The following is a 55,394-nucleotide window of genomic DNA, read 5'->3' on the forward strand; positions in this document are numbered from 1 at the left end:
CCACCTGCAACTCTGTGGCCTCCAGTTATGCAGGTGCTACATACACATAGATACACACAGGCAAAACACTCATATACATGAAATAAACTAAATCTTAAAAATAGGTGGGTGGATATAAGGCCTGTGAAAAGAAAGAAGAGGAGATACTGAGTGGGACAGTGTTAAGCAGGGATGGGTGCAGGAGATGGGGGAGGGAAGGGGTAGTGGGTAGTCTACCCAAAGCTAAGGATGTATGAAAAAGCCTATGGAAACCTAATAACCCATAAACTAATTTTAAAATATAAATTAGAAAATTACTCAGAAGGCCTCTTTTTTATGGCAATCCCATCTCCTGATTTGAAGACACAAAGCGAGGTCAGTGAACTTGGGTTCCTGGGTTTTGCAAATGCCTCTGATTCCCCAGTAACTCCCTCACCAGAGCATCTTTCTCTGCTGTTTCCACTCCATACTTAGGCCCTGCTTCCCTTGGTGATGGAAGCCGGGAAGATTCCCTGCCCACTGGGAATCCTCTATGTCTCTCCTCTTGTTCTCACAGTTCCATAAAAAGTGGAAAGCCAGAGCTGTTTACCAATTAGTACTTTTCTGTCCTGCTGCAGGTGAAGGAGGACAACCCTGGTCTCCTTTAATGAAAATGACCTGGTCAGACATCTGTTTTTCCCACGAGTGAGGAGAAACATGCCGGGAGTCAGTCTACCATGCTTTGCGTCCTGCCTTTGCTAGGCTCCATCTTGGTGACTTTGAGTAGCAGATTAATTTCTCTGGAACCTGTCTTTAAAGCCAGAATAAAGTTAGCACCCTATAAGATTGTTGTATGGACTAATGAGGTCAGATAAGGGGAAATGTGCTCTATAAACTGGAAAACACTACAAGGTATCCGCAGAATCTGAACAGACCATGAGCATCCCTCACCTGTGTCTTCCATGCTGTTGTGACGTCATAGTTTACTAACAACATATTAGACACTTTTGCTAATTGAGTCCTTTAGAAAAAGCCCTAAGTTGAGTCCTCACCTCTGCTCAGGCCTGGAAAGAAAAAGGACACAGAAGACCAGGTCATGTGACCATATCCGAAATGAAATTGGGACATACCATCAGATCTCCTACTTACAGCAGTGCAGGCAGTTAGGACCTGACTTAGTTAACAAAAATTCTTGAAATACAAGTTTAATTCCCGGAAGTTTAGACGGTCTGTTATTTTCATTCTCGCTCGGAAGCATGCTTCTCGTCCTGTGTTCCCCAACAGGAACCTCTTCAGGAAGGATTCACACAGTATCAGTATCTTGCACAAGGGTTTGAGGGGACCAATCTGGACCCAGCATTTATCCACCTATCCACTCCCATCTGTGCCAAAGGCTGTGGCACATTGAAGGATGTCTGCGTGGCTGTGTCTCCTTTTCCATTTCACCCACTTGCCTCTGCATCATCCCTTTCCCATCCTCCTCCTTTTCTGTTTTCAAGGAAGTCTCCATGAAGAGGGCCTCGCCTTGGCCATGCTCAGAAAACTAAATTTTCTGAAAATGTGTTTGCTGCTGTTAAAGCTCTTGGGGTGGGAAGATAGATTCACGTTTTCTAAGATGGGAAGTTACAGGGATAAGAAATTTGAAGGAAACTGGGAGCAACTTTACACGTATCAGTGTGACCATGCTTCTTTCTCATGGATGCTAGGCTATTTGATACGTGGCTTGGGAATTTGAGAGAGGTAAAAGCTTGAGACATGCCCCTGAGAATCTCCACTCCACCAAAATGGCCTTTAAAATAAAATGTGCAGGGGCTTCGTGTATGGCTCAGTTGGTAGAATGCTTGCCTCGTATGCATGAAGTCCTGGGTTCAATTCCCAGCCCTACATAAACCAGGCTAGGTAGCAGACACCTATAATTCCAGCATTCAGGAGATAGAGTGGGAGATTCAGATTTTCAGGGATATCCTCTGCTACAAATCATTTGAAGCCAGCCTGGGCTATCTGAGACTCTGTTATTTGTAACCTACTCTACATAGTCATTTTCCAAACAACCTCGACTGTCCAATGTGAATGACTATGAGAACAAGCCGAGTTGCCTACATCCCATCTTTCTGGGGCTGACCAGGTGGTAGTTATTTAGTCTAGTATAGCAAGTTTTTTCATTGGCTGCTTGCTCACAAATAATGACATAGAAATTTATTATTAATTATGAAAACTTAGCCTTTAGCTTAGGCTTGTCTCAGCTAGTTCTTATAATTTAAATTACTCCGTTTATATTAATCTACATTCTGCCATGTGGTATTACCCCTCTTCCATCTTGTACCTTCTGTTTCTTCTCTACGCCTGTCTGGCTACTCTACCTTTATTCTTCTCAGAGCTCTCTCTGTTCAGAAGTCCCATCTATACCTCCTGCCTAACTGTTAGGTGTTCAGCTTCTTATTGCATCAGTCACAGCAATGCATCTTCACTCAGTGTACAAATATCCCACAACATTTCTTCCTTTTTGTCTAAATAAAAAGGGAAGGTTTTAACATTGGGTGCCAAATGTGGCAAGCTTTCTTGTTGCACTACCTTTGGGCAATCAGCCTTCAGATAATGACCTAGAGACTTATTATTAATTATGAAAGGTTGGCCTTAGCTGAGGCTTTTTCCCAACTAGCTCCTATAACTTAACTCATTTTAAAAAGAAATATACGTGCTGGCACATGGCTCAGTTACCTCTTCTTAGTATCATACATCCAACTTGTTTTGAGTCTGCTAGCAAAATCACATGCCTAGATTCCTCTTCTCAGTTTCTCTCTCTGCTGGGAAGTTCTGCCTAGTCTCTCCTCCCTTGCTATTGGCCATTTAGCTCTTTATTAAACCAATTAGAAGGCATCTTAGGCAGAGACACATCTTTACAGTGTAAACAAATATTCCACAACAGTCTAGTTCTGGTCCAGTGAATTGATGGGTTAGACAGACTTGATACACAGCTCTTTTCTGATATTAATTTTGAGTGTCTTCCAAAGTTAGCAAGCAGGGCTCAAACCCACAACAATGCTAGAGATTTGTTTTGTGGGCAGCAAATCAAGAACAAGAAAGAAATTGGGCCAGGGACATGGCTCAGTGGGATAGTGTCCATTGCTCTGTCTCTCTGTCCATTATCTCTCAGCTCTCATCCCTCATCATGACCATCTGTCTATCGCCTATGTCAATCTAACAATCAATCATTTTCCACTTACCTATCTATCATTTACCTGTTAAATCAATCTCTCATTAATCATCCTGCTCCAGGTTCCCTCCTTGTGATTGTTTCTGAGTTGTAAGCTGAAATGAGCCATTTCCTTGGCAAGCTGCTTTTGGTTGTGGTGTTTTAGCACAGCAATAGAAACACTAAGTCAGTGCCAATGCCCACTTTGATATTAACTCCCACCTCAGTTGAGAGATCCTGGCCCAGGATTGTCTGTTAGCTTGAAACCCACTTACAGACTATGTCTTGGTAAGGTGCTTGTTATGTCTGTGAAAGGGAGATGAAGCTGCTGCAGATATCATGGATTGCGAAAAGGCTAGATTCTAATATTATATTCTTACAAGTAGGCAGAGATTCCCGCAAGATTGGAGCTTGCCAGTCAGTCTAATCAGTGATTTCCCCAGGCCAGTGAAAAACCCTGTCTCAAGTAAAGATACAGAGTTATCCAGGAAGACACCAGACATTAACCTCTGGATGCCACATGCACATGCATGCATTTGTACCCACATACATGCATTAAGCATGCACATGAACATTTGTACACTCACCGAAGTCAATGCGGAGGCTGGTCTATAATTTACACACACACACACACACACACACACACACACACACACACACATACACACACTGGTTTTTTGAGACAAGGTTTCTCTGTTCACTATCCTGGAACTCACTTTGTAGACCAGGCTGGCCTCAAACTCACAGGGATAGACCTGTCTCTGCCTCCTGAGTGCTGGGATTAAAGGCATGCACCACCACCACCTGGCTTTGATGTATTTTTTGAAACAGGGACTCTGAGGTACTTTGCTGGCCTGGAGGAGCTCACTACATTAGATCAGGATGGCCTTGAATTTATGGTGATCCTTCTGCCTCTGCCTCCCGTGTGTTGGGATTAGAGGTGTGCCACACACTGACTATTTTCTGGTTGAATTTGGCCATCCTGGGAATCTCAGAAGTACAGTCACGTGGTCCCTGTCCTTTTATGTCAGGCTTGCTTCATCCTACACAAGTGTTTCCAGGTTCACATATGTTGTAGCAGGTGTCAGACCTTCCTTATTGACTTTTAAGGTTGAATAGTTCTCCACTGTATGAGCATACCACATTTTGTTTATGCAACATATGAAGTCTACCCATTCAGACATCTGTCCAGCCAGCTATCTCTGCACTTTTACTCTTTGGCTATCATGAATAATGGTGCTTTGAATATAGGTGTGCAGATATCTTAGGGAGTCTTTGCTTCCAATTCTTTTTTAACTGAATTTTCTTTCATACAGTGTATTTTGGTAATGATTTTCCCCTCCTCCAACTGCTCTCAGATCTTCCCTAATTCCCCACCCACCCACCTTCATGTTCTCTCTGTCTCTTTAAAAAACAAACAAAAACAGAAACCCCAAAGGAACACACAAAAAGCCCCATGAAAACACAGAAACACAAAACAACATATACAAGCAAAAGACTGACCATTAAGACAGAAAATGTCCAAACAAAGCAAAATGAGACAAAAAGTTTACAAATCTACCATTCTCTTTGTTTTGTGTTGGTCAACTACTCCTGAGCACGGAGTGGTTGCTGTACCCAGGGAGAGACTCCACTGGAAAAAACTATTTTTTTTTCCATTGGCCATCGCTATCAGTGGCAGAGAACTTCTTGTTAGCTTATGTCCACTTCCCATCTCAGTGCTGGGACCCCATCTGGCTTTCATCTGTGCAGGCCTTGTGCATGCTGCCACAGTCTCTGTGAGTTCACGTCTATCAGTCCTGTTGTGACTGGAAGACACTGTCCTTGGAGACATCCATCCCCTCCGACCTTAAAATCTTTTGTCTCCTTTTCCCAGAGATCCTTGAACCATGAGGGGAGGGGTTTGATGAAGACATCCATTTAGAACTGAGTGCTCCAAGGTCTCTCACTCTGCACATTGTGCAGCTGTGGGTCTGTTAGTTCCCATCTACTGCAAGAAGAAGCTTCTCTAATGATGGCCGAGCAAGCTCCTGATTCCAGTGCCAGCCTGCTGTGGCTACTGGAGGTCCCTGGTAGAAAGTGTTTCTGGGGATCAGTGGAGAACACAGAGGAACGAAGATGGGCTAGAAGGGAGGTCTGAGAGGGTCAGAAGGAGAGCGCTTCCAATCTATTTTTTAATTTTTAAATTTTAAAAATGTTTTGTTTATGGGTGTCTTGCCTGCATTCATATATGTACACCATGTGTGTGCCTGGTGCCTGTGGAAGCCAGAAGAAGGTATCAGATTTCCTGTAACTGGAGTTACAGACAATTGTGGGCTGCCCTGTGGATGCTAGGAATCAAACTTGGGTCCATCGGAAGAGCAGTCAGTGTTCTAACAGTTGAGCCATCTCGCCAGCCCCAATATTTTAATCTTAATGAGCTGATGGGAGAAGATAAATTTACTGTAAGGCAGGTATTTCCAACTTTATAATGTGTCTCTAAAAGGAACTATTCACTGGGCCAAGCTAAATGAAGCATTTGGTGGTGGTGGTAACAGGCCAAGACCTTGCCACCTATGTTGCCTTTTGGATTTCTCTGAAGTGGAGACATTCTAGGTGTGGGGTGATAGGACTCTTAGGTCATCTTTAGGAGCCTTGCCCTCTGCAGCTCTGCACAAGACACTTGGGTGTCACAGCTCCTGGCCACAGATGCCTGCACAGTTTCGTTCATCTTTTGCCTCCATTGCTTACAGTGCTGGGGTTAAAGGTAGGTGTGTGTGTGTGTGTGTGTGTGTGTGTGTGTGTGTGTGTGTGTGTGTGTGTGTGTGTGCGTGCGCGCGCGCCCTGTTTACAAGGGTGTTGGGAATATGAACTCCCACCCTCAGCTGTTTACAAGGGTGTTGGGGATATGAACTCCCACCCTCAGCTGTTTACATGGGTGTTGGGGATATGAACTCCCACCCTCAGCTGTTTACATGGGTGTTGGGGATATGAACTCCCACCCTCAGCTGTTTACATGGGTGTTGGGGATAATGAACTCCCACCCTCATCTGTTTACATGGGTGTTGGGGATATGAACTCCCACCCTCATGCTTGTGCAGTGAGTACTTTCCCACTGCACCATCTCTTCAGCCTCAGAGACCTACAGTTCCTCCGACTGTCATGCAGTCATCTGTCATCACAGCGACAGTCATCTCTCCTCACAACAGCAAGACAGGCTGACCTTCCAGGAACTGGCTGGGAGACACTGCAGGCTGCACCAGGACCCACCTTAGTGGTAGGCGACAAGGGGGCACCAACAGCATACTCAATGCTTTCTTTGTTTCAAATATTTTATTAATCTGTTTGGCCAAACAAGTAATGGAAACTGAGGATAATAATTGGCTAAAAAGTTCAGGTCATGAGTGCCCCTTTCCCCCAGGAAACAAAAGACTCCATGGTTCCAGAATGCACCATTGGGATATGACACCATTTCAAAATCAGGTTCCCATTTATGTGTAACAATGTAAACTTCAAAAATAGTAAACTCTAACCCCAGTCCCTCTATACAGATCTATCACAGATAGAAGTTTCCGGCAGACCTAGATTGTGTAAGTAAACAGCCTGGTGCTTAAGAGCTTCTTAAAAAGGTTTACAGACTCAGTAAAGAATGTTCCAGTCTTGGTCTGGAAGTGAAAGCCACCAGCAATTCCTCCCACACAGTGCACCTGCTGTGCGTGCTCCACACTGCCAACCACCTTCCAAACGCATTGGCCACCAGCTTTGCCACTTTTGTACACACATATACACATAGAGTTTGTGTTGTTTTTTTAATATTTCTACATCTAAATTATAAGACGGCGCCAGTGACATATGATGTCACCTTGCTTCACATAGGTAAGGACGGAGATGCGTAGAAGGCACTAAGTTCTCCTCATGATCTTGTGAAGATGCAAGAGGGCAGGCCAGCTAGGTCAGATTCCTGCTTTCTATCATGTGACCTGGCCCAGGCCTGTCCTCCAATTATCTTCATGTCCATTATCCTTGTCTGTGTCACCTCTCTCTTCCCTTCCCATCCACCCATCTGTCCACCCACCACCCAGCTATGCATCTGTAGGCTTATCCATCTATCCACACATCCATCCATCCATCCATCCATCCATCCATCCAGATTAACTGACAATTATCTTTTGGTTCATTGAAATTCCTTAAAATTAAGTATACAATTCTGGTATAAAACAAAATATGACCTACTATAGCTGAAAAATAATCACAGTGTACAATGTCATTTCAGTTGCTAAGAGGCAGAGCGTTTGCCCCGGTGTGTCCAGCTTGCCTGCCCTCTGAAACAATCGATGCAAGGCTCATTTTACCCCACTTTACATTCACTGAAGAAGCACTGAGAGGTTCTTTTCTCTTCCATTTTGAATTGGTACCCTTAAGTGAAAGGTCTGATGTGGAAAAGTGCAAGCAAATTGGACATGCCAATAAATACCATAGAACTTACTGCAGATTACCAAAACTGTACATGTATGTACACCTCACCCAACTGAGGTTCCTCCCTTAGGAACAGACCTCAAAAACATTACCATGGGGGCATCCCAGAGTCCTAGAGGAGTGGTCTCAGCGAGCGAAGGATGGGCGGGCTCTTCTGCTCCTGCTCTGGGGACCTGTGCCCAAGTCCCCGCTGCTCTCTGTAGTCTCTTCCTTCTTCCTCACTTTGAGGCGAGTGAGCAACTTGATTAACCAGACATCCCACTCTTCTGGTAGAAGTAGGAGGAGGAAGCCCAGGCCGATAATGATGATGGCGATGACCCGGACTCCGTTGAAGACTATTTGACTGGTATAGTGATCGACCACTGTGGGAGACAGAGTATCATTTCCTCAGCATCAGGGCTGTGGACATGGTGATACATCTGAGCATCCACTAGAGCAGGAGGTTTGAAGTCCTTTAGGACCTCAGAATCCTGCTTGGCAGGATTTTGTTAATGCATGCTGGAGTTGCCTCTAGACTATAGCGGTGAACTTAAGACCTGCCTCCTCTGAGGCCTTGGGCTCGTGTGTTACCATCTGAATCTAATCCAGCTCCTGAGTGTAAATGGTGATTTGAGTGTGAGAAACATTGAGAGTGTAAGTGGAATTAGACAAGCCAAAGTTTAATTCCAGCCAATTTGGGGTTTCAGGATGAAGAAAATATTATTTTTTTAATTCATAACTTTGGTACTTTTTCACATTTTTTGTGATGTCATACATGACATTCATTCTATAATTTAATCTCACTATATGTGCATATATGTATATGTGTTTTGATAAAAAAAAAAAACCCTGACCCTATTCTTTTAGGATACTATTTGTGAATTTCTTTAAACCTTTATTTATTTAGTTATTAATTAATTTATTTTGCATTTATGCAGATGATCATGTGAGTGCCGGTGGGGGGCAGGACACAGTGTGGTCAAAGGACAACTTTTGGGAGTCGGTTCTCTTCTTTCACCCTGCAGGTCCCAGGAGTCTAACCTAGGTCACCAGGCATAGTGACAGGTGTCTTTACCATCTCAAACCCTGCCCCTCTATTTTCATGTCTTGAAAGAGAGTCTCACGTACCCCAGGCTATCCTTGAACTCACTATGTAGCTGAGGATGACTTTGAGTTCCTCAAGCCTTCACCTCCCAAGTGATGGGCTTACAGGTGTGTGCCAGCAGACCTGGCTGTAATGAAGAATTCTTGTTATTCCTTGCCCGTTGACTACTAGGAGGCGCTAACCTCAGGTGAAGCCCTTCCTCTGAGGGCCTCCCGAAAGACCCCTGGCTTGTCCTGATGAGCAATCAGCTGACAGGATTAAATGGGAAGTAGGTGCAGATCAGTTTGTAAAAATCCTGTCACTCTCCAACAGCCCTGATGGTGTTTTGGGTGCCCAGCTATTGAAGCCCCCCCACCCTACTTCTTTCCTGTTTGGGGACACTCCTCTTCTCTCCTTGGCTAACCCAGGCTGAGCCCATTTGAAGCCTTCCTGCCTTAGAAGAGACAGTCTGACCTTAAAAAAAACAAAACAAAAAAACCAAACCACAACAAACTCCCCTCTACTTGAGGCTGCAAACACTGGAGTTCACAGCTCTTGATACTGACTAACTGGGCACCTGCCCACCCTGCCCACCCTGCCCACCCTGGTAGGGGCAGCTTTTCCTCTCAGCCTTGGTTTGGCTCTGTTAGTCTCCTAACTTCCTGCCTCCTTCTACTTCTCTCCCCTCGTTGACCCCCCAGGTTGTCTAACAGGGAGGCAGAGAAGGAATGGGAGAGTATCAATTCACCCTAAAACCAGTTCTTCCCAGAGTCATCCAGTAGACTTTCAGAAACACTTCAGTTTTTAACATTGACAAGTGTTCTGTTCATTCATCAGCTCGGGATGGTACACTCAGGGTCCTCTAAGCAGACTCCAGGGTGAGCCCTGCAGGCCAATTTCCAGAGTCCCTGCCCCCTTCCTCCTTACAGGAACTGGATTCCTGCAATTGGTACGGGATTGACTCTGTTTTGGCTGCAGGATGTGGCCAAAAGTAACTCTCAGTGTCAAACTAAAGCAGGACGTGCCTTTTATCATATCCTCATGTAATACCAATTTAAAACACAAGGGCTGTAGGGGGATGCTGTGCAGAAAGTGCCTTCCAGGAGCCCATCATATTTAGATTGCTTTTTGGCAGCTGTCCAGGAGCTCAGGTACCTTCTGCACCTTGAAGGTCTCCCTCTCCCTCTCTCCCCCCCACCACTCTGCATGTGTGTGTGTACACCCACATATGTACATATGAGTGCTGTGCTGTGCTGTGGGTGGAGATGAGGGGCCACCTCAGCTGTTGTTCCTTGGGCACCATCTACCTTTTGGACAATAAGGTCTCTCTTGCTTAGAACCCATTAAGTAGGCCAGCCTGGCTGATCCATGAGTCTAGCGATCTCCTGTCTATGCTTCCTGGGGGCTGTGATTGGAAGGGTGTGATGCCATGCTGGCCATCCCCCCACCTCTAAAGAGCTGTCTTATGGATTGTTTCCTTCATTTCTCAATAAGAAGCAAAAGGTCATACACAGCCTTCAATTGTGAGGAGACACACAGACCAAAGGGCTGAGGAATGAGGACCACAGACATCTAGGATCAGGTTAGGAGTGCTGGGCTGAACCCAGTGTTCTGAGGCACCTGAGAGTGTGGCCAAGGTGAGGCATATACAGAACTGTGGGACAGGGTGGGGGAAGGGCAGTGTCTCTGAAATCAAGAGCGGCTCCCTGGGAGGACAGTCCTCTAATGGCCTAGAATCGGGTCCAGAGGCAATTTTCCAGGGAGCCAGAGACAGAGGATTCTGGAGAGGAAATCCAAAGCTCAAACCAACAGTAGGCAGAAAGGGAGAGTAGGTGAGGGACAGGTGAAGGCAAGCTTCGGCAAGAACTGCCAACTCGTGTAAGCTACGAGGCTCCAGGGCAGGACAAACTGGGTTTCCATACCCAGACAAAGAGCTTTCACCCTCTGCCAGGAGGCAATAACACTTCTGCCTCACTGGAGTGCCAACCTGTTTCCACATGACTACCTCATGTGGCAACTTCTCCCCAACAAAGTCACTTGCAAAGTCTCAGTCATTTTCTGCTCCAGGCTTTTCTAGTTCTATTCTCCATCAGCACAGAGACAGCCTTGGAATTTCTATGCTCAACTGGACATAGAAATCTCTCTGCTAAGATGGGCCTGATGCCATATGCCTGTAATCCCAGAGGCTGAGCAGGGGAACTGCAAATCAAAGGCTGCTTCATGAGAAAGACCTATCTCAAAACAAACTGTTTAAGAAGGATTAAGGAAGCGTAGCTCAGTGGTGGGGAAGCTTGCTTAGAGGGCACAAGTGCCTTGATTCCATCCCAAGTACGCAAAGAGAAGAGCAGCAGCAGCAGCAGCAACAATTTGGATCTCCCGTGGGGAAATCCTGCAAACACAACAAGACAGCCTTGCACCAAATGCATTTTCTTTCTTTGCAGAGGTCATACATGCCTTGTGACGGCCACAGGGAGATCCGACAGGAGAGGCCATGCGAAAGTGCGCTCTCGAGTGTGTGTAAGCCAAAAGATGGTGTGTTTCTAATGAACAGAGACAGAACTCCATGAGACAATGCTTACCTGCATTCACAGGTACACTGAGGACAATTCCGAGAGACATCAGTGTGGGATACGTGACAGCGATTCCAAAATTTAATACAATATTGAATGCTGAAATAGAGAATCCCGAAGACTGGAGTTACTCATAACTGTCCTGTCCTTGACCTCTGTGCTGGCCTATTTGAATGACACTCTCCCCCCACCCCCAGTTTCTCAGGGAGACAGGAGGCAGGCATTACAAGGAATCCTGTCATTGCAGGAATTTAAGCTTTTTCTTGAAGATCCAGGATTGGGGTGAAAAGAATTCTAACAAGGCACAGAACCTGAGCTTTGGAGAGGGAAAGGGTCTGAAAAGGTGACCAAAGAGCCAACGCTAGGAGAGAGGACCAGACATTCTGGTTGGCTCTACAGGTCTTCCTTGTTGGTTCTGTTCCTGGGGTGGCTGGATGGGCATGCGTGGTGTGCTGGCTAACTTTGTCAACTTGACAGCCTATTGTCACAGAAATGGGAGTCTCAGTTGAGGATTGCCCAGATCAGATTGACCTTGTGGACCTGTCTGTGGGGAATTGACTTGATTGTTCATTGATGTAAGAGGGCCCTGTCCACTGTGGGCGGCATCAATTTTTAGGCAGATGGTCCTGGGCTACAGAAGTTACTTAAGTATAACCTTAAGTTTAAGAGCACCTGTTCCTCTCGCAGAGGACCTGGGTTTGGTTTCCAGCACCCACATTGTAGTTCACAGAATCTGTAACTTCAGTCTCAGGGGATCCAATATCTTCTTCTGATCCCCACAGACATCAAACATACACACGATGCACATACATGCAAGTAAAACTCATAAAAATAAATAAACTTATACACCCACACACATACAATAAAAAATAAATCTTTTTAAAGGCCCTATCTATTTAGGCCACCCTAAAAATTAAAAAAAAAAAAACAAAACACTTTAAATACTGTTCTTTAAAAAAAAAAATGCAAGGACTTTAAAAAAGAGTGAGAACTTGAGGACAGCAAGGGACCTTGGATTTTTGTTCCTTCCCTAACTTAAGTTTCCAAAGGGTTCTGTGTCTGTTGCTATTTGCTAGGACTTCTGCCCAGGGCGGGTGCTACTTACTCAATAAGAGGATGGAAAACCCACAGAGGTTTCCCCATGGAATGTCGTCAAAGGAGTTCCAGTACTCCACCCTGGTGAAGTAGAGGATGACGGGGATGCAGGTGATGAAGAGGACATTGAACACACCCAAGATAGACAGGAATAAGGCCGCTTCTCCGAACTTGGCGCTGCCCAGCAGCAGCTTGAACAGAACCTGCCAGAGAGAGGAGGAGGAGGTGAGGATACCTCTGGACACACCTGTGTGGAAGTAGAGCAGCACATAGTTGACAAAGCTGGGGCTGACCTCATGCTGGCCACTATAGTCCCACTGGGTTTGACCTTTCCTGCCTGTTGGTGAAGGTTGATGAAGCTTGATGGAAGGCCGCAGCCTACATGTCGTGTAACAGCAGCTCAGGCTGAATTATGTCCGGCCTCACATCGCTGATCTTCAGGAGTCATAGGTCCACAAACTGGATGGGGCTGTTATGTGTTGTGCTCACAATGTTGTGTTCCTTAGAACTGCCTGCCATGATTGCACATCCTCTCTGGAGCCTCCAAATGGAGGACATTTGTGTGTGTGTGTCTGGGGATGTGGGGACCAGAGATTGACCTCAGGTGCCTTCCTGGATTGATTCCCACCTTGTATTTTGGGTTTCTACTTGAACTCAGAGCTTGCCTATTTTGTTAGTTTAGCTAGCCAGCTTCCTTGGAGGCTCTCCCATCTCTGCCTTCCATGTGCTGAGATCAAGATGGGCTGCCATGCCCAGTTAGTATCTACAGAGCACTGGAGTTCTGAACTCTGGACCGCATCCTTGCAAGGCAAGTGCTTAACTGTGAGCAGCCCATTGAACAGCCATTGCCCAAGAGAGAAGACTTTACCTGAAAGGATGTGTCCTCTGAACCAAAGTTGAGGGACCTTGCCGGGCCCTGCTCCATCTCACCTCCCTTTGTAGACATGACATAAGCCCTAGTGAACTGCACTAGACTTTCTCTCCCTGCAATGTTCTTGTTTGCACATCATTTTTGATGTTCAAAAGGCTGAGAGAAGAGGTTCAGATGTGGCTGAATGGCCAGAGGTTCGTGTCTGTGGGCCCCACCCAGCCTGGTGCCTGGTGAACAAGGAGTCCATGAAATACGCATTGGCACGGCTGTCCCTCGTCTGTCCTAGCAGCTCCTTTGCCTGCTCTGTCCCCCACATATGTGCAGGCAGCAGGAAAAAGGGGGGTGAAGAACTCTCGCCGCCCAGTTAGTTCCTCAGGACAGGTGTTGTGGCTCAGATGTGACATGTCCCCCACAGGCTCATGTGTTTGAGCATGTGGTCTGCTGGTGGTGATGATGTTTGGGAAGGTCATGGAAGCTTCACGAGGTGGAGCCTGGCTGGAGGAAGTGATCACTGGTGTGTGTTGGGGGAGGGGGGGGTTGACACTTAATAGCCATGAAAATGCCTGCATTTTCCATCCTCCATCTGAGGAGGAGAGAGAGGACCTAGTTGAAAGGAAAGGAGAGGAGCGGGGACAGACAGGACAGGAGCTGGGGAAGCGACAGCGTGGAGATGCACAGAATTGGCGTAAGAGCGGCCCACCCTGCCATAGGGCCGTCACTTGTTGTCTCTAGACTGGCAGTTAGGAAGTCCTTTCCCACTGCTCCCAACATTGTGTCAAAACTTCTCTTTTCTTTTCTGAGGCAAGGGTCTGGTAGTGTAGCCCAGGCTCTCCATAAGCTTTTGGCAATGCTCCTGCCTCAGTGAGTGACAGCATGACAGACATTTGCCCAGGTCTTGCCAAAAGATACTTTTGTGTATTCATTTCACAAGCAGTGTTTGAACAGCTCATGGACTCATATTGGCTGGTGCCCCCGGGGGAAAAAAATCACAAGACCAAGGATTTACATGACAAAGCCATACACATAATCTAGTCTTCAGGTTCCATTAGGCACAAACACAGGGGCAGGCTCAGGGGTCCAGTATTTCTCAACTGCTTGTCTGGGCCCTGCCCTGGAGATGTCTGCCCCTTGATGCATCCTGAAAAATATCTGCTCTTCTCAGAAGCCCAGACACCATCCAGAATGTCCAAAGGGACAGGCTGTGAGCTCCAGAGCTCAGCTGCCCTGATGCCTGCTGAGAAAGTGGGGTCCTTGTGCCTACCTTGTAGAGGGCTGACATGGAGGCAGAGCCCACCACCAGGGCTATGCCGATGACGGAGTGACTGTGGAAACCATCTGCGTAGGTCATCATGACAATGCCTGCTATGGCGAGGATGGCGGCCACGATCTGCAGGGAGACAGGGAAACACTGTCAGGCCGTGGAGGGGTTGCAAGGGCGGGAGCGCTAGAATGTTCTACTCATGAACATTTCCAGGTGAAGGAAAGTGGTGTTTCATTCTAAGACTCCTGAGCAGAATGGTCAGAGGTGGCTGATGGGAGGTGCTTAAAGGATACCTATCCAAGCTTAGCCTAACCCAAATCCTGAGGCAGGTGGTACAGAGTGGTAATGTGGCTTTGTCTCAGGTTGCAGCCAGAGCTGGCCCGCCACTGAGTCTTGAAAGATTGGGGGTCCTATTCTGGAGACAGGTTGCTCCGTCATGATAAGGCCTGAGGGACAGTCCTTGGTCAGCACCTGGGAACTGCTGGCTCCCTTCCAGTCTTCTACAGGTTCCTCACAGGGCCTGGATTTGGTGTTTTCGCTTCTCAACAGGGATTGCTGCGTAGTGGGGCCTGTGGAAGTTGGTCTCCTCTGACAGCATCACTGACCAGCAAGGACTGCCGACCACATCCTGCCCAGGAGGTGTGGCCCCTCTCCCTTCTCCTTAGCTGCCTGCGTCTTCCCTGCACCTCCCCTCTAGGCTGTTCTTAGCACTTGTAGGTTGTGGGATTGAATCTCTGAGGGGACAGTACTCTGGCATCCAGAACAAGTGCACAGTCCGGGCAGAGGCAGCCACAGAGCTCCCAGAGCCCCCAGGAAACCAGGAGAGGGCAAGACCTTTCAAAACTGACCTTAGGGGCAGCATGCAACAGCTAAGCTCCAGGGGGTCCAAGCTAAGTATTTCCTGTATGCTTTCTCACTTCACCTCAAAACAGGGAGCTGGTGTCATTCACCCCCTTTATAGGCAGAAGGTCTTAGACTCAGAGGGGATAAGGAGTCTGCCTGAAGGCGCACAGCTGGAGGTAGAAAAGCCTAAAAACAGAGGCTTCTTCGAGTCTATTGGATAGCAAAGCCGGTTTAACACATTTAAATGGGCAACTATGATTCCCAGGGTGTGTGGTTATCATGATTGACAGCTTGATGGGTTTAGACTCACCATGGAAACACTGGATCTGTCTGTGAGGGAGTTTCTAGATTGGGTTAGTGAAGGTAGGATGCCCCACCCTGAATGTCAGTGGTCCCATCCCATGGGCTGGGGTCCTGGACTGAATAAAAAGGGGAAAGTGAGCTGAGCATCAGCCTTCACATCCCTGCTTCCTGACTGCAGCTGTAGTGCGCCTCTGTGCCTTCCTCACCATCTTGAACTGCAGTCTCAAGCCACGAGCCGATGTAAACCCTTCCCCGAGTTACCTTTGTTGAATATTTTGTCCCAACAACAAGAGAAGCAACTAAGACACCCAGTAAACCACTGCCAGCCATGCTCCTAGATGTAAACAGAGGCTTGCCTGGGACCCATTCAGTCTTTAGGTTAGTAAGAGGCACCGCACCGGGGCTGACTCTCCAGCTGAGCCACCTGCTTCTTCTAGTGCATGCTTTCTGTAACAGTTCCATACCGTGCTCTATGTACCTATACAAGGGACCCAGGGGAGCTGATGCCTACCAAGTATGGGGAAGCCTGGCCCTGTCTGCCCACTTGCCCTGCTGGGTTTTAGCCCCTTCGGAGCTGGCTGTTTCCCTTTTCATCTAAAATACACACACAGTTCTTACAGGAATGCTGTGTGCACCGAGAGAAACCGTTTATCGTGGAAAAGAAGCTGAGACAGCAGAAAAGCAAGCACCCCCACCTAGGAGCAAAAACAAGGCACGTGAAATGCAGAAGGGGGACAAATACTCCTGCCCCAGGGCCACAGTGCTTGGAAGCCTGTAGGTGTCAGAGGAAGAACTCACAACAGAATGACGTGGCTCAATTGTTAGAGAGCTTGTGTAGCAGGCACAAAGTCGCCAGTTCCATCCCCAGCCCTGCATAAACTGGGGGTGGTGGTGTGCACCTATAATCCCAGCACTGGGAAGTTGGAGGCAGGAGGATCAGAAGTTCAGGGTCATCTTTGGCTACCTTATGAATTTGAGGACAGCCTGCTATGTATGAAACCCTAGAGAGAGGGGAGGAGGGAGGATAGGAGGGAGGCAGGGAGGGAAGAAGAGGGAAAAGAGATAGACAGGTGATAGATAGATAGGTAGATAGATAGATAGATAGATAGATAGATAGATAGATAGATAGATGAGCCAGATTTCTGATGATTCAAAAGCGTGCATGGCTGACACATGAAGAAATAGATGGGAATGTTTTGTTTCGTTTTGTTTTGTTTTGTTTTGTTTTGTTTTTCCTGAAGACTTGCAAGGCAGATTCCAGCCTCTTCCACTGACTTCAATTTTGGTTAAAATCAACAGTGAAGAGTTTTCACCTCACCTGGGCTGTGCAGAAGAGAAAGAGCAGGTGAGAGTCCCCTGGCTCCCCTCCGCTATGAGGTCACTCAGGTAGGTGGCACCAGAGACCGACTTCCTGGGGTCCTAGCAGTGGTTATGAGGGAGATTTGTGGCTCTAACAGTGGGCTCCTGCTCTCTGGGTTCCAGCATTTCAGCAGCCCCTTTGGAACATGAGGGCCCAGCCAGTGCCAGAAGTGTGTGGGCAGGTTCCCATCTCACTTCAAGATCCTTTAGTCAGAAGGTCAGAGCCCAGGCCCTTCCCCAGCCTAGGAGTTCAAGGATTCTGGGTAAGATGTGGAAGATCCATCTGCTTTCTGTTCCATCACTAGGACAGAGGAGCTTGGTTTGTTTGTTTGTTTGTTTGAGTGTAAAAGTATTCCCAGACGTTTTATGTGCAACAGTGAACTCTCCTCAGACCCTGTCAGGTTTGTCCTGTGAACTCACAAGTTCTGGGTGTAACTTCTTAATCCAGGGCACCCAATGGTGACCTCTTCCCTGCCCACTTTAAAGACTGGGTAAGCTAAGGTTCAGACATTGGCATTCTGCTCAAAGACCCACAGCCTCATCACCTGCTCCCCGATTGAGCATTTGGCCACCACGCAAGAACCTCTGACCCAGGGCACACATGAAAAATACCTGTAAGTAGAGATGAGGACAATTTGTGTCCCACTCAAAAAGACATCTCAGCAGCACCCTGCCCTCTGACACCAGGAGTGACCAGGGTCCCAAATCGATTATAAGACACATTTCCTTATTTTTGAACTTGTCTATCTGACCTAGCACTGTGGGTGCCCTTACCCATCTTCAACAAGCTGTAACTGGGTGATTGAAGAAATTATTCTAATCACACAAGTCGTTTGCCCCCCCCCCCTCCCCATCACTGCCCCTGCACACAAGCAGGAGACTTGGTCATATCCTTTAAGCCTGTGAAGCTGACATTGTTTACTCAAACTCCAGGCTGGAAACTACATCAGCTCTTAAGTCTTTGGAAAGTCCCTAGTTGAAGTAGCTGCCTGTCCCAGGCACCTACCTGAATGCTGAGTGATTTATGCTCAGTTAGACATGACCTTGGGCCCCCCTCCAGCTGTCTATTGTTTGGTCTTACAGATTCCATAGGCTGTCTGGGCTTTGTATTGACCCTGCAGCCTGCAAAGGGAAGTTCTTCAGTGGCTGCCCACGCACTCTTAAGAGGAGATCATGGCTGCACAGTGTCTGCATGTTACAGCATTCTGTCACCCATGCTAGCCCAGTGGCTTCTCCCACAGCACCCACTGAGTCCTGAAAGCCTTCGAACTAACCTGTAGTATGCAGTGGTCAGCAGAGAGCACTTGAATCAGAGGCTGACATTACCAGACTATCCCAGGGGAAGGTGTTGGTAAGTTTCCTATCCACTGACCACGAACAAGCACAGATCTCAACCACCCTGTGTTCTATGAGTCAGGTGGGTAGTTCAAGTGTATTCACACCCACATCTCTCAACCTCAGACCATTCTGTTTTCTCTGCAGCATGTATCATTGACCTTGAAGTGTCCCTTTCCAGTAACAAATATTTGCTTGAGGCATCTGCGTCATGCCCCAAAGCTCTATGTAGTCCTTGATCTACATACAGTCTCTAGGTTCTTTGACCCCTAAACAAAGCTTGAAAAGGCATGGCCGTGGGTCAATGTCCCTAGGATAGCCAAGACTTTAGCTCTGAGTCTGTGTGAAGCACCTGCAGTCTTCCCAGAGATGTATTAGATCATTTATTTGCTGAAGGCTTTTCTGGGTGGCAGCCCGGGGCGTGAGTTTTTATTCCAAAATTAACGCAGCGCCTCAAAACAAACTCTCCCCCTGCTGTAAGCTAAAAATATGAACCAGCAGTTGACTCATGTCCTCACTGCTGTTTGTATAACTCAGGTGGGCGTAAGCCCACCCTTAAGGTGATGTCATTGTTCCCAGGACAATGAAGCAAGGACGGAAGCAGAGGACCTGGAGTCTGCCTCTTGATGGCTGCCAACATGGTTAGCTCAAGTGGGGCTACGGAGCTGAGCACTGGGTCCTGAGCATTCAGGCGGGAAGAGGAAAGGATTAGCTACAGAGTGACCAGTGTTCTGGCCTACTCTGTGGCAAGGGGGTGAACAGCAGAGGCAGCCCCTGGCCACTAGAGGGAGCAGGCAGAAAGCCACTAAGATGTCTTTGATAAATGACACCTGTTTCCTCTCCCTGGGTTAGGTTAGTCCATGTTCCCACCGGTATTTGACAGGGCACTTACTATACTGTCATGAAGTTTGGCTAGCTTTAAATTTACTACTACTCTCCTGGAAAATGCCAGGCCATACAAGTGATGTCATTGCATTTGCCCTTGATCTACAGTTTGAAGTGGAATGTGTCCCCTACCCCCAGCCCATGACCCCTTAGATTGAACTTAGCACTGATATTTCTGGCTTCATGGTCCAGGCAAGGCTCCAAACACATACCATACACGTACACCCAAGGATCCTGGGGGTTTCAGATGCATCCTAATCTGAGAGTCAGAATGATGTCAGAAGGCTCCTAGCTACAGGGCATACACATGCCATGTGCTGCCGATCAGAAGGTTGCCACGGGACAGGAAGAAAGTATTGCAAAGACATCACCACTCCCTGGCTAACTCCTCACTTGGCACAAACTTTAGGGAATACTGTGGAAATGCTCGGGGTGAAAGGTGCTTTCATGAATGCTTATCTAGCATGGTTGGCAAGCAAGAAGGTCTGCAGGTCACAACAAGAACTGAGCGTGGCTGAGAATCAGAAGGCAGTGGTCACAGCTGACAAGCAAGCCAAAGGGCGGGTTTTGGTTGGCATGACTGAGGAGGGAGGAAGACAGATAATAGAGAACTTACCCTCACTCCCATGAACCTGTCCCTGAGAACGATCCACGACAGCAAGAAAACAAAAGCTTTGTTGCAGCAGAACAGCACGGAGACATCTGTAGCGTTTATTTTCTTTATTGCGTGTAAGTACAGGTAGTTTGTGAGGGTCCAAAGAACACCGAATGGTGCTGCCTTGGTAAAGAACACTTTCAAAGTCAAGCCATTGTCTCCAAAAAACCGACAGCATTCCCTATGACAAGGAAAGAGAGAGAGAGAGAGAGAGAGAGAGAGAGGCGGCATTACACAGGGCTCATTCAGACCACGACTTGTCATGTACCCAGCTAGTAAGTAAAAGAAAATATAGGAGGTCTGGGGATGTGGTTCATTTGGGGGAGTGTTTGCCTAGCATGTGAGAAGTCCTGGGCTCCATGCCCAGCACTGTATAAAGCAGGCCTGCAGGCACCAGCATTTGGGAGGCAGAGGCAGGAGAGTCAGAAATTCAAGGTCACCCTCAACTACTCAGCGAGTTTGAAGCCAACTTGGGCTACATGAGACCTTGCCTCAAAAGACTATCGAAAACAGAAAAAGAAACCATAAAAAAGGACAGGGTCTTGTACTTATTATTTTTATTACTTACTTATGTGTATGTGTGTCTCTCTGTGTGTATCTAATTGAGTGTGCAGGTGCCTGTGGAGGCTAGAAGATGTTAGATACCCTAGAGCTGGAGTTAGAGGTGATGGTGAGCTGTTATTGGTCCAGTGACCTGATGTCACAGACCGTTTCCTTTGCTTACTTCAAGTCTGGAGTCGATGGCTTTTGGGGCAGCTATGCTGGAATTATCTGACCAGGAGACTCAAGTCCCCGCTGACTGAGGGCCTCTGTAACTTTCAAGCAGAAGAAGAAAGCCACTGCAGGGTTTGGGGGTTTGGGGGTTTGGGGGTCTGACCAGCAACTCACAGGCTGCAGGCTCAATATAGAAATGTAAACTTACTGAAACACTGGGATACTTTTTGCAGCTTGATTGTGTGGTTTTCAAGTATGAACACTGTAGATGAGAATGTCATGTCACAATGTCTAAAGGATGGAACACTGTTGTGTGGGCTAGACTATTTTTTCTTTTTCCTTTTGATGAAGAAGGTGGTGGATAAGAATGGATAGTTTGCCCTCGTGGTCAGGCAGGGATACACACTTAAAAAAAAAAAAGATTTATTTGACTATGTGTGTGTGTGTTTGCTTCTGTGTGGATTTTGTGCACATGTGTGCAGATGCCCATGGAGGCCAGAAAAGAGTGTCGGATTCCCTTAAACTGGACTTAGATGCAGCTGTAAGATGCTTTATATGGATGCTAGGAACTGAACTTTGTGTCCTTTGCAGATGCAGCCAACGCTTACGATAACTGAATCATCTCTCCAGCCTGTGTGGGCAGTTTTGGTGGCTGTGATACAAATAGTTGGAACTACCTGCAGATCTCTCTGTTTTACCCGACCACATGCAAGTTCCCATCTCCCCATTGCTAAGCCTACTCAGAACAGAAGCAGCCACACATCCAGAAGGTCGGGCTCTTATCAGATGGGACCAGACACAACACACTTCAGAAGAAAGCTTTCAGACCATTCCAGATGTTCCAAGGAAAGTTCAGTGGTATTTTGAAAGTGTTTGAGAAAAACAAAGCCTGCCCTTCACAGTCAGTGGAAGAAGCAGGGGAAGGCAGGTCTGGGGGTGGTAAGCATGGAGAGAGCCTGTGGAGAGGGGGTATCCAGTCATGGCTGTCTGGAAATGAAGATCCTGGTGAGGAGGAGGATGACTGGGTAGGTGCTGTCCCTAGAGGTCCCTGTCTAGGTTCACAGATGTGGAGTAGCTCACCTTGGCTGAGGGACAACACCTGGCCAGGAAGGCAGGCACCTAGCCTGTGACTTAGAAGTAGACTCAGGCCTTACTAATCCTTACAGAGCAGAAGAAAAGACAGCACTAGCCAAATACCAAGTACACTAGAGAGGGGAATAGTGTGCTGGGGATCACATAATATTAAAATCACACAATGAAACAAAATTAAAAACAGGAACTAAAGGGGATTTGGTAATACTTTGAATTCAATTTTGTCATTTGTTCTAATGAGCAATCTAAAACGCAGTCTGGTTTTTCTTTTTTAATGTTTGTTTGTTTGTTTTGTGCCAGCTATGAGGTACTCATGGAAGAAAGAAAACTTCTTAGAGAAGGAACCAGGCCCTGTGAGGCGGGAACGGTAGACCAGCACTTCCTGGGTGAAAGAACATGGCAGAGTTTTGCCACCTGCGCTGAGCCCAGGAGTCCTGTGTGGCATCTCAACAATGCTCCAGTGCCTAAGCTGGTCACACACTGATCGATGGTGTCACATCCGGTCTAGTGGGATGGCGGCACAGAGGCTGCTGTCTGCTGTGAGATGCTCTGACAGCATTCCAGCTTTACTTTCTATGGTGTTTTCTCAAGCCCCCATGGGTCCTGCAGGAAAGATGACAACCTTCTACATGTCTGTCATGCTGGTTATTACACAGTGCCATGCATATGCCAACAGGGCTCCGGGGTTTTCCTAATGTGAATACCAACTTCTTCTACTTCATAAGGGATCACCATGTGTTATGGTACGAATCTCAATGGTCCCCACAGGTTCACACTTTTTGTTCCTTGGACCGTGCTGATATCTGGGGAGGCTGAGGAACCTTGAAGAGGTGGGACTGGCTGGTGTGAGCAGGTCACCAGGGTGGGCCTTTGAAAGCCACAGCCAGCTCCTAGTTCTGGACTCACTTTCTACTTCCATCATCAAGATGTGAATAGCCTTAATCTCAGGTTCTGCCATGCTTGTCTCACCATGTACTGGAACCTTCTGCAACAGTGAAGTGAGCTGTTTTTATCGGATACTGTGTTCAACACAACAGGAAAGTAACTAAAGCAGGGTGCTGGCAGGACTCTCCAATCCACTGGTCTTGCTGCCATAAAGCAGGAGTCATGCTGTGGCATGGGCCATCCAAAGCCAACTGGACAGCTTCTACCCTCTCTCCAAATCTGTTTGACTTCTCCAAAGCCTGACAGCAGCTGGAAAAGTGAAGAGAGAGGGCATAGATGTGGAAGCATGGTTCAAGACTCACTTCCCAAGCTGCTGGGGAGGTAGAACTCAGTTGGTCTCTGACATGGGAAGCAGATATACAAGGGTTCTGGGTCTGTGAGTCTGGAAGATTCAACATGGACTCAGAATTCATGGCTGGGAAAGTACAGTTCAGCTCTGTAGACCTTGGTTCTAATGAGACCAAGGTGGCTGGCCCCTGCTGGGCTAGTGAGCCTCAAGCTGGTTTAAGGCCAAGGACTGAGCACTAATCCATGCCAGCCGGCTCACCTGTGTATAGCTTTGACTGCAAGGGAACTGAGGAGAGCTAGGGAGTAGGGCAGAGATCCATTTCTGTCACAGACCCCCTCTGGGTTTATATTGAGTGCTCTTGTTCACACTTTTTGTTCCTTGGACCGTGCTGATATCTGGGGAGGCTGAGGAACCTTGAAGAGGTGGGACTGGCTGGTGTGAGCAGGTCACCAGGGTGGGCCTTTGAAAGCCATAGCCAGCTCCTAGTTCTGGACTCACTTTCTACTTGGTGGCCATCCATGACTAAATGATGTTCTGGACCAGAGAAAGGCCGGGAGATGGCAGGCTGCTCTCCAGTGCACCCAAGTCCCTTCAGATCCTACTGGCCAAGTCAGAGACTGACCAAGATTGAGAAGTGTTTGTTTAGGGTCCTGGCCATGTCAGTTGTTCTGGGTATGTCAACTACTTAATTAGCTCAATATTTCATGAGCCAATGAAATATAAGCAATACAAGGAAGTGTGTGTGTGTGTGTGTTTCTATTTTTTCTGTGAAATACAAATATAGAGCTTCAAGGAAGGCATCCTAAAACATGACACTGAAATACTGATACAGAGTTATGTAAAGAATCACGGTGAGACACAGGACAGATGGTTAAACTCTTATTGGGTATTTCTGTACTGGCTACTTCAGAGGAGTCCCAGCAGGGATGTTCTGCAGTGGGAGATCGAGTTGGCCTTTTAATTCAAAGCAGCAAGTACTTGTGAAGCATTTCTTTTATGTTCAAGGCCCCTAAAGGGTAGCTTCTGAAAAGAAAACAAAATTAAATTTATGTTTGTGTGTGTGTGTGTGTGTGTGTGTGTGTGTGTGTGTGTGTGTGAAGATGCACACAGAGGTCAGAAGAGGACTTTGGATCCCCCAGAGCTGGAGTTACAGGTGGTTCTGAGTTATCTGATGTGAGCAGTGGGAACTGAACTCAGGTCCTCTGCAAGAGCAGCAAATGCTTCTAACCACTGAGCCATCTCTCCAGCCTATCCCAACCCCCCAAAGTAAACTCCTTACATTAAACAGACTTTTTGTTTTAAATTAAGAAAATTTCTTCATTTTGTTTGTAATTTTTTCTGCATATTTCCCCCTGTCTCTTTCTGGGGCTACTTTTAATTTAATATTGGGGATTCCAGTTTGGTCTTGTGGCTCTGTTTTTGCCTTTTGTCTTTTTTTCCCCTCTTGGTTTTATTTTATGGACAATTACCTTGAGTTCAAAGTCTTCTATCAAAAATTTATAATTAGTTATTTTTTATTTAATTTTCAAGAATAGTCCCAGATCCATCTTATAGTACAGTCGGGAAGACAAGCCTAAATATAATGACATATTAGATGGCACATTAGCAGACTCCAAAGATGCTGTGGAAATCCTGCCTGATATAGAGAGCTTGGCGGAATGAGAGGTATCACAAAAGACAGATTGTTAACTGAACCTTGAAGGATTCACCCAGGTGAGTGAGTAGATAAGAAAATAAATTGCATCTATGAAATGTAAACAAGTGATTGTGAAAAAGGAAGTAACCTTGGAAATAAAATATAAGATAAACAAATTCAAGAACCAATAGAGAAAATGGAATATAAATCATCTTCCATATAGTGAGAGAAAAAAATCAGATCGAAACAGGAAGCCCAGTCCTAAACCAAAAGAAGCTGCTAGAAGAAGAAACAGCAAAATGAAGTAGAGGAAATAATAGAAAGAAGTGAGTGAGAAAGCATCTAGGAATTAGAAGGGACAGAGCTTCACGACACAATGGCCCACCAGGCATTGAGCAATAACGGAGAACTACAAGACACACATTTCCGAAATAAGGAAATAAAGGTATGGTTTTCAACCTCCCAAGAGAAAGCTAGGTGGTGGGACACACCTATATGGTAGCACTTGAGGGGCAGAGACAGAGGGACCGTAAGTGTGAGGTCTGCATGGGCTACAAAGAGAACCTGTCTCAAGAAAACAAACAAATGGAATAAAATAGGTCACGGGACAGGAAGCCACAATAGGCCCTGACATCTCAACAACCCAAACAGAAGCTGGACAGTCATGGATGCCTGAAACATCAAGGGAACAGTTTTCTAGCCATTGTTATGCACCCAGCCACAGATTCAATGTGAAGACAGAATAAAGACGTTTGTCATGGCACAGTACTTGATAACTTTGTCTCTCAAGCCACCGGAGAGAATACATGGCTTCAACGGGAAGAGTAAACCAAGGAGGCAGCAGATGTGGCAGGGGCAGCAGCAGCAGGCATCAGGTAGGGACAGCAGCAGCAGGCAGGGGCAGCAGCAGGAGGCAGGGGCAGCAGCAGTCAGCAGGCAGGGGCAGCAGCAGGAGGCAGGGGCAGCAGTCAGCAGGCAGGGGCAGCAGTCAGCAGGCAGGGGCAGCAGCAGGCAGGGGCAGCAGTCAGGAGGCAGGGGCAGCAGCAGGCAGGGGCAGCAGTCAGCAGGCAGGGGCAGCAGTCAGCAGGCAGGGGCAGCAGTCAGCAGACAGGGGCAGCAGTCAGCAGGTAGGTGGGGCAGCAGCAGTCAGCAGGTAGGTGGGGCAGCAGCAGTCAGCAGGCAGGAGCAGCAGCAGCAGCAGGCAGGGGCAGCATTCAGCAGGCAGGGGCAGCAGTCAGCAGGTAGGTGGGGCAGCAGCAGTCAGCAGGTAGGTGGGGCAGCAGCAGTCAGCAGGCAGGGGCAGCAGTTAGCAGCAGGCAGGGGCAGCAGTCAGCAGGCAGGGGCAGCAGCAGCAGGCAGGGGCAGCAGCAGTCAGCAGGCAGGGGCAGCAGCAGCAGGTAGGTGGGGCAGCAGCAGCAGGCAGCAGGCAGGAGCAGCAGTAGCAGCAGCAGGCAGGGGCAACAGAGACAGAAGAGTGGCTAGCATGCGCATGTGGGAGGCTCAGCTGGGAGGGGAGTCTTCAGGGCAGTCTTGCTAATCAAGCAAGATCAGGGAAAATAATCGTAGGTTTCTGAGATGCTGTTGGAAAAATAGCAACCAGTAAATGGAAATCCAGACAAATTAGATTTTTTTTTTTTTTTAAGGCAAACATTTCTGCGGAGGAAATGAGGGGTTGTTTGTGAACGGATGTAGTCAATAGACAACCTTAGCATGCTCACGATAATGAACCCACTTTTAATCCCATTGGGTTGGGATATCATTATTTTAGAGAGGATGGAATTGAGGGAAGCAGGGCTGTGGCAGCACAGGAGCCAGCGGATTTGAGGATGGCTTCAAGAAGAACTTCATTGAGCTAATTTGACCAGTGCCAGGGAGATTATCTACAAGGCCTCAGAGGCTGGGAGGGGAGGGCTCGAAGTAGGCAGGCACAGAGCAGAAGGTGCCTTGTGCTCAGTAATCCTTCACTACTCTTTTGGTTTGCAAAATATGTACATGTGCTCACTGGAAATAGGATTAACTAAAAACATACAAGAGAGAGGTCAGGTCCTGTGGTGGAAGCTGACATGGGACATTCTGAGGCAGCTCTGAAGAGTGTGGTTGAAGTCAGGGAGTGGGGAGGGAGGGAGGGAAGGAGGGAGGGAGGGAGGGAGGGACAGCCTGATTGGATGTTGTGACCCAGAGAGACTGAGGACCTGCTCATATATAAAGGGTTATGGGTGTAGAGCCAGCCTGTGCTCCTCTTCAGTGATTTCCCATAATCCTCTCTCCTGGATCTTTGCATTCCCAGTTCAGTGTGTCTATGCCTCTCCACTCGGAGACACGCACAGAAAAGCAAGCATGCCCCTTAGCCACTCTCCTCTCTTTACTCATGCATCTGACCTCTCCTTTGTCATTCTCTGGCCACTCTGATCCAGTACATGCCCCTCTACTCACCAGGCCCTGAGAACAACCACTCCTAACCTTCATAGAGCAGATTCCAACAGGTACTGTTGGGTGCTTGTGTTACCCTTGGAGGCCTCTGACACCGTGGTCAGATACCCTCTTGGCTTCCAATTCAGCTTCCCGTGTGCTCTCTGCCCTTTGAAGACAGCGTTCCAGCCTCACAGCCTTCTACATCCCCCATCTGGAAGTATCCCTTCAGGCTCCTCTCTGGAGCATCAATTTACTCTCTGAAGAGACAGTGAACAACCTGACCTATTCTATCTGTGGGGTCAGAGCCCAGCTGGTCTCTTCAGACAGTCGGGTGTGCTTGTTTTGGACATCCCAAACACCTAAAATCCTGCTTTCTGGAGAACTCGATACCTCCAGTTGCTACCCATCTTTCCCATGGTACCATGCCTTATGTTTCTATCTAGACCAGCCACTCCGGATTCACTCTTAGCTTTTCCTTTTCTCTCCTCACATCAAATTTATCACTAAGCCCTGAAGATGACTGCTCCTAAACATTTCATCCCCATGGCCATGATCTGGGCCCATACCTCTATCTCTCTCACGTGGGCCACCGCTGGCACCTAATCTAGTCTACCCTCTGCAACCAAGTGTGCTGCAGTCCAGGAAGGCTCAATTACTTCAAAATAAACAGACCGAGTGTTCCATCACTTTCTGCAAAACTCTAGGCATCTCACCTAGAGGGACACGTTTCCCACAACATGATTCACGCAAGAGGTCTTGGCCAGTTTCCAACAGCAGCACTGGGTTTCTGTTACCACCATAAGCTAAGGGCACCACCTGGAAATCATCACTCCCAGGACCCATAAAGCAATTCTGTCTAACTTTTGAGATCCTGAAGAGTCACATCATTGAAATTTCATGCAGAAAATGAAATATGAGTCACAGTTACTAAATGTGTAGCAATATATAGCTATGGGATATCTAATTTTTCTATACAGTTCTCATAGGTAGCCAAGTTTGCATCCAAATAGACTCTCAACCTCTTTCCTCTCTTGCAATGTTTTAAAGTTTTGGTAAAATACACATAATGTGAACTCCACTCTCTTAACAATTTCACATGGGACAGTTCAATAGTGTTAACCGTGCTCATCTTGTTGTGCAATTGACTCCTAGAACATTTTGATTTGTTGAAATGAACTCTGAACTCATGAAGCAAGAATGTTCCCCTCCTTGCCTAGAAAGTCTGTGCTACACCTGCCTGAAACTGACTACTGTAGGACCTTATAGAAATGGAATGTATGTGTCTGCTTGGAATTTACTTTTATTTCACATATATATTCAAGGTTCAGCCAAGTGAACAGTGCCTGGCTGAACAGTGGTCTACTGCATTGATGTAGACTATTTTAAAGGATGGTTTTTTTTTTTTTTTTTATCACCCTTGGGCAATTAAAGCTCTTCACAGCACTCCTACTCCATCTAATGCTTCCTTATTACATTTTTGGTCTATTTATGGCATGGATTTTTATTCTACACATTCTTAAACTTGAGACATGTCATCATTGCTGTTTTAAGATACCAGTCTCCATCTATAGTTAGCCACATATTTACTCCTTCCTGAACTGTTGGCCCTCCATCTGGGCCTTTCTCACAGAAGAGTCTTTTAATAAATATCCTTCCTAGTGTGGACCAATCTTCATGAAAGCATCTTTATTTTGTCTTCTCCTACATTAAGCATTTATTTTACTGTTTTTAGTTATGTGTGTTTGTGTGTTGGTGTGTGGGTGTGTGGATGTGAGTGGGGGTGCCCATGCAGTGCAATGCCCCAAAGAGAGTATTGGATCCTCTGGAGCTGAAGGTACAGGTGGTTCTGAGCCACCAGACATGTACTGGGAACTCAACTCTGGTCCTGGAAGAACAGCAAGTGCTCTGAATCGTTGAGGCCTCTCTCCGTTCTGTCTTCTCCTCTTAAAGGCCAATATCACTGGGTTTAGAAATCCAGGATCACATACACTTTCTGCTTTTGAGTTTAACACTGCATCATCTTCTAGTCTCCAGTCTGTTGAAAAGTCTGTTACAAATCCTTGGTTTTGCTCTTTTTGATGACTATGTACCATTTTCATTTGGCTTCTCCTTAGCATTTTGTATGCTCTGGTCTATGTGCTACAACGGCCCTCAGTGTTCTTTAGCCCCACAGTGGGGAATCTACAAACCCATGGCTTGATGTCTTCCGTCAGCTTTGGGCACTTCTTGGCCAGCATAGTCTCTCCCATCTCTACTCCTGGGATTCTGGTGATATGCACATCAGTTCCCTCTGTGTATGTCTGCTTTTCTTTAACATCTCCATCTTCATCTATAGGTCAACATGAGTACTCTCTAGTGACTTACTTTCCAGTTTATGGATCCTCCTTTTTGCTGTGTCTAACTCGCTGTTAAGCCCACCTACAGACTTTAAATTTCTGTCATTGTGCTTTTCATTTCTAGCACATCCTTTGATTATTTCCCCAAAATGTCAGTTCTCTGATGAAATTCTTCATATTTGTATGTGTTCACATGACTAGATTAGTAACGGTCACTCTGCAGTCTTCATGAGACAGCATCAAAATTGAAGGCATCTCTGGTTCTACTTCTAAGTCCTATATTTTTGTTTGTTTGTTTGTTTTTCTGTTTTTCGAGACAGGGTTTCTCTGTGTAGCTTTGTGCCTTTCCTGGAACTCACTTGGTAGCCCAGGCTGGACTCAAACTCACAGAGATCTGCCTGCCTCTGCCTCCCAAGTGCTGGGAATAAAGGTGTGCGCCACCACCGCCTTTCAAGGGTTTATATATATATATATATTTATTTGATGAAAAACTATGAAAATCATATAACTGTAGAAGATGTTACTTTCTTAGAATTCAGATTGATTTATTAATTTATTTGTTTATTATTTTGGCATGAAGGTGCCACTTCTGCTAGCTCTTTCATTCTTAGCTCACAGTCCTGACACTGGGTGCTACTGAAATCAATGGTTTCTTACCAACTCCTCTCCTGCTTCATGGGTCTGAAGTCCAGTTTTGTCCCCAGGAACATGAGACTACCAAAGTAAAGACTTGGAGCCTTTCTGCTTGGTTCCTATGTCTGATCCCAGCTATCCATACCCAGGCATCAGCCACTGCCTCTGGGGTAACTTCAAGCAGAGGTTGGATTCAGGTGGGCTCTTTCCTGCTGGGATCTTTAATCGGTCTTGACCCATGGCCTTGCCAACATCAGTGAATTTCTGGGTTTGTCTTCTGGTCTCAATGCGTGTCACATGGTCTTGGCTGATGCGTTCTGTTTGGCTCAGCCGGTCCACTCTGTGAACAGGAAAACTCTGCAAGAGGAAAAAGCAGCAGCAGATGTGAGGCCCGCTAGGTGCTTCCCTCCACTCTGGGGTCTTGGTGTTCAAGTCCCGGCTGGACTTTCTCTTTGGTGCCCTCAGAAAACTTTTGTGAAAACGTTTGTTTTCCAATGCGTATAATTCTTCTCAGAAGGGGTGTTAGTTTGATTGACCTGTCCCCTCTGTTTCAGCAGCTAATATCTGGGGCTCCGAGAAGGTAGGGGCATGGTCTAGGTAGGGGATAACTGACAGGCTGATGTAGTTGTAGGAGTGTGGGCTCCTACCCATACATAATATATACATATATACATACTCACATGTAGATACACATGTAGACATACATATTCATACCTAGTGAAACACGATGTAATAGGACATACCTTCTTAACAAATGGCACTACTGACTGTATTGTGCTGTTCATTGGACTTGACTCTAGGCTTGTACCTTTTGGCTAACTTTTCTCCATCTTTCCTTACCTCTCACATCTGCCCAGCTCCTGGAAACTACCATTGTATATTCTGCATCTATGAATCTGTTTTAGTTTTTCTATGTAATTAGGACAGTGTAATATTTGTCCTTCTGTGATTAGCTTATTTCACTTAGCACAATGTCCTTCAAGGATCTGAGTTGCTTCTGTTTCTGGCCCATCAGGAAACAACGGGGTGAAGCTGTGTCTTCCACATATGGATATCAATTCCTTTGGATGTACACCCAGGAATGGAGTTGTTGGACCATATAGTGGTTTCTATTTTTAGGTTGGGGGACTCTCTTTACTGTTTCTCATAGTGGCTGTATTAGTTTATGTTCTCACCAACAGTGTGTAAAATGACACCAACATTTACTATCTTTTGCTTTCTTTCAATAGCTATTCTGATGAGTATAAAATTATAGCTTCTTGTTTTGTTTTTGGATTTTTGGTTTCTTTGTTTCCTTGCATAGCCCTGGCTGGCCTGGAACTTACTATGTAGACAAGGCTGACTCTAAACTCACAGAGATCCCCTGTGACTAAAGTGTGTGCTACGATGCTCAGCTTAAGATATTAATTTTTTTTATTTTATGTGTGTGAGTGTTTGTATGTCTGTATGTCTGTGCACCATGTGCATGCAGTGTCCTTGGAGGCCAGAAGAGGGCACTGGATCTGGAATGGAAGTTATAGGTGGTTGTGAACTGCCAAGTGGGTGCTGGGAACAGCAAGAGCAGCAGGTCCTCTTAACCTCTGAGCCACCTTGTAAACCCCCTCTTTGTGGTTTTGGCTTATAATTCCATGATGATTAGTTCTGTGGTACCCCAGTTAAGGATCTCTGGAGGAGCAGAGCTGACCGGATGAGTGTATATTGCACAGGGACTTACTAGGCTGGCTTACATGATATAGGCTAGGAGTCCAACAATGAACTGGAAGCTGCTCAGTCCACAAGGCTGGATGCCTCTGCAGTCCAAATGTGGCACTGGAGACCTCACAGGTTCTTGGAGAGCCACATCTCTGCAGTCCATGCTGGGAGTCTGAATAAACTGCTCCCACATGAGCAAAAGAGGACAGCAGCATCAGGACAGAGGGACAGATGCCCACACTATGGCAAAGGCAGGTGTGCAAGAGCAGTCCTGCTTTTCCTCACACACCTAAAGGTATTACTCATTTGGTGTGTGTGTGTGTGTGTGTGTGTGTGTGTGTGTGTGTGTGTGTTTCCTCTTTAGTTATTCCTTCCAGAACCCCAAGGATTTAGTGCAGAGGCCTGCCTCTTAGTCCATCCCAGACCTCATCAAGTTTCCAATCAAGAACAATGAGGGTTGAGGAGGTGGCTCAATGGTTAGAGCATTTACTCATGAGCATGAGGACCACAGTTGGAACCCCCAGTGCCCGTGTGAAATGTCAGGTGAACATGGTAGCCCACCTGCAGAGATGGGGGATCCCCAGCAAGACTAGTCATATAGGTGAACCCTGGGTTTGATGGGGAGACCCTGCCACAATGAAAATGATGGAAGAGCTACCAAGGATTATTTTTGACATCAACCGAGGGCCTCCACGTGCATGGACATACTGGTGTGCCCACAAACATGCACACATACCCATGTGCAAATCACATACACAGCAAAATGGGAAAAGGGTGGGGGAGAGTAGCTATCATAAATGGAGATTCTTTCATGGATCTGATGATTTTCTGTGTTTTCTTGAAAGAAAGATCCATTCAGGCTCCTTCCCAATAATAAATTTTATTTCTTGTCTGTTTGTCCACCAAAATATGAGTAAACAAATGCTCCAACAAATACAAAATGCCAGCTCAGGCATTTGCAACCTATAAGGAGTTTGGGGCGCTGAGATTTCCCTCTGAAGAATGTCCTTAGCTATAAGGCTGTTGAGGGGAATGGTGAGACTCAACCAGACAGCTTTGCTGTCTCGGAGGACCAGGAGGGATGCCCTGCTCTTGAGCATCATTGCCGTGACTTCTGGTCCTCCTTCCAGGTCTAGGTGGAATGACATGCCATGCCAGAAGAGAAGACTAAGGCATCAAAGACAGCAGCTGTCCACCCCTTCCGTGTGCATAAGCATGGTCACTAGTGTGTTGTCTGGCCTGCATGCACACTGTTAGATCACAGACCCTCTATCTGGCATGTATGCTTCAACCCCCTCCCCGCTTCAGGCTGCCCGTCATGCTGCATGTGGCAGTTATCTCTCTTATTCTTGCATTTGAATCTCTCTCTCCCTTCCTCTCCTCCCCCTATCCCCCACTTCACATTTTAACAGGAAACCTATCTGTCACTTCAAGTTCCTGCCATGCCTTTGACATCATATTCCATCCCCCAGAGTGCTCTCCTATGCCAAGGCCCAATCATGGATCCCCATGGTTGCAAAGCTCTTGCTCCTAATAAAGCTCATTTCTGAAGGGTAATTGGTCTCAGCTTCTTTTTCCATGAACTAACTGAACCTGCACACAATTTCCAGCAGGCAGACCTTGGAGCCTGCTGTGCTTCTCCTCCTGATCAGAGAGGAGCTGCATTCTGATTCAGAACGGGCTTCTCCATACCAGGTATCACCCTGCCCGTTCTGGGGACTAATAGCAGTATCTGGGATAAGCACCTGAGGAACCTTGCTTGTGATGGCGTATCTGATCCAGTGATATTAAGTACAGGGCTTTTATAAAGTAGAAAGACCATCGGAGCCTCTCCTGTAGAGGTTGGTGATGAGCGGTAGGGACAGCTGTCAGTTCTGATATGAAACAGGTGGCTTGGGAGAGTGTTAGCCATCTGCTCTCACAAAGTGCATCTCTGCCATGCAGAAGAACATTCGTCTCACTCTTGCTTAGTGGGTCCCAGATGATCAGAGCTGCTGGGCTTTCAGTGTATTGTGCCGCCCTTTTAGCTACTTCCTCCTCAGCAAATCTGCTGAGTTTTCCTGAGCTGGCAAGGGCTGAATGAGGATGCACCTTCCTAACACATCAGCCACGATGTCTTCATCCCAAACTCGACTCCTCTGGAAGAAATTGGAGCTTGGACTTCAGAGGACTAGCGTGTTTGTAACTGGACTGGCAGAAAGGAAGACATTCTAAAGAGACCTATATGTCTCAATTTATTGGACCAATGAAACAATGAACTAAGAAACAGAAATATCCCCAGGCATATCATGCTGAAGAAGGAAAAGATGCTAGCCAGAGGGGAACTTGTCTCCCAGAAAGAGACTTTACATAATTCTAGCAACTTGTCAGATCACCTCATAAGATGAGATTGAAGCCCAGACAATGATGGGTGGGCAGGGCCAACCAGGACTGCTTGCATGTGCATGTATGTCCTTGGTCCTTTGTTTAAACTTTGATCTTACTTCAGGACTCCAAAGATGAACTTGGGTTTGCTGGATCTCTTTGTCCTCTTCCCAATGTGGCCACATCGAATAAACCCCCCTTTCTGCTTTCCAGTATTAATTTTGCTCTTTTTATTGTCTTATTGAGGATGGGTGGCCAGACATGACTTGGGACACAGGCTGTGACCTCGAAGTCCTATAATGAGGTGAGCCAGGGTCTACTGTGGTGTGCAGGAATAGGACCTTCCTGCTTGGTTGGCACTTGTGTTCATCTGCAAGTGGTTGTTTATGGCTTTTGCTGTAGGCAAATGGCTTTTTTTCCCTCTGTGTATTAAATGTTCACTCCATCCATAGTTCAGAGTAGAGGTCATGTTGGCCTGGTTGCCATGACAACTGGGTCAATAAACACAGAGGCCACTAGGTCTGTAATAATGGTAACAGACTTGTTACCATGACCTGGGAGTCCAGCCCTTATTCCATCCTGCCCTCCCCCAACTGCAGGAGACCTTGGGAGACACTAGCATACATAGGAAACAGAACTGAGAGGGGAACTCTATAACGCACCTTCCATAAGGTTGTCATCATGGTGGGGAGGAGTTCTGTGATGATGCAGATGTTTGGGGGTCACTTATGCTCCTGGACCCCCTCATCTATGCTGTGTAAGCCAGTCCAATAGACTCACTGCTCGCCAAGTTACACTGATGGGAGGGGGGAATGGATATTTATTCAGGTCTCCCCAGGGGATGTTAGTGGAAAACTTGGCTGTGCGTCATAGTTACCTCCAGCTGTTGATACAACCCAGAGTCACTCAGGAAGAGAGACTCTCAACTGAAGAATTTCCTCCATCAGATTGGCCTATGGCTATATCTGTGGGGCATTTTCTTAATTGCTAATTGGTGTGTGAGAGCCCAGCCCCCCACTGTGAATGATGCCATCCTCAGGCACATGGGTTTGGGCTGTATAAAAAAGCAAGCCAAGCAAGCCAGTAAGATTTCCTTCATAGTTTCTGTTTTAGGGTTCTGCCTTAAGTTCCCACCTTGGCTTCCCTTGAAGATGGACTGTAATGTGTAAGGCATAATAAGCCCTTTCCTACCAAAGTTCCTTTGGGTTATAGTATTGATCACAGCGGCAGAAAACAAATGGGAAGGCTGTGGCAGGAAGACGTGCTGGTTAGGTTTTGTCACTTTGACACAAGCTAGGGTCATCTGGGAAGAGGGGACCGAAACTGAGAAAGTGCCCCCATCAGATTGGCTTGCCAACAAGTTTATGGAGTATCTTCTTGATTAATAATTGAAAGTCCAGCCCACTGTGGGTGGTGCCACCCGTGCTCAGGTGGTCCTAGGTTGTATAAGGAAGCAGGCTGAGCAAGCCATTGGGAGCAAACCAGTGAGCAGCACGCCTCTCCAGCTTCTGCTTCGTTTCCTCGCTTCTCCTGCTTGAGTTCCTGCCCAGTCTTCCCTGAATGATGGAAGCGTAAGCCACATCAACACATCCCCCCCAAGTTGTTTTGGGTTATGGTGTTTATCACGGCAACAGGGAGCTAACTAGGATAGGAATGCATTTAGCTTTCCCATTAACTCTTCAGCAGGCTAGCTTTGATTTCAAAGCTGAGTGTGTCCTTTCCCCAAACCCTCCTTTCGGATGCCAGGGATACTACTGGCAGGAGAGACAAGCAGCAGAACAGTGTGTGTCTGGTCAGTTTCTGAAGCTGTGACATCAGCCCTCCCCCTCGTCCCAGCTCGTCTCCTAGCAATGATGTTTGAGGCCTGGGCTGTGTGCTTGACCGCCGCTGTATGTGTCACAGAGGAAGGCTGCAGTATTTTCCAAAGCCTAGGCTTCAAAAGGCAGCAACGCCTTGCTTGATGAGATGCTTCCTACAGGGGACTCATGGATACTCCCCACGCCTACTCATGAACTGAGCAGCTAGCGGGGTGTTGGAGCTATCCATTATGTATTCTGTGATGGTTAGTCCAATTGTCAGCTTGACAAGATTGAGAATAGCCTAGAAGGCAGAACCCCTAGCACACCTGAGAGGGATTATCTAGGTTAGATTAGCCTCTGAACAGGTTTATGGGGATTGCCGTCAATCAGTTAACTTAGGTGGGTGGCACCTGGCCCTGGGCCGGGATCCTAGGCTGTATGAAAAGGAGAAAGTGAGCTGTGTGGGAGTGTGCACCTTTCTCCGTTTCTTGGCTGTGGATGTAACTCGGTCCAGTTATGACAAACTTCTGCTGCTTCCCCACCATGAAGGACCGTACCCTTGAACTGTGAGCCAAAACAAACCCTTTCTTCCTTAAGCTGCTTTCAGCAGGGCATTTCATTACAGCAACAGAAGTAACTAAGACCAGTTCCCCAGGCTGTTCGTTAGTCTGACTTTTATTATTTTGTTATTCGGATTAATATTTCTTGTTGTCTTTGGCTTTTCTCAGTAGAGCCTGAGCAATATCTTGGCCTTGTGATCTTGTCTATTACTACATGTAGCAAAAATCCTAGTAATAAAAACCTGGAGCCAGATATTGGGGTAAATGCTGAAAGATCAGAGAGACAAAGGAACAAGCCACAGGCACCTCTCACCTCACTAACTCCTCAGCCTGGAAGGGGCAGGCGCCTGTCTCCACCCTGCCTTATACTTCCTCTCTCAGCTCAGCCATATCACTTCCTGTTTCCTCTCCCCAAGTATTGGGATTAAAGGTGTGTTCCTCCCAAGCACTGGGATCAAAGGCATGAGATCCCAAGGGCTGAGATTAAAGGTATGTGCCACCACTGCCTAGCCTCTATGGTTAACTAGTGGCTGGCTCTGCCCTAGGATCTCCAGGCAAACTTTGTTAGAGCACAAACAAAATATCACCACAACTACTGGCTACAGGAATCCAGTGTGACAGTGGCAGCACCCAGCTGGGGCAATAAGGTGTGAGGAAGGGCACCTTGTCTCACTAGGTATGTCTCTGCACTGAGCCCAGCTCACTAAGGCTGTGCATGCATGGGCATCAGTTGATAAAGGGGTAACTCTCTTCCAGCTGTCTCCTCCTGCAGGGCTCCCTCATAGACCCAGGCTGTTCCCAGGCACTCACAGATTTTTCTTGTGATACTGATAGAATAAGGGCCTGCAGCTTTAGGCCGGATACTATAGCCCAAAGCAGGCCATATCATCCTGAAGCTCTCTCTGGGATGGAGGTAAGGAGCAGTGTGTATTGTGACTTGACAGCTCCCAGTTCATGATAACCCGGTTCTTCTGAATTCTTTGTCAGATACACCGAACTAAAGCACATAATACGAAACAGTCCACTGCTGCCCTCCAAAACTTACAAAAGTCAGATGTTTTCCCCCTTTGCTCTAGAGACTGGTCCTGAGGAGATTTCTCCGGAGCATTTTGCTTAGGGGAATTCTCTGAAGGATGCTCTCTGAAGAGGCTCCTCTGGCTTCTCTACTATTCTTCTCATGTTGGAGATCTTCCACACACCTTCATATTCTCACTTTTTTTTTTTTTAAGTTTTTTCAAGGCTGAGTTTCTCTGCATGATAGCCCTGACTGTCCTGGAATTCACTGTGTGGACTAGGCTAGCCTCGAACTCACAGAGATCCACCTGCCTCTGCCTCCCGAGTGCTGGGATTCAAGGCATGCGCCACCACATCTGGCTTCACAGTCTCACTCTTAATAAAGCTCATCTCCAGGATTTAAATGGGAGCCCCTCTTTCTAAGGCCCTATTACCTTTAGATCTCCACGTATGTATTGTATTGCTTCTGCCTAGTGCCCTCCCTCCTACCTGAGGCTCCATCATGGAGGCCCTTCCTCCTCATAAGCTGCTTCCCATCAGTGTCCTTTCTGGACTGACTGCGGCTGTTCTCCTTTTAGGTTTAACATGCTGTGCCTCACTCTCCACGCTTCCACGCAGCTTGATGACTAGTTACACCGTTACCCCTTCCAAATGACCTAATCTTTCTGGAAGCAGGGGCCTTTATCCTAGCATCCAGGAAAGCACTTGACCGGGAACAGGTCTCCAGTAAACAGAACTGAGAGGAGGAGCAGGGCCCAGGCTGATGCTGGACTGATTTTGCCATTCTGGGACCATCTGTATTGGCAGAGAGGCTGGCACACACATATCCCAAACGGGGGCACTGGGGCAGACAGGGATGTTGGAGCTCTGTTTTCATTCCTCTACACGCAGGGAAGCTCATGCTCACGGGTGGCATGCCCTGCCCAAGGTCTCTGAGACAATTAGCAGTGGGCTGTCTGTTGTGTGGTAAAGCACCATTGAAGCGCCCTGTGGAGGAGAGGGAGGAAGCCCGCCTCTGGGCTTGAGGGTTAGAAGCATACTCCCAGCTACTGCATGTGCAGATGTGTGGGAATTCTCCCAGGTATTTTCAGGAGCTTGTTTAAGCCACTTAACACCATGGACATAGATGTGTCTCCATGGTGCTCAGGGACCTTATGCCAAATGCTCATCCCCTCTGGCCTTATCAGTAAGTTTAAGCCTTTAAAAGCAGCTTCCTTCAGGCCCAGGAGATGAAGATGTGTGCCATCTGCCCTAGAGAAGAAGGCTGTTTTCTTGATCTCTGACCTCTAGTAAAACAAAGATGTCATGAATTCAATGGGGGTTGGAAAGTCAGGGTTGTTACCACGAAGAGGTTTTTTTTTTTTTTAAATTACTTTTTATTTTATGCATATATGTGTATGAGTGCATGTGAGTCATGCCATGTAGGTGGAGGTCAGAGGGTACCTTGCAGGAGTCAGCTCTCTCCTTTCACTGTGTGTGGCTCAGGGCTTGGATTGAAATGGTCAGGATCGGCACCCAGCGCCTTTGCCCACTGATCCATCCCACCAGTCCCCAGAGAGAGTTTTATAATAACTGCAGGAAACACTGCCATACCTCAAGAGAGCAATGCCTGGGGAGGGGCAAGTTCTGTGATGTGACATTTGGGATAGGACTGATTGATCGAAGTTGAAATGATCCCCAGTGTTGGCCCTGGAAGACTGTGCTGTGGTCGTGTACCTGTGTGTGTGCCCATCCTTCATTCCACTTTGTTTGACACAGGGCCTCTTGTTCCTTGCTGAGGCACAAGGGAACCTCCAGGGATTTTCTCTGTCACATGGGAGTGCTGGGATTACAGACACAGGCTATTTTACCTGGGTTCCAGGGATCTGAAATCAGGTCCTCACACTTGCAAAGCCAATGCTTCACACACAGAACCATCGCTCCAGCCCCTGTGCTGTAGTTGTGAAGGCAATTTTTCTCTTTGTGTTTGTCTCTCTCTCTCTAACCCATCACTACCCCTGCCCCCAGCCAGAACTGCCTCATTCCAGATCAATGGCATAGACACCTCCAGAGTTGGTTGCATGGATTGCTATGGTTCACATGGAGGCTTTTTTGAAAAATAATAATACGTTAGGTGTGCCTAGGTGTGTTGAAACATAACCCAGCATTCAGAAGGCAGAGGCAGGAGGATGGAGAGTTTAAGGTCAACCTGGGCTACACAGAGACTCCTCAAAAAAGACCAAAGGTTGGAGATATTGCTCAGTGGTAGGGGGCTCTTCTAGCATGCAAAGGCCCTGGGATTATTCTTTAGCACATGAAAAGAGGAGAAGGAGGCGGAGAGAGAAGAGAGAGTAGGAGATGAGCCACATGCCCTGGACCCCTGCATCGGGACAGCTTTCCCTGGCTGGAATTTATGGCCCGTAATTCTTCCTCTTCTTTCAAATTGTCAGACATAGGAGACAAGTCACAATTAGATACATTCTGCCTCATTTCTGGAAATTCACAACCTTGAAGCGGTGGGAACAAAGCTAGGTGCACAGTGAGAAACCCATCAGCAGTTGCCTGGTACCTCAACCCTCTATGAGACTCACACAGGTGGGAAAGAGTCTGGGGAGAGGTTGGGAGGGGCTCCTGGGGCAGATGAGTCAGTCAATTGTCTGCACTTGTCTTGCATGGACTCAGAGGCAAGGCCTGGGGTCTCAGTTTCCCCTTCTTGTTTCCTAACTGTGTGATATTGGGAAAGTAAATTTCCCTGTGTGAACCTCAATTTTGTCATCCATAAAACAGACAGTGTAAACCTATTTTCTAAAGTTATTATCGTGGCGGAGGAGTTGGATCAGTGAGTAAGAGAGCTCGCTGCTACCATGAGTATCTGAGTCTGGATCCCAGCACCCATGTAGAAAGCTGGGCATGGCTGCACAGCCCTAACCCAGCACTGGGAGGGGAGACTGGAGACAGGGGGGTAGCTGCAACTTGCTGGCTGTTAGCTTTGCTTCAGGTTTAGTGAGAGCCTGTCTCAAGGTGGAAAGTGACAGAATAGGACAGCAATGCCTTCCTCTGGCCTCTGTGTGTGCACCCACATACCCATGTGCACATGTACCACATACCCACATACCCTTGTGCACATATACCACATACCACATACCCTTGTGCACATATACCACATACCCACATACCCTTGTGCACATATACCACACACCCACATACCCTTGTGCACATATACCACATACCCACATACCCATGTGCACATATACCACATACCCTTGTGCACATATACCACATACCCACATACCCATGTGCACATATACCACATACCCACATACCCTTGTGCACATATACCACACACCCACATACCCTTGTGCACATATACCACATACCCACATACCCATGTGCACATATACCACATACCCTTGTGCACATATACCACACACCCACATACCCATGTGCACATATACCACATACCCACATACCCTTGTGCACATATACCACACACCCACATATCCTTGTGCACATATACCACATACCCACATACCCATGTGCACATATACCACATACCCATGTGCACATATACCACACACCCACATACCCATGTGCACATATACCACACACCCACATACCCATGTGCACATATACCACACACCCTCATACCCATGTGTACGTATACCACACACCCACATATACTTGTGCACATACACCACACACCCACATACCCTTGTGCACATATACCACATACCCACATACCCATGTGCACATATACCACACACCCACATACCCATGTGCACATATACCACACACCCACATACCCTTGTGCACATATACCACACACCCACATACCCTTGTGCACATATACCACACACCCACATACCCTTGTGCACATATACCACACACCCATACACACTTGTGCACATATACCAAACACCTACATACACATGTGTACATATATCACACACCCACATACCCATGTGTACATATACCACACAGGATTATCAATGTTCATTTAGACATTGCTACTGAAGTTTCCTGATGTGCAGCGAATTAGCTCAAAGCAGGGTTTGTGGCTGTCAAGTCTGTGGATCATAATAATGATGATGAAACTCGTTGGTGCTGAGGGTAACCCAGGCACCACAATGTTTACCACCAATGGCCATTTCTACTGCAGAGCACTTGCTGGTGTTCATCCATAAATACCAGCCTTGATGACTGGTCATCCAGGGCAGTGTTTTAGGCAAACTGGAGCCTGCTTTTTTCAAAGATTCTTGCCCTTTTTAGGACTCTGGAAGGCAGCTGTTTTTGGTACCACATTGCAGAATTCATACAGCTCAATGGAATTGGGCCCATCCAGTCTTCTCTGGTTTTGTGTTTCCCAGCACCTTCCACAGAGCACCAAGCCCACATAAAGCCACAGATGTTGGTTAGCAGTGAGTTACACACTTGTTTATTCTAGGTTATTTGTAAAGAGGATGACAGCAGCAATCATGAAATACGGGCCCATTGTGTAATGAGAGTATTTGCTTGAGGGAGAGAACATTCCCAGTTCCTGCACAACCAAGAGTGTGGTCGTGTTCCACACTCAGGCTCAGTCTAGCCAGAAGACTACTGGTCACAGAACTGGTTATCCCTTGGGGTCCTGGATGGGATGAGGGCTACAACCTGGGTGTCTTCATCTGGTGACAGAGGTGAGTATTTTTGGCATTCACATGCTAACGTTCCCACAAATATCCAAAGTCCCAATGTGGGCAGCAGGAAGCCCTTTTTCTATTTACTAAAGAGCAACCGTCAGACTTGGAGGAGACTGTGGCAGGAGGATTGCAAGCTCAAGCTCTTTCTCAGCTACTAAATGAATTCAAGGCCAGCTTGGGCAACTTAGTGAGACTTCGTCTCAAAATGAAGTCACAGGAGGGCTAGGGATGTAGCTCAGAGGTATTGTGTTTACCTTGAACATGTGGGATCCTGGGTTCCATTCCCAGGCCCTCAGAGCTCCACAGGAAGTCAAGAACCTCTTTCTGTCTGCATTGGACTGTGCTCCAAAGACGAACCTTACCAGTGGTTTGGGAAACTGTCCCTCAGAGCTCCCCTCCCCCACCTCTGGTTTTCAGCACCATGGCTGTGCATTAGAAACGACAGTAGACAATACATTATATAATTTAAACTACAGATAGCCCTGGCTACTCAGGTCCAAGGAGGACAGTAAGCATCAGGCCAAGGACCAAACAGGGCTTTGAGAGCAGCACAGCCATCCAGGGGCACAAAGGGCTGTAATGTAAATGATTCGAGCAGCCCAATTTTGTAATGAAGTCTGTCCACTCTCATTTTCTCCACAGCTGGTTGTAGGAGACACAGCCAGGTTCTAGGAGATCCCTGGGTAGCGAGGGCCTTGTCCAACACAGTTTGGGCTTGTCCATTTGGGCTCTGGGAGAGCAGCCTGGGAGGCAGACAGAAGAGCCATTCCTGCTCTGGGCTGTGAGAAGCATCTGAATCCATGTTTTTGGGGAGGTCAAGAGCAGAGCGGGAGACAGCAGAAATAGGGTGTGTTCTTAGATACTGAACTGATGTCATGGAGAGGCCTGGGGTTCACACAGCCCATCATAAGCTTGTAGACTGTAGTAAGCACCCTTGCTCCAGTCCAGCTGGCAGCAGAGACTGGTCTCAGTCTTCTGGGTTGGGGGAACTTTTCCTAATGCTCTTCCACCCAGGACAGCGGCAGTTGTCTGAGGGAAAGATGCAGGGCTCTTCCTCTGATTCGCAGTGACTGACAGAAGTGTGTGCATCTGGGCATGAGGGCATCAAAGGGGGCGCCCAAAGGCTTTTGCTCTGCCTGGCAGCTAAACAGAGTCCTACTCTATGGGAGCTTTGGGAATAAAAACACCACCACTAAGCATAAGCTGAGCTTTGGCTTCACAGTCAAGGCATGCTTCCTGCACCCTGGCCAGGGCTGGAGTCTGACAGTAATTTGACCTGATGCGTGATAGACGAGCGAGGGGTTGGTTGGTTCTTCTGCACAATGCACTGTAATCCTGAGACAAAGTCCACAGGCATCTTCACACCCCCTCCACAGGGATGATTCATGGGATCTGACAACTTAGGCTCTTTTTCCCAGCAAGTGGCACTGCCTGTCTGAAGGTCATCCCCAGAGTCCTGAGTTATTTACCATTTTATCTTGGACCCTATCCCCAATTCAAGAGAGAAGACTGGGCTGCTGACCTTGAACTCACACATCCCATAACTCGGGTCTAAAGATGTTGTCTTAAAGGACCAACAATTGTTCCAGCTCTTCTGAACACTCACATGGTGTGTGTGGGCATACATGTGTGTAGAGGCAAGAACAGATGCTGACTGTCCTCCTTGCTCACACCTCACCTTATCCTTGAGGCAGGGTCTCTCACTGAACTTGGAACTTAATCAACTGTCTAGCCTGGTTGGCCAGTGAAGCCCAGAGATCTGCTTGTCTCTGCTTTCCCAGCACTGACACTGCAAGATCCATGAAGCTGGGAATTATACCCAGGTCCTTGTTCTTATACAGCAACCACTTTACCAACGGAGACATCTACCTAGCCCCCATACTTTATGAACTCAATGTCAGCATCTCTCTAAATCCCCACCTTCTGGTGAAATATCCCAGGAGACACAGGAGGAATATCCCAGAATGCTTAGGGGACCAGTCAGCCTCCATCTTCCTGACCCACCCAGCCTTGTTCTCATTTCACCCCATTTTCTCTTTTTGTTTATATTCCATTTTTGGTTGCCTTTGAACTTGATCATTAGTTTAGGATGACCTTGAACTGTTGATCCCCCTGCCTCTATCTCCCATGAGTTAAAGATGTGTACAATTACATGTAGCTTATGCAGTGTGGAGGATAGAGCCCAGGGCTTCCTGCATGCTTGGCAAGCACTCTACAGACTGAATTATCCCAGTCATTTCTCTCATTTTTAATTGACACACAATAATCACACATATTTCTGGAATCTAGGGAGATATTTCAATACATGTATATAATGGTAATGATTAAATTTGGGAAATTGCCATATAGGGAAGGACAAGGTTATTTAATGGGTACAAAATGAAATTAGATGAGGGCTAGTGAGTTGGCTGAGTGACTAAACATCCTTGCTGAACAAGCTTGATGACCTGAGTTTGCTCCTTGGAATCCACAGTGTCGCTCAAAAAACAACTCCCGAATGTTTCCTGTCCTCCATGCATGTGCTATAGTATGTGCACCTGTATACACACACACACACACACACACACACACACACACACACAGAGAGAGAGAGAGAGAGAGAGAGAGAGAGAGAGAGAGAGAGAGAGAGATATTAAATAAATGAACTAATTTTAAAGTATAATTAAACGGAAAGAATTGATTCTTGAGTTGTGTGCAAAGTGACAACAGCTCACAATTTATCGTACATTGGGTGGTGGCACATGCCTTTAATCCCAGCACTTGGGAGGCAGAAGCAGGCGGATCTCTGTGAGTTCAAGCCTGGGCTACAGAGTGAGGTCCAGGACAGCCAGAACTACACAGAAAAACCCTGTCCCAATAAAATTAAAAACAAAATAAAGAAAATAATTTATTGTAGGCTTCAAAATAACAATAGTAGTGGCTTGCAAATACTCCGTCCCTACCATCTTATTCTAGACCCTCCTGAGTCAGCACTAGAGCTCAGACAATACCCGATAGCCTCCAGCAGATCGCCAGTGCGCCCCTGCTATTCTCTCCCTTGCTTTCCAATAAACAGACTGCCAAAGCCAGTTTCAGTTTGGGAGTGAACCTATTCAGTGAGGGATTCCCAGTAGAAAGGTTAAGGCACAACCACCAGCTGATCTGGCCACAGCCTTTTCTTTGTTCTGCTAATGTGCTTGCCTACAAAAGTTCCAGATGAAGACCCAGGGGCTGAGACCAGCAACTCCATGGACCCTTCTATGGGTGAACCTGGAGCTGGAGCCAGGTGGGCAGCAGCAGATTTCTCCTTTGGTGATGACTAGAGCAGACTTAAGAATGTTGGAGTCTAGCCCTGCTTTACAGCTCCCCTCACAGGTACTGACAGGCATTTGCCTAGGATATTGCAAACAGGACTTCTCACCTGAGAAATGAGTTAACATCAAAGGGTAATGGTGTTAAGATATTGGCACCAGGCACACCTTGCTCCCTACCTGCTTCCCTGCCTCCTGTTGAGCCTTCAGGGATGCTCTGGAACTTTCTCAACCTATCTGACCACAGTGGTTGAATTCTCCCCTCTCTGGGATAACAGAGCCCTTTATGTTCTGTTTCCTAACTTCATTACAAAGCTTCATTGGTGGAAATCCATTGCTTCCCCCACACCCTGTAATCTGGCAAGTACACACAACTCTAGAATATTTGTCTTAGGGTTTCTACAGCTGTGAAGAGACACCATGACCATGGTAACTCTTATAAAGAAAAATATTTACCTGGGACTGGCTTACAGTTCGGAAGTTTATAATGTTATGGTGGGTTGCATGCAGGCAGACATGGTGCTGGAGAAGGAACTGAGAGTTCTACATTTTGATCCTCAGGCAATAGGAAATGAACTATGTCCTACACTGGGCATAGCTTGAGCATAGGAGACCTGAAAGTCCATCCACACAGTGACACACTTCCTTCAATAAGGCCACACCTTCTAATAGTGCCATTCCCTATGACCCTATGGGGGCCAGTTACATTCAAACCACCACAATATTCTATTAGGATTATTAGGAAGCACAATTTTTAAATATGAATGGATTTTTAAAAAATCATCTCCTCCCTGCCATCCTCACACAATTTTTTTTTTTTTTTATTTACACATTCGTGTATGAGGGTGAGCACATGTGTGGAGGCCAGAAGTCAATGTTAGGTGTCTTCCCCAATCTCATCTCTACTTGATTTTTGGGGATGAGGTTTGATACTGAACCCAGAACTCACTGACTAGCAAGACTATTTGTCCAGCAAGACCCAGAGCTCCAGTGGTCTCTGCTTCTCCAGAGCTGGGATTACTTGTGCAATTTGCCACACCTGGCTTTTTATGTGGGTTCTGGGAATGGAACTCGGGCTCTCGGGTTGGTGCAGCAGGTATTTTACCCACTGAGCTGTGTCTCGAGCCCCACCCTGACACTTATTGATGGTATACATCACCGGATTATTTAAAAAATAATTGAAGGAGGTGTGATGCTGGGAGTGGGCTTTGAGGTTTCAAAAGCCCACACCAGACCCAGACCCTCCTTCCCCCAACCCATTCCCTCTCTCTACCTGCTGATTATGGATCAGGGTGTAAAGTTTTCAGCTACCGTGACACTATGGCAGCACCAAGCGTACTGCCATGCTCCCACCACGATTACAGACTAACCTGAAACTATAAGCAAGCCCCCAGTTAAAATGTTTCCTCTCATGAGTTGCCTTGGTCATGGTCTCTTCACAGCAATAGACAGACACTGTGGAACTTGAGACCTAAATCTTGGATGAATGAATCTTTTGCTTTTGGATAGTTTTTTCCTGTTGAAGATTACTATGGTAAGGAACATTTTCAATTTACATCCCATTTTTCCATTTCCATTACAGATCTCAAAATAGCTCAACAATGGAGCTTGCTGAAGAAGAAGCAAGAGGACTTGAGTTCAGACCCCCCAGACCCCAGGTGAATGCTGATGGGTGTGGCCACCTCCCTGTAATTGTAGTCCCAGAAGGCAGACAGGAGATTCTCAGAGCAAGCCGGCTAGCTAGACTAGCATTGCTGGGCTAACTCTGAGTTAAAGTGGATAATCCAGGTGGAAAAGTGATTGAAGAAGGACCCTGAAGTTAATGTCAAGCTCAGGCCTCCACACACATGTGCAACTGCTTACTTGTGTGTCCACACACACAGATACACATAAAGACACTCATGCACACCACAGCCATGCACAGGAAAAGAAGAAATGGAAGCAGACTTCAACAACAGCAAACACCCAGGAGAACTGTTACCTTTATTTTGCAAAAAGAAGCAAGCTTGTGCCACAGAAGGTCAGATGTTCTCTAATAGTTCTGGAACAAATCCCCAGATGAGTGACGCTGGCCTTGTCTGTATTATTAGCTGTCTCCACAGGCTCTCGGCAACAAATACTTCAAAGACATTCTAACTATCTGAAAATAATAAAGGGCTCATGGGGCTGCAGATGTTCTGCATGGCATACAGGCAACAGCCTCTCCTCCAGGTCCCTGTATCTGATGTGACCCCCTTCCCTAGAGCAGACATGACCTCCACAGAGAGTCCTCCACAGGAGGGGCCATTAGCTGTACCAGGGGAGCTCCTGTTCCCCCACATCTCAAAATTTACAGCTTGCCTCCAGCAACTATTTTTAGGAAGTCTATAATTTGAACTCTATCCAATTTTTAATTCTGCAATAGAATTTCAAGAAGAGCTCACTCAGGCTGTTGCCACAAGGGACGTTCATGCTCAAGAACTGTGTGCCTGAGGTGTCTCTTTTTCTTATGGAAGAAGTCTGTGCTGCAGGGACCTGACCCCAGTCAACCGAGTTCTGTGTCTGGTCAGTGTCTTGGGCCTGTTTTCCTGGGCTGTGTGACACCCGCCTCCCACCTCAAAAGTCTCACCAGGCAAGCGTCATCTCCACTGGAGTTTGAGGGTCACCAAGTGGAATGCTCTTCAAGGGTGAAATGGAGAACAAGTTGTCTTTTTTTCCTCCTTTAGAAACTTTTCTCTACCTTTGGTTAGAATTGAGATGGGCAGGGCTGGCCAGCATAGGGGTCCTGAGTAGGCTGTGAGCCACATGGGCAAGAAGTAGTCTCTGCAAGGACCCTGGAAGAGGGTAATAAAGGGGACACTGAGCAGCAGCCATTGTGACCAGAGAGTGTCTGCTGCTATGCAGAACCCTGGGAAACAGACCAGTAGCCATAAACTATTTATTCATTTCTTTGCCCTGCCTTACCCACGACTTCTAGCATATCTACCTAGCAAATGGTAGTTTTTTAGCTGAGAGAGACTCCCAGCCTACAAGATTACAGTCTGCACAAACCCTTAGTATCTTACTTTACATGTTTTGAAAACAGGTGACAATTAAAGTAACAGTTGAAGTGTCTGTGTCTAACAGGTAAGTTTGATGTTACATGTTGTCATCTGTGGACATTGCATTAGGCTCTGTCTGGCTTTGAGACTTCAATGCGCTGTGTTTGGTCCTTCTGTCTATTTCCCCCCTTTCGACATTCTTGTGGACCGGCTCCTTTGCACATTTCACTTATATATTAACATTTATATTTTCAAAAGAGGCTACATTTAACCTCTAAGCACACAATTTTTCCTTATGTTTTTCTTAAGCCTAAAGTTGACTGGTCCTGCTGACTTTTTCCTTCCTTCCTTCCTTCCTTCCTTCCTTCCTTCCTTCCTTTCTTTCTTTCTTTCTTTCTTTCTTTCTTTCTTTCTTTCTTTGGTTTTTTGAGACAGGTTTTCTCTATGTAGCTTTGCACCTTCACTGGAACTCACTCTGTAGACCAGGCTGGCCTCAAACTCACAGAGATCCGCCTGGCTCTGCCTCCCGAGTGCTGGGATTAAAGGAGTGCACCACCACCTCCCAGCACATTCTTTATTTTTAAAAAAGATTTTTATTTTTATTTCTAATTATATGGATGTGTGTATATGCCCACATGAGTGCAATGTCTGCAGAGCCCAGAAGAGGGCAACTGATCCTCTGCAGTTGGAGTTAAAAGAGTTGGTTGTGAGCTGAAGTTAACTCAGGATCTCTGTAAACACTAAGCAACTCTCCACACCCCACCCCTATGAATTACTTTAGAACAATTAAACAAACATAGAGCATCTAATTTTCTTCTGAAATCTTTCAGCTTCTATGAACTCATTACTTTGGTCCCACCTTGTTTTCCATTCCTGTGGTAGTTTGAATGAGAATGGCTGCCATAGGCTCATATGTTTGAATGTTTGGCTCTCAGTTGGTGGAACTGTTTGGGAAGGATTTGGAGGTGTGGCCTCATTAGGGTGAGTGTGGCCTTGTTGGAGCAGGTGTGTGGGGAGGTGTGTTACTGGGGGGTTTGAGGTTTTAAAAGTCCATACCAAATACAGCCTTTCTCTCTCTCTCTCTCTCTCTCTCTCTCTCTCTCTCTCTCTCTCTCTGCCTACAACTTACTGATCAGAAGTGAGTTCTCGATGGGCAGTGGTGGCACACACCTTTAATCCCAGAAATCTGGAGGAAGAGGCAGGCAGATCTCTGTGAGTTCAAGGCCAGCCTGGTTTACAGAGCACAGTGAGATCCAAGACAGGCACCAAAACTACACAGAGAAACACTGTCTCAAAAAAACAAAAGCAAAAGAAGTGAGTTCTCAGCTACTGCTCTAGGCCATGCCTGCCTGCCTGCCTTCACACTCCCCGCCATGATGGCTATGGAGGAACACTCTAAACTGTAAGGAAGTCCCTAATTAAATGTTTGTTTTTAAAAGTTGCCTTGGTCATGATGTCTTCTCACAGCAACAGAACACAGTAACTAAGACAATCCTCCACTATTCTCTTATGCACATACATGTTTGTGTGTGTTCATGTGTACCCATGTACAGGTATGTGCAGCGAAGTTAGAGGACAGCTGGCAGAACTTGTTTCTCTCCTTCCACATTGTGGATCCCGGGAGCTGACCTCAGGTCATCAGGCTTGGTGGCAAGTGTCATTATCCGCTGAGCCATCTCACTGGCCCTCTCATTAATTTTTTTTCAATGAAGAATCTTAGCCAGTTTGCTGACTCGATATGATTTCTTTCCTTCTGTCTTTCTGAGATGCGTTTTAGATAGTATTTCAGCATTCCCTGGAATACATGAACTTTCTTTCCAGGTGAGCACAACCTAGTTTTACTAAATGGAAGTGTGATGTGTTTAGTGAGTCTTAGGTGTCAACCAATTGTCATCTCCATTTGTAGATTTCTGTTTGGTTCTGCTCTAGGTCTGTCTCTGTATCACATCTTGTTAGCTGCTCATTGCTGCTGTAACAGCTGAGCAGTAACACAGCCTGGGAAGCTGCACACATTCCTTCTTTTTCGGTTCTATAGTTCTGGAGTCCCACACAGATCTGACTGCATTGCAATCAGGATGTGAGCAGGCTCTGCCCCTTTGGAGACACTCTGAGGAACAGTGCGTTTTTTTCACTAATTCCATTCCTTGGCAGAATTCAAATCCTTGGTGTCTGTAGGACTGAGGCCTCCACATCCTTGTTGTCAGCTGAGTCTGGTCCCAGCTTCCAGAGACTGCCTACACTCTTGAGTGTGTATCCCTTTTCCATTCCCATACAGACTTCCTGGGAAGGTCAAGTGCCTTTCCTCCAGGGAGTCTCTCCTGCCCATCTCTGTCCTTTGCTCTCCTGGCTCCCTCCTTGACTATCTCGTCTTATTTTAAAGATAATTAAGCTGGATCCACCTGGATTCTCTAGCTTTCTTGCCCCACATCAAGGTCCCAAATGTTTATGCTGATGCCAAGTCCCCTTGCTGTAGATCAGTCCCAAGCACTGGGGAACACGATGTGCCCCCTTTGGGGAAGAAGTCACTGTTCCAGCCACCTCATCCCTGAATCCTGCCTTATCCTTGATCTCCTGGAGTTTGAAACGGGTTGGTGTTGAGGTCACTCTGCACTAGAGAGCAATTTTAATAGGAATTAAAAATTAAAATTTTCATTAGACATTTCTGTCCTTTGGAGTTCTTTCAGTTCTCTTTTAAATTCTCTTCTTTCCCTTTTCAGAATGTGTGCATGTATGTGCATGCACGCTTGCATGTGTGTGTGAGACACATGCCTGTGTTTATGGAGGCCAGAGGTTAACTTCCAGCGTCATTTCTCAGTCTTCATCCACCTTGTCTTTTGAGTCAGGGATTCTCACTGACCTGGGTTCACTTAGAGCCTCTCCTGTCTGTCTTAGTGCTGGGATGACATGCATCTTCTACCACCCAGCTTTTCATGTGGATTCTGGGGGACTGCACTCAAGTCCTCATGCTCACTCATACAACACTTCACAGGCTGAGTTCTCTGCTCAGGCTGAAATCCTGCTGTTCACACTCCTTGTCTTCAGCAGAGCATTAATTTGTTTAACATCTAGACCCCAGCTCCTGTGTTCACTATTTATGACTCTCATCAGAGACTATCAGTCAGCACCTATTAAGGGTCCTCAGAGGCCACTGGTTTTCTGATTGCAGGCCACACACAACTCTTTTTTGAACAGAAATTGTGTGTGTGTGTGTGTGTGTGTGTGTGTGTGTGTGTGTGTGTTTGAGAGAGAGAGAGAGAGAGAGAGAGAGAGAGAGAGAGAGAGAGAGAGAGAGAGACACTCAAATGCAAAACCTCATGATCACGGCTTCCACTAGCACTGTGGCAACCCAGGCTGTTCAGAGTAAGTTCTTGCCTCAAGCCAAAAGTCATTAGGCAAAGTGGTGTTTGTTCACTGTAAACTCCAGCTGCCTGATGCCCCCACTTAGGGGCTGGCTGGGACGTGAGAAGGGGAACATGGGGAGGAGGTGCTGGTAGCTCAGAAGTACAGACAGGTTCACCAGATGCCCTGAGGTCACAATAGAAGTGACTTCTGGAAGCAGCACCGGAAGCCGTGGTGTGAACTGATGGGGGAGGCAGAGAGACTCACCGCACACTGAGGTGTGACTTATGTCAAAATCAAATGTCAAAGCCCTCCCAAGGATGAAGAAGCAGAACAATGGCAGTTCACCCAGAAGGAAACAGCCATTCCTCTCCTTTCTAGAAGGACCAGGCCCTGCCCGAGGAGCCAGTACAACCAATTCTTCCAAGACAGCCACCACCACGCCATGTGCCAGCATGTTCCAGGGGCTTTTACATTTCCTTTTTATTCCCTCTGCCCCAGGTTTCCTATACTCATGTATAAATCTGTAAGGGCAATTTATTGACAGGTGTCACACACACCACACACACAGAAGAGAGATCCTCTGAGGAGGTTTCTCGTGATTCTGTGCTTCCTCGGCCGTGAGTGAGTTCCCTGGTTAGAGAGATATGGAGCAGTGGTGATTCCTAACTCCTAACTGAGTTCCTGCTTTGACTTTCCTCTAACAGGACTAAGGAAACGGCATTTCCTCAGACTCTGATGACTGACAAAAGCCAGTATTCCTCGGGAACCTGTGAACCTGGTTCCCTTCTTTTAAAAGATTCATTTCCTTTACCATTGGCAGAAAGGACAGATGACTATCTGTGGTGTCTATTAGCATATCAACTCACATGCTGGCCTCCAGGCTCCCTCAGTGCCACAAGTCCCTGTCATATATTTCAGAGTTCATGCTGACATTCTGACTCTCCTTCAAGCTCAGGAGCTCCCCTGTCCCCAGCCTCACATTCTCCTTATAACCCAGCTATTTCTATTCGGCTATGTGTTCACTTAGTCTTCTCTTTGCCTTCGTTTCTTGCTGTCCCTCACCGCTCTCTCGCTCTCTCTCTCTCTCTCTCTCTCTCTCTCTCTCTCTCTCCCTCCCTCCCTGCTCTTGCTTCTCTCCTATGGGCTCAGTCTGCTCTGGATCTTTCTCTGCTCTGGACTCTTCCAGATACCTTTGACTCTTCTCTCCCTTGTGTCTACAGTGGAAACTGTCCCCTTCACCATGGAGCAATCATATCACCAGTTTATACAAACTCGAGGTCAGCCATGACCTGTAAAAGTAAATAATCTGGTTAAACTGATTCTGATTAGAATGCTTTGCCACAGCAACAGAAATTATGCCGGAGTACCGGCACACCCCTTTCTTGAGTGTTGAAAGACTAGATGGAACTCTAGCTGAGGGATAAACTGGTGTCCAGGTATGGGAGGTGGAGTTCAAATAGCTGAAAATTGTGAGCAATTTGCTTGAATTGTAAGAGTCTCATCCTTTCCATTGATAGAAGGGGGATAACAGTCTTCTCAAAAAATATTTTGAGGACTAGGGAAGATAGCTCAGTTGGTAAAGTGCTTGTCATGCAGGCATGAGGACCTGAGTTCAATCCCCAAAACCTGTATTAAAAAGCCAGGCATGATGGTTCACACCTATAACCCCAGTGCTGGGGAGGTGGAGACAGGCTCACAAGCCAGTCAGCCTTGGCAAATCTGAGAGCTAGAGACCAGTGAGAAGCTCTGTCTCAAAAAATGAAAAATGGTGGTCAGGAACACTTTGGGACCTGCTCAGCGTCCATCCTAAAGATGGCTGGCAAGGCTGTCTCTGGGCATGCTGAGTTTCCATTCCATCATAAAGACTGTAGACAAGAGTAAGGACAGTTTGAGGTAGGTTGATAAGGAGTTTGCCCCTAAAGCTGCCTGCCCCACTCAGAACTAGCAATAAGAGTCTAGTTTCGTTCTCCAACATATGGATATCCAGTTTCCCAATATGATTTATTTAAGAGGTTGTTCTTTCTCCATTGTATATTTTTGGCCCCTTTGTTTAAAAAAAAAAAAAAAAACTCAGTTGGCTGTAAATGTGTGTGGTTCTTTCCAGTCCCTCTGCTCTGTTTGCTTGCTTATTTGTTTTTAAGCCAGAAGTACGGGGTATTAGCTGCTACAAGGCTTTGCAGAAATTGCAAACTCAAGTAATGCAATACAGCTTGGCTCCTGTGCTCAAGGTTGCTTTGGCTATTGAGCATCTTCTGTGGTTCCATATAAATATTAAACAAGTTTTTTTTTTCCATTTCTGTGAAGAATTACAAATAAGCAATATAGAAACTAGAGAAGCCATTTTGTGAATGAGCATATAGCTCACTGGGAAAACCAGACGTGAGTCCCAAGCCCCTCTGGAACAACACTCCACCAGATTTCTCTTGTTTTTCTCACTTTTAAGTCCATGCAAGAAGACACATATTTGAGAATAATGACTGAAAGTAAAACACTGGTATGGGTGCTCTAGTTCCACTTCTGTTGATATGATAAGACACTCTGACAGAAGGCAGCGAAGGTGAGGAAAGAGTTTATTTGCCTTGAACTTACAGGTCACAGTGCACTGGTGGGGAAGTCAAGGCAGGCACTTAAGGGCAGTATTACCTCTAACTTCGGGACTCACTCATAGCTAAGGACGTACAGTAGAAACCACAGAGGAATGCTGTGTGGTGGCTTGCTTTCACTCTTAATGTTTAGCTTTCTTCTAGAGCCCAGGACCACCTGCCCAGAGAATGGTGCTGCCCACAGTGGGCTGGATGCTCCTACATCAGTTAACAATTAAGACAGTTCACCAGAGACATGCCCACAGGCCAGCCTGATCTGCGCTCAACTGAAATTCCCTTCTCAGGTGACTCTAGCCTGTGCTGAATTAAGAGAGCCATCTAGGACACTGGACTATATATATATATATATACATATATATATATATACATATACATATATATCTGAAATCATGAATGATAGGATTGTGGACTAAAATGCATCTTGCCTTAAAACTGAAATTGATTTTAAGTACCATCTTGGCCAACATAGTTCCAAAGGATATCTGCTACCATTGAGCCTAGAAGGTCATTTGCCAGGTGCTCTTTTGAACCTGAGGAAGTAATGTGACCAGTCTTGGCATTCTGGGAGTGATCCTGCCTCACCTAGCATCCAGCAGCAGGAATATGGTTAGCTGCTTCATTCTCACGTATGTGGATATCCAGTTTTCTCAGTATCCTGGTAGGATGAGGTATTTGGAGGTACTACCATATCCCTACATATGTGCACAGATAAGAACACGGAGAAGAATGGGAGGGGGGGACTTACCCAGTGTCAGGTGGCCATGGGCAAGTCTTAAACAAGTGTTTACAGACAAGAAACCTCTTCCCATCCATGCCTGCAAGACTGACCTCTCTGCAGCCTCCAGGGTTCTGACCAGGACTATTACCCAGCTGGGTAAAGAGAGGGCTTTTGGTGTTCCTTTCAATAATATTTACTTAGCACTTCCTGTATGTCAAGCTCTTTGTTAAAGGATGGAAATGCATAGCCTCCATTTCCAAGGCATTCTGCCATGGCCTGGTGAGAGTTATTTAGAGAGGGAGAGGGAGTGAGGAAATGCATTGCTAATTATCATGAGGCAAGATTGTGAGGTAGAAAAGGGACAGTCCCTGGGACATTGACTTGTTGGCTGTGCATCTTGGAGGGGCATTTCTTTGACTCTCACACCTGTG

At 46.7% G+C, this 55,394-nt stretch overlaps 1 protein-coding gene across 1 annotated transcript; it reads right to left on the reverse strand.

Annotated features, from left to right (window-relative positions):
* Positions 1-6,220: 6,220 nt before the first annotated feature.
* On the reverse strand, positions 6,221-30,260 carry LOC118584846 (putative thiamine transporter SLC35F3). The gene is made up of 6 exons (XM_036189171.1): positions 29,928-30,260; positions 19,808-20,027; positions 14,467-14,592; positions 12,345-12,537; positions 11,249-11,338; positions 6,221-7,968 (listed from the first exon to the last, which is right to left on the reverse strand). The coding sequence occupies exons 1-6, from the start codon at positions 29,978-29,980 to the stop codon at positions 7,733-7,735; spliced, it is 918 nt and encodes a 305-aa protein (XP_036045064.1). The 5' UTR covers positions 29,981-30,260; the 3' UTR covers positions 6,221-7,732.
* Positions 30,261-55,394: the final 25,134 nt, after the last annotated feature.

This window comes from Onychomys torridus, chromosome 5 (assembly GCF_903995425.1).
Source record: "Onychomys torridus chromosome 5, mOncTor1.1, whole genome shotgun sequence".
NCBI lineage: Eukaryota > Metazoa > Chordata > Mammalia > Rodentia > Cricetidae > Onychomys > Onychomys torridus.

What these genes read in the sequence shown, in the direction of transcription:
- LOC118584846 (XM_036189171.1), bottom strand. Translation starts at nt 29,980, where the DNA reads ATGTTCCTGGGGACAAAACTGGACTTCAGACCCATGAAGCAGGAGAGG. An exon ending in ATGAAGCAGGAGAGGAGTTG is followed by an intron (nt 20,028 to 29,927) that starts GTAAGAAACCAT and finishes TCCTTGTCATAG; the next exon opens with GGAATGCTGTCGGTTTTTTG. An exon ending in ACAGGTTCATGGGAGTGAGG is followed by an intron (nt 14,593 to 19,807) that starts GTAAGTTCTCTA and finishes GTCTCCCTGCAG; the next exon opens with ATCGTGGCCGCCATCCTCGC.